At 39.3% G+C, this 68,893-nt stretch overlaps 1 pseudogene; it reads right to left on the bottom strand.

Annotated features, from left to right (window-relative positions):
• Window positions 1-31,273: 31,273 nt before the first annotated feature.
• LOC114206196 (protein N-terminal asparagine amidohydrolase pseudogene) lies at window positions 31,274-68,315 on the bottom strand (annotated as a pseudogene).
• Between the last annotated feature and the right edge of the window lie 578 nt (window positions 68,316-68,893).

Raw genomic sequence — 68,893 nt, 5'->3', positions numbered from 1 at the left:
GAGCTACCCTATGACCCAGCAATTGCACTACTGGGTATTTACCCCAAAGACACAGATGTAGTGAAAAGAAGGGTCATATGCACCCCAATGTTCATAGCAGCAATGCCCACAATAGCCAAATGCCAAAATAGCCAAACTGTGGAAAGGGCTGAGATGTCCATCAGCAGATGAATAGATAAAGAAGATGTGGTCCATATATACAATGGAATATTACTCAGCCATCAGGAAGGATGAATACCCAACTTTTACATCAACATGGACGGGACTGGAGGAGATGATGCTAAGTGAAATAAGTCAAGCAGAGAAAGTCAATTATCCTATGGTTTCACTTATTTGTGGAATATAAGGGACAGCATGGAGGACATTAGGAGAAGGAAGGGGAAAATGAAGGGGGGCGGGAATCGGAGGGGGAGACGAACCATGAGAGACTGTGGACTCTGAGAAACAAACTGAGGGTTCTAGAGGGGAGGGGGGGTGGGGGGTGGGTTAGCCCGGTGATGGGTACTAAGGAGGGCATGTACTGCATGGAGCACTGGGTGTTATATGCAAACAATGAATCGTGGATCACTACATCAAAAACTAATTAAAAAAAAAGAAATCAAAACCTAAAGACAACCAGTCACAAACAGCCAACTTTCCTATATAAGGCAACTGCTCAAGCTAGAGCCAATCAAATAATTTCCACGCTTTGCTTCTCTGTCTTTTCTATGCAAGTCTTTCCCTGAGGCCCCAGGGGGCTCCTAACCACTTGTGGTTTGGTGCTGCCTGATTCAAATCCATTTCTACTCAAATAAACTCTTAAAAACGTAATATGCCTCAGTTTATTTTTCAACAGAAGTATCCTAGCAAAAGTAGACAAACAACCTTCAAGGAAAAGCTGGGTTAACTGCTGCTTTTCTCTGAATTGTCCTGGTGCCATTGCCACCCTGATAAATTCATCAGTCACATCAGCTTCAGCTGAATCACATTGTTGCTTGTCAACCAGGATGTTTTGGATGATGTTCAACTGAGGAAGTTTTCTAGTACAAATAGTCAGTATCCGTAATCATTTCAAAGCACTATGTGTAAGGAGAGTCAGTCAAATTTTGCACCCCTCAAAGTCAACTGCACCTGAGACCACAGAAGAAGGTTAGTAAGCTGTTTCCTGAGTGCTGTTGGGACAGGCAGGGTGTCCGTGAGGCTGCTTTTCCTACAGCTACTCTGATGGGGGAGGAATTGTGGGAGCTTCTCTTTCAGGAAATGGGCAGCAGACTTAAAATTAACTTCTCCTATGGCTCAAATTAGCAGCTGATTAGATAGAAAGGCACATATTGTAGGTGAAAGAGAAAGATCTACCTAGTTCTTAGATTACTTTGACCTAGAATTGTGTATGTTAAAAAACTAAGCTACAGGGGCATCTAGATGGCTCAGTCGGTTGGGCGTCAGACTCTTGATTTCTGCTCAGGTCATGGTCTCGTGTTCGTGGGACTGAGCCCCAAGTGGGACTCTGCAGTCAGCATGGAGTCTGCCTCAGATTCTCTCTCCCTCCCGCTCTCTCAAATAAATAAATAAAATCTTAAAAAATACAAAACTAAGCTTCAATAAACATGTGAGTTTGCTTTAAAGTGTCTTTAACCCCAACTATAAGAATAATGAGAAAGTACAGGGTGGCATGGCCCTTGGCAAAAGAGGAGATCACTCCCAGAGGTGTGCAGAGCAGGGAAGGATGCCATGATGACATGTTTGTCTGTGTGTGTGTGCACACGCACACACTCGTGCAAGCGCCCATGTGTGTGCACACTTGCTCGAAGGTTCAGTTCACTGGGACAGCCTACATTTTGTGGGTATATAAATTAACTTTAGCACTCTGTTAATAAATCAAGTTACTTGAACCTCAGTTCTACTTGGTAGCGGAAAACTCATCAGTTTAGGGCACATTCGATCCATTCAAAGTTAACTCAGCCTATTTGGGGCTCTCTCCTTGCTTGGGAGTCTGTGACGCATTGTGTCGTAGAGGTAGGAAGAGGTTGGACGGTTGGAAGTATCTGGTCCTCCACTGTCACAGGTGCCCAGTGGGTCCTGCGGAGACTTACATCATTCCACTTGGTTGTCCTCATCGCTTCTGCTCTCTGGCATCCATGGAGATAGCTGCATTCCCATTGAGCTTCTGCTTTTATGGTTTACACTGTTACTACTCAATGTCTTGAATCCCTGAGGTCCCTGTGGGGGAAGAAAGATCATCTTCCCTCTAAGCTTCTGAGTTCTTGGCTGAGACCCCTGTAATAAAAGTCACATTAACAAGAGAAACAAACCCACAAGTTTACTAACATGATACCTCATGTGTAAATGGAAGATACCCAGGGAAAAGCGAGTAATAACTCCCTGAGACGGCTTAGCCTCTGGCTTAAATACCTTCTTCAGCTAAAGACAAAAGAAGGAAAGGTGAGGTGGGCTGGTTATGGGGGAGGTTATCAGGAAAAGCAAGGTAAACACGAGTAAGGTTTTTATACAGATTTAAGTCTGTGCCTCCTCCAACGATAAGTCTCTTATAATTAAGAGTGATCCTTCTTTTCTTGACACAGAGAGGGAGATATCCTTATAAGTGGAGGTTTCCTTTATAAATACAAATTTCTCTTGCAAAAAAGTAACTTCTACTCCATTTTCAGAGCTTACCCTGTGTCTGCAGTTACTTGAAATAATCCTATGCCAAAGAGATCTATTTGGGGATGGCATGTTTTGTACCCCTCAAAGTCAAAAGCACCTCATACCACAGAGGAAGGTTAGTTAACTGTTTCTTGAGTGCTATTGGGACAAGCAGGGTGTCCCTGAGGCTGCTTTTCCTACAGCTACTCTGATGGGGAGTTTATTGTGGGAGCTTCTCTTTCAGGGTTCCAAGTAGGAAATGGGCAGGAACCCACACCAGTGACTCACTCTGGCACTCTCCTCACTAGGTCTCCTCCCTTCTCCAGCTTGGAGGACTTTGACCTAGTGGCAGGGAGGCAGGGGAGGGAAGAAGCAGATCAGCCCTCTCATTCTGTGTCAGCTTCAGCTGTTAGACATCAGAACTTGAGAACATAATGTCCTCTTTCTTCTGCTGCAACAATTCTCCTTGGGGCCACAGAGACCTCATGTCTAACAGCCAATGGACAGTATGGGAAGAGGGAGCATAACAGAGTATAAGCAAGTGAGGATGCTGATGATGGGGGTGCATCAGTTAATATTTCCTACCATCATTTTGCCACATATGCTTAATAATAGTAGCTAGCTCTGTTATGCAATTTCTCCATGCCAGAGGCTTTACAAACATCACCTCCTATAATTCTCATATGAATCTTATGAAGTGGGTATTATTATCCTACTTTTGTAACTGAGAAGATGAAAGCTCAGAGGTTGAACAACTTGCCTAAGGTTACACAGCCTGTAGGTGATGGTGCCTGAACATGAATCCAGGTATTTCTGACTCTCAATTCTTTACTCTTTCTACTGCTTACTTCTCCAAGAGATACAAATCAAAAACACAAGCCAAAGCATGCACTAGAATCTAGCAGAGAGCGGGCATCTGTAAAGCAGATTGTGAAAACACCCTATCCTTGATTCTTAGAGCTTTGGCCCCTTGAGATACTGAAGCAGCACGTGTAAGGAGGATTGGTCAAGCGGATAGAAGCTCAGAAAGGACCAGGCCCTTCCTTGGGAATGGCTGCAGGAAAGAGCAGAAGAACAGATGATCTCAGATCCTTTAAAAACAGTCTGAACAGATGGCAGAGACTCATTTTCCAGAACCTGCTCTCAATGGGGCCAAGAACTATATACTTTATGGCGTCATTTAAAGAAGCCAAACTAAAGAAGTGTGAACAAGTCCCGGGACAAAGTTGGAATGCTATGGAGCTGGGGAGTCAACTTTGGTTGCAAATGGGCATATAGGTACCTATCTGCCCATTATTTTTTTACGTCTCTCCCTGATTTTCTATCCAGCTCTACTCTTCTCTCACCTGTTACCGTAGGTTCCAGAAAGCAAAGGAGCAGAAGCTGCTGTCACTGGGGGATGGAAGCCAGGAGCATCTGTCCGTGATAGTGTGTGTGAGGAGCAGCAAACATATATGAGCAAGGGACCAACGAGGAACGTTCTGGCTACAAGGGTTGCTCGAGGTAAGGAGTAAAACTGCATGAGCATGCCAGAGTTGGGCACTCGGGAGGTGGGTGATAACGTGGCCCTCGGGAACTCAAAAACAGAGTGGAGATGAGGAATAGGAAGCAGCACCATCAACTGGAAAGCTCACTGACTTTGGAGTCATCAAGATCTGGCCACGAAGCCTGACATCTCCACTCATCAATGACATGACCCTGGGCACTTTGGTTAAGCTCCGTGGACGTCAGCTTTCTCATTCATAAAAGGATTCTAACAAACACTGTCATCCTTACACAGTGGTTTGTTAAGCACGCAGCTTGGGACCATGTAGACAATGGGTTCTGTCCTACATCAAGGCTCACATACTACCACCTAAGGGATCCTTCATGGTTTCCACCAGATCCTTAGAGCACATACCAGGTTGGAGTCTCTGCCCTGTTATGTGCAAGGCCCTGTGCTAGGGCTGTGAAATCAACGGGCACAAAGCTGGGGGAGGATGAGCGCTGAATGGCTCCTGCTCTATTCATTTTCTGCTGCCACAGACCCACTTACTACAAGCTTAGCATCTTTAAACAGCACACATTTATTCTCTCACAGTTTCTGTGGCCTGGAGTCCAGCACAGCTGAGCTAGTTCTCTGCTCGGGGTCCCACCAGGCTGAAGGCAAGGTGCCAGGGGGTCGGTGTCCTCGCCTGAGCACTTGACTAGGAAAGAAACCATTTCCAAGCTTGTAAAAATTATCAGTGGAACTCAGCTCCTTACGGCTATAGTATGAATGTCCCTGTTTTCCCGCTAGCCATTGACCAGAAACCACCCTCTGTAGCTACAAGCCACCCTTGGGTCCTCGCCACGTGGCTCCCTTCACAGACAGTTTCTAACGTGCTTCAAGGCCAGTGGGAGGGTCTCTCTCCCTTCAAACATCTCTTCCCTTCAGAGAAGGCCCAGATCCATTTTTGAGGTGTTCACCTGCTCAGGTCAGTCTCACCCAGAATAATCTCCCTTTTGCTGAATTCCGAGTCAACTGATTAGAGGCCTTCGTTACACCTGCAGAATCCCTTCACTTTGCCAGGTAACCCAACCGCATCGCAGGACGAAATCCTGTCCACGGACACTCACAGGGGAGAGAACCACACGGAGCATGGACACCAGGGGGCAGAACCTGGGAGAACATAGGAAAATTCTGCCGGCTACACCTGCTTAGTTGTACTCCGCTCCAAGGGGGGACTGAGGGTGAGCCTTACTCACCACCTGGCGGACACCCTTGTGAATCAGCAGCCAGTTCACTTGGCAATGCACAAGGTGATCTTCCTCCTTGTTAGGACGTTTACAGAATCATAGCGAGCGGTTCAGACACCACGCCCTGAGAGAATATTGTCATTCTGGGAGATGTTTCGCCCTGGGGAAGCATTTTTTATCATCTCAGACACTTTCCATTCCATCCGTCCTGCAGACAGCTTAAGGCTATAATGGGCATCCAGAGGAGTACAGGTCCTGTGGCCTGAGATCTAAGTTTAGAAATACTTTCAGTCTAAATACGGGGAAACTAAGGCCCAGATAGGACCATCTGGCCCCCTGCTCTGGGGGCAGCGTCTTGCAGCGATGTCCTGATCAAAACGTCAAAACACCCACAGATTGGTTTGCCTTGGCTGTCAAAGGAGAGAAGTATCCACTAAGTAGGATTCCAGCAGGTTGTCTAATGAGTAGGTGACGATTGGAGAATTGAAAAAAATACTAGCCAGTGTTGGGTGGGTTGAGTTGTTTTCCAAATAAAATTTAATATCCTGCACGAGTATTACTGTAAAGAAGAAGAGATTGGTAAAAATTATTTTCAAATTAATTGAAATTGAATTAATGGAATTAGTTGGGGAATATTTCTTTTGCATAAAGCCTTTTTTTAATCTCGTTTTCAATGAAAAAACAATTTTGTATTAATATTAATCAGTTCCATGAGACAAACCACATTTTGAAAGAAAGTAACTTACAAATCTTCCACAGTCTATTAGGATTAAAACAGCTACAAAATTATCTTGCTCATTACCTCCTATCAGATTACTGATAGCTGACTGATCTACTGGGCTCCACCACCCTTGCCCCTCCAAATGATTTTTTTTTTTTAAACATCTCTTTCAGGCTAGGCTTCTTAATGATGCTGGGCAGAACACTGTTTTCCCTTCAGGAAGGATCTCCTATGCTGACAAAAAGTGGGGTTAAGCTTGAGAAAGACTTGCTGGATTCAAAAGTCAGAATTCAAAAGTCAAACGGGGAGAGTGGTTCTGGGTGTGTATGTGAGGGGAAGACTCCAGAGTCTGACCTGACTCAACCCTTCAATGCAAGGGAATTTAAAGAGCTGGCATGGTGGGAGCACGGGCTAGTTTTAGTAAGAAGGGCCATTGGCTGAGCCTAGCACCAAAAGCACACTGGCTTTGGAGGGATCCTCACCAGTGCTGGTGGCAAGGACCAAAGCCAGAGCCCAAGGAAGTGAAGTAACCAGAATTCTCATGTACTGCTGTTGGTAATGCAAAATTGGACAGCCACTTGTGAAATCAGTTTGGCAGTTTCTTGTAAAGTTAAATAGACGTTAACTGTATGAGCCACTCATTCCACTCCCAGGTGTTTATTCAAGAGGAATGGAAATACACATCCCCCAAAAGACTTGTGCGTGACTGCTTATAGCACCTTTATGTATAATGGCCTAAATGGAAACGGTACAAATGTCCATCAAGAGGTGAATGGATACACAAATTGAGGGATAGTTGTATCATGGAATAGTCATTATCAATAAAAAGAGACAAATACCAGTACACACAACATGGATAAATCTTCGCAGCATCTTGCTGAGTAAAAGAAGCCAGATAAAAGAGTACATATTGTATGATTCCATTTATTTAATTTTTTTTTTTTTTAGAGAGGGAAAGAGTGGGGGGAGTGGCAGAGAGAATCTTAAGCGGGTTCCACACAGAGTGCAGAGCATGACCTGAGGCTCGATCTCACAAACCTGAGATCATGACCTTAGTGGAAACCAAGAGTCAGACACTTAACTGACTGAACCACACAGGTGCCCCTGTGATTCCATTTAAATAAAGGATTAGAGCAGGCAAAATCAAAGCTGTATTGAAAGAAATCATATCAATTCTTGCCTGAGGCAGGGATTAGGGCTCTATCAACTGCAAAGGGGCACAAAGGAGATTTTGGGGGTAATGAGACTACATCTTAATGGTGGTGATGGCTACACAGGTGTATACATTTGTCAAAACTCATCAAACTGTAGTCTTAAAAATGAGTGCATTCAATTGTATGTAAATATTCCTTATTGTATGAATATTAAACCAGATAAAGTTGATTTTTAAAGCATTACCCAGGCTCAGGGCTTCCACTGGAGAAAACTCTGATGTAGATCACTCTGCATGTCTCTAGAGACATCTGAAATTCATGCTATGTTTCTTAATTCCAATGGAATTCCTATTTCATTGATAGGAAAACACTATAGGGACCAAGATGGAGTAGATGCACTTCTCCCTACTCCTCCTGATAAGTGTAGCTAAAAAGACTGGACATTATAAAGCAAATGTAAGACTTTGAAAGTGGACAGAAAAAGGAAGTCTGGGGAGCAACCTCAGAACTCAGGGAATGATGTGACAGTGGATTTCCTGAGTTTTGTTTTTGTCTCATGTGTCCCGGATCAACTAGGGAGGAAACTAACCTCCCATAAACACCAATGGGTGCACACCAAAAAAAGAAAAAAGCCTCCAAAGAAGTCTGCTCTTTCTAGCAAGACAGAAAACTTTTAGACAATAACCACCCTACTCAAGCCACAGAAACAACTGAGGCCCCACCCCTACCTGGCCAACGAAGGCACCCCCAAGCAGCAGAACTTGATGTTCTTCCTTAAGTGAGTACTATTTCTTCTAAAAACAACAACGACAACAACAACAACCACCAAAAAACCCAAAACCTAAAAAACTGTTAACATTTTCAATGGCACTGGCTGTGCTTTGGGGTAATTATGGCTAATGGTGGTTATCCTACCATAAGGGTGCCTCACTTCTGGAGGAGCTAAGATAGCCAAATGGCCCTTATATCACTGTCTTCTGTGACTATTATATTGCCAGATCTCTAATACAAATATGCTATTCCTCATTCTCAGACTGGACCCTTGGTTTACAAAATATAACCAGTGTTCTCTGACAACCCGACATTCAAACTGTCAGGGTGACCTGGTAACCAAATCATCTTTGGCACTTCCTAGCTAGCCACTTGGTACCGCCAATGTATTTACTTCTACTTCCCACTACTTTAACTCATGGCCTGGCACACATGAACAAAGAAAGAATTCTAACAATAATTAGATGTGAGTTACACAGTCCACAATTTTGCCAGTGGAGCCTCAATAGTACCATAAGAACTGCCCCATTTTTCAGGCCCACAGTATGAGAAGAACTCTAAAGACAAAGAAGGCAACTCATCCTTTTCCTTGAAGGATATTTATAATTATTCAGATTTAATCTATTCAAATAAAATGTTATCCTTATAAATGTATGCTTTAGTATTTGTATTTTTTCAGGAAGGACAGAAGTAATTCCTATACAAATATCTGTCAGCCAGTGTTGGAGAAGACCTTATCCCAATGTTTGAAATGCCTTGTCTGTTAAGACTGAGTGGGCATTTTACATGATGTTGTAAACAGTTTATAAAGCTTTATAACACCAACGGTATCTCTACTACCCACATCGTCCAGATCCAGCAGGAACAGTAAAAATCTGAAAATTGCGTTTGGAAAAGAAGCTTGCCATAATATATGTTAAAAACGGCCCTGCCCATAGCATGAACATGAAATCTATAGCTTATAAAAGACTGGCATTCTCCTCATATGAAATATTAATTTGTAGGACTTTGGGTCTTCCCAGCCCTTTTTGCAAACTATACATTAGTTAAATGGTGCTGTGTTGGATTCTAACAATACATACGAGGTGCAACATTTCATTCCCAAGTAGGAGAGGCTCTAGCAATTGATCCAGGTGATCATGAAATAACAATGTTTTAACATTTGTGTTCATCTGTTTTCACATTGCTTAAGCCTCACTGGAAGGGATTTTACCAAGCCCCGCTAACTAATATGGCTGTCAAGTACTAAGTTCTTATATCTTAAACTCCTACCTCTCACAATAAGCAACTGTCAGTCCCCCTCATTTTATAAATTTATGCCATTAATATCTCTTTTTCTCCCTAGGCACAGGGATTAGCAACCTACTCCCCAAGACGTTCCAAATCAGTAGTGGCACCATCATGTTCCCAAGGGTGACCTGAGGCCACAAGGACAAATGACAGACCCGATCCTCTAACCTACACCTGCCAAGGAATAAATTCCAACCTGTGTTCCTATGTTGTTCAATGATCGTCCTCAACATGAAGTCCATCTCAATACAATTGGAAAGACTGAAGAAAATCTCCAAGGAGATATTTTTCAACCTACCTGTCGTCAACAAGAAGATAGGTCTAGTGTCCATTGCAAGTATCAGCAGCACATGACGGTGATCACACACCATGGTGTTTGCTATTTTGCTGCATTGTTCCATCTGAACTTTCTGGTTTGGTCAATGAGTCATGACTAGGAGGTAAGGGGGATTCACTCTCAAAGACCAAGACTACCTCTCTCTGATACCATGCCTTGACCTGGTTTACTGTCACTGTGGTCTTGTGTTCAGGAGCTAAAAGATACAATAACATTTTGTTCCTTTAATTGTCACATTAATATACAAGTTACTTAAATGCTTCTAAATGGTGGGTCTGCTCTCATGTGCCACAAGGCACTAAGGGAGAATCCCTATAGGAAGATGTCTTTCACATGAGATAAGAAGTGTGACAGTTAGGCAGCAAAAGTTAAAAAAAAAAAAAAAAAACAGTCTCCCTAAATGTTACGGGTAACACAACTAGGCTAACTTCACAGAGTTTGTATTTTCCTTTTCCAACTTAGTGGAAAAATTCAGAGATAACTAACAACTGATAGATTAGTGTGCTAGGCCATTGACAAATCTGTATTGTTAGAAGCCAACATCTCATTCTATCCTAGGCTACATTAAAAATCAACCCAAACACCTGCAGAGTATAATGCCATCTTAGAAAGTATTTACATGAAACATTAGAATTACAATTAGAAAGGTTTAGATGAAACATTAGTACTTACAACATGTTGCAGAAGCTGAACCTTGAAAAGAATGTATTCTAAACTTTCTTACCTGGATACTAACAGATAGTGAACACTAGATATTAAAGAGTAGACTTGGAAAATAAATCTGAAGAACCAAACATAAGAAATTTTATGAAAAATCAAATTTAAAATAAAACATTGCTAAAGAGGCAACAAAGAGAATTATAGAATAAGAAAATGACAAAAAGCTCTACATTCCATTTGTTTAAAATTCTGTTGTTTTACTTTTCTTTTTAAAATGACTTACTACACAAAATAGATTAATCATAATTCCTGGTTCATAGGACACATTGGTTCATAGTTCATTGGGCCTCTATATAAATATATTTGATTGTACTTGAATAATACAATGATCTCCTGGCACCACACCACACAACTCAAGAATTAGAACTCTGACCCTAACATTGACTGATAACTACTCTTCCCCTGTCTTCTTCCCTGCTTTACACCCTCCAGCCCAGGGGTAACCCCTATCCTGAATTTATGTTTATGATTCCCTTGCTTTAAAAAATATTTTATCACATATATATGATTGCCTAAATATCATATTGTTTTTAAGGGTATAACTTGTTTATCCATTCTCCTGCTAATTTACCCATTCTTCTATCAATGAACATTTGGATTTATTTCTGGATTTTTGCTATTATGAATGACACTGGACATTATTAGTAGTATTATTGTTATTATTTTCAATGTCTTCTGATGCACATGGGGAAGACTTTCTCTGTGGCTTATAGCAGAAGAATTACCCTGCCATAAGATAAGAGAATGCTCAACTTAATGAGATAATCCAAATTGTTTTCCAAAGCAGTGGTTCTAATTTAAACTCTCACCAAATTATAAATAGGTGATCTCTTGGTCTATGATCTCCAAATCTGGTATTGTCCTCTTAATAGCTGCCAATAGAATAGATGCAAAATGTCTTGTTAATTTCCCTGATTACTGAGGTTGAGCAAAAGTTTATGTTTATCAGCCATATGTTTCCTCTTCTGTGAAATCCCTATTAATGTCTTTTGCCAATTTTGTCATTTTTTATTAATTCACAGGAGCTCCTTATTCTGCGTTGATATGATATTAACTCTGTAGATTTTATGTACTGTAAATATCTTCTTCCCATTTATAGTCTGTCTTTTCACTTTTTGATGAAAGAAGTTCAATTTTACTTTGCTACAATAAAAAAATTCATTCTCCTTTTATGGTTAAATGTCTTTTTGCATCTCATTCTCCCATATTTTCTACTAAACATTTTAAAGTTTGGCTTCTGACGCTTAAGTCCTTGATCCATCTGGAATTAATTTCTGTAGATAAAGATAAATACATATTTTTCTTTTTCCCTTGTCAACAACCATTTTTTACTAGTCCTATTTATTGAAAAGTCCCTCCTTTCTTTGCTGATCTGCCGTGCTACCAATATCACATGTCAAAGACCAAATAGGTGGAGGTCTGTTTGGAGACTCTATTCTGCTTCATGGGCCAATTTCATTGGTCAGTTGGTTTATCTTTGTGGCAATACCACACTATCTTAAGTGCCATAGCTTCACAGAAGTTCTGATATTTAGCAGGGTAAATCTCACCTCTTTCTTCTTTAGTAGTGTCTTAGATGTTCTTGGCTCTTTTCATTTCTTCTATTTTAAGATCTAATCTTGTCAAGGCTGCTTTTTTCTCTTGGTGCCGTTTGGAACTGTGTACTTAGCCTTGAGAATGCTGCTAGTAAACACTAACAATCTAAGGAATATAGAAATAAAATAAAATACTCTCTCCTCTCTATTGCAGAAAAGCAGGAACTCTCCTGAATCATCTAGTTAGTTCTGAAAAATTGGTACATTGAAAGCACTCACAGTCGTATTAATGAATCTTGTTTTAATTTCTGCTTAACTATGGAGTCTTAACATACATAGACTTAAAAGGTTATTATAGTCTATGAAATGTAACCTATAACCACTACAATTCTGCAATTCTAGCTTGTTGTCTTACCTGATAATCAGTTGCTCTGTTTAATAATATGCATATTGGCATCAATATCAGTGAGGTTTCTTAGGTAATCTAGAAGAACTTCACCTTCATTTACCAATGTGACTTATGCATAAGAGTAATAAATCTTTCAGCTTTTTTTTTTTTCCATCACAGCATGCACAGGAAATAACATTCCTATAACAGACGGGGATAAATGGACAACAGTGCTTATGGACAAGGTGAATGGCTTAGGGGCTCGCTCCAGTGCCCCAGGCCCCACTGAACCTTCCTGATGGCTGAAAACATTGGTCATCTCCATATACATAAAACACATGATGCCCCAGAATATAGATCGGGATGCTCTACTTTATTCAAATGAAGAGTTGACTCTATCTCATTTTAATTAAATTAATAAATAAGCATTTATATATACTTAAATCTGGTTCAATTTATGTCCCTTTACAAAGCAAGTTGCTTGAACTGAACCACAGGCAAATGCACAGTGAACGTAAGTTGAGCCCATCTGCTTTTCTGTGAGATAGTATTCCAAAATCTAATTTAAATCTAATTAGAAATGCCAGTAAAAGTTTGTTCAAACACTGAACTCGTTAATTTCTACATTATTTTGTTTTTAATGTAGTTATTTCTTTTTATGACTTTGCTGTTTTTAAAAATGCTCATCTTAAAAAATATAGCAGGCTAATATAGCAAAAGATGAGATGGTAAAGAACCATTCTCAACCCCATAACGTAGAAATAACCATCCTTAATATAGGAAAATACTACACCCTCCACCTCTCTGGGCACATATACAGATAAATAGGAAGATAAAAAGATACATGACGGAAGGATGGATAGACTAAAATAATTCTGAATAAATGGGATCACTATAATGCTAATTTTGAGTAAAAATTTTACATTTGCCTTTATTTGAATTTTGAAGCTCTATTGTTTGGTACACACACAATTAGTATCTCTATGTCTTCTTGGTAGATTTTTAAAAATAATTATATAATGTGCTTCTTTATCCCTTTTAATTTTTTCTCTGAAGTCTACTTTATCTGTTATCTTTATGTTATCAGATAAAGATGTTAATTAATAGGTATTAATATTAGAATGATATATCTTTTTTCATCCTTTAACTTTCAACCTACCTATGTTGTGTTTGACGTGAGTTTCCTGTACACATCATGTAGCTGAATTATGTTTTCTTTTATTTTAAAATCTATTCTGCTATTCTTTGTCCTTTAGTATTTTTAGACCATTTATCATTAAAGTAATTCTTAAAATGTTGTTTATGTCTGCTATTTTATTATTTGTGTTTCCTCTGTTTCCCTTTTCTTACCTTCCCGTGGGATGCTTGATCATTTTCTTAGGATTCGAACTTGTTTAATTTATACTGTTTCTGAGTATATTGCTTTGCATAGTTTTCTTAGTGGTTGCTCTAGGTATTATAATGTACATACATAACTTACCACAGCCTATTGGTATCAATGTTTAACTACTTCCAGTGAAGTGTTGAAAACTTACTTTCATTTAGATGCTTTTACCCACCCTCCTTTTATAATTGTTTCAAGTATTTCTTCTACGTATTTTGAACACCAAACAGATGCTGTTATAATTTTGGCATCAACCATCAAACATGATTTCAGAAACTCATGAGAAGGAGAGTTCATTATATTTACCCCTATTTTTACCCATTTTACCCATCCCCTGTTCTTTTCTTTCTGAAGTTGCAAACCTTCTGTTATCATTTTCTTTCTATCTGGAAAACGAACTTTTACCATTCGTCAAGGGTAGTTTGCTAGTGACAAATTCTCTTAGTTTTCTTTCATCTGAGGATGATTTTGTTTTCCTTACCCTTCCTTCCTGAAGGGTAGTTTCTCTGGACACAGTTCACAGTTTCCTATTCTTTTCTATCAGCACTTGAAAAAATGTGCCACTTTCTGCTGACCTCCATGGATCCAGATGAGTAATCTTCTGTTGCTTGAGTTGGTGCTCTCCATCATCTTTCTCTGATTACTTTTATTTATTTATTTATTTATTTACTTACTTATTTACTTATTTTTGGTGGGTGATAGACATTGGGGAGGGTATGTGCTATGGTGAGCTCTGTGAATTGTGTAAGACTGTTGAATCACAGATCTGTACCTCTGAAACAAATAATACATTATATGTTAAAAAAAAAAAAGAAGACGATAGCAGGAAGGGAAAAATGCAGGGGAGGAATCGGAGGGGGAGACAAACCATGAGAGACGATGGACTCTGAGAAACAAACTGAGGGTTCTAGAGGGGAGGGGGTGGGGGGAGGGGTTAGCCTGGTGATGGGTATTAAAGAGGGCACGTTCTGCGTGGAGCACTGGGTGTTATGCACAAACAATGAATCATGGAACACTACATCAAAAACTAATGATGTAATGTATGGTGATTAACATAACAATAAAAAACTAATGACGTAATGTATGGTGATTAACATAACATAATAAAATTAAAAAACAAACAAACAAAACAAAAAAAAGGACATTAATGGAAAACTTGTGAAATTTGAAAAGGTCTACAGTTTAGTTCATATTATTGTAGCATTGTTAATTTTCTTGATAATTGTACTATGGTCTTGTAAGTTGTTAGTAGTAAGGGAAACGTGATGAGAAATATAACAAAACTCTTCATATTATTGCTGCAATTTTTCTGTAAGTTTATAATTAGCCCCAAGTTTTTTTTAATTAAAAATGATATGATGTACTATATTTTAATGTAATAATGTATGTAATGTACTAATGTAATATACTTTAAAGTATTAAGCAATGAATGATTACTTTCAGATTTGCCTGTTTTCAAAAGTTTGATTATGATGTGTCTTGGCACAGATTTCCTTGATTTGGGATTCGTTTAGTTTCATGCATTTATAGGTTTATGTATTTCACCAAATTTGGGAAGTCTTTAGTCATTATTTCTTCGAATGTTTTTCTAGCTCCCTATTCTTTCTCCTCTCAATCTGGGACCAATGATACAAATATAACTTTTGTTATTGTTCCACAGGACCCCGAAGCCCTGTTCATTTTTTTTCCAATCTATTTTCTGTTGTTCAGGTTGAGTAATTTCTATTCACTGTTCTTAAGTGCACTGTTTTTATCTTTTGTCATTTCCACTCTACTGTTGAGCCCATCTGGCCAGTTTTTTTTTTTTCAGTTGTATTTTCTTGAATTTAACAGAAAAATAGATAACTAAAGTAAAAGTGAAATCAGTGCTGGCCTTTAATTATTTTTTTCACTCCATGACAAGATAAAGCTATTCCCTCAGTCCCTTTCTCTTCAATATGGGGCATATTAGCGGGGCCCCTTAGAAATTATGATGGGTCCTGAACACTCATTTTTGGAGATAGTCTTGTTCTTTATCATATCAAACATAACAGATCACATATTTTGCAGTAAAAATAATTTTCCTATAAAATATTTAAAAATATAAAGAAAAACAGCATTGAAGTTTTCATTAACTTAAATTCTTTTCTCATTTTGAGACAATAGCAAACATTCTTGGAGATCCTTGTGGTTTTGTGGTCCTGGACTCTGCACCTGCAGTGCCCAGTGGCTCCAGTGGGTCTGACATCTGGCAGAGCCTTGCCAAATTTCTCTTTCTCTTTCATTAGCCAGCATCTCCTTCTGAAGGCTATAGCCTAACATTATACCATGTTTATTTACTTTAGGGGAACTCTGCTGTTTCTCTTCAGGTAGTTTATATCTCTAGGTATTGAGAGAGGTAGATCCTGTGATCCAACTGCATTCAATCATCTTTACCCAAAAGTCTAACATTTTCTTAAAAAGTAGAAATTTCCATCTTTGGTCCTTTCTCAGTGATATGTGTCCAAACCAAGACATTGTTAGTTTTTGGTATTTTAGAATGTGTCTGTCATTCCTTGGTTGTCATTTATCTAGGTAACATTTACTCCCTACACTACTAATTAAGTGTAATTAAATACTAATTAAATTAATCCTAAATTTTGGCCCGATTTAGTTTGTTACTTTCTTTTTAAATGGCTCAAAATTGCTTCCATCCTTTCAGCCAAGGTTGCTAAAATCTAAAGCATTATTCCTTTTGTTCATCTGCCAAGATGAATGTATTTCAGTCTACTTTTTACTGAAATATGTTAATATATTCAGATCAATGTATATTGCCTTTTTTCCACCTTCTATTTTGCATGACAAAGACATCCAAAGCTCAGATCACTGCATTTATTTTCTTTTCATAATACTGCTTCCTAAGATTTTTTGCTGTTTGCTTCATTACCAACCATTTTCTGTTTAATTTGTAATTTGGCATGTTTTAAAAGTTCACACTTCCTATTGCTTTATTCTGACAGCCCTATAGTTGCCAAGTTATTTTTTCTTCCCTGATATCTCTGATATTTGATGCTCTTAATAATATTAGTAGAAAAAGCCAATTTGTTGCTATAACAGGGCACGTCACACTGAATGTAATGATTTGTTGAGTGTTCATTCCGGGGAAAGAACTGTGAGTTCCTCTAGCTCAAGGCCCTATTTTGTTGATATTTCTATTCCAAGGGCCTAGAATAGTGCCTGACCTATGGTTCATTTCAGTAATGTTTGCTGAATAATACCTGGAATATTTAAAACATTTTTCTATGGCCTTGTATCTGGAGGTCAAGATTTTGATTTTTTTTTCAGTGTTAGTACATAAAAGGTGTTTATTCATAACTATAGAGATGACATTCTCATTTCTGAAGAGAAGGACCAAATCTACAAGGTTATTGTAGCGTTGATTATAAGGATGGGTAGCTGTCTATTCTTAGGTCTGTATATGTCTGTTTCCTGGATGCACTAACAACAGTGACCACTCCTGGGTGTGCCTCCTTACCTCCACCACTGGGGGTCAGCACAGATAATGAAATCAATCTGTTTGCACCTTGCAGGAACCCTCCACACCAGTTTACTGTACAAAATAACCCCTTGAAAACATTATTAAATCACAAATGGTTACAATATGCAACCATTTAAGGTCTTAGGATTAATTTTACTAAATCTACAGAAAAATCCCAATATATTACCTTAGGCTATAATTCTATGGCAGAATCTCATCTGTTAAGTGAGGGGTTAATCCTTCCAGCTCTAAGATTGATGGTTTACATGGTTGATCCTCTCTGCCATCCACTCCAGTTTTGTTTTTTAAATTGGAGAGGTAAATAATAGATGGGCAGGTTCACCTTTAGGTCATGAGTGGCTCCCTCCCACAGGGGCTAAAATCTGGGCACTACGGTGTCTACTCAGAGCCTGGTAGTAAAAGCTGGTGTAGAGCAAGGTGGTTCCAGAGGCCAGTAGTAAACTACCCTTTCTGCAATAGGGTACCCCTAACAGGGCTAAGCTGTGCAAGAAGTGGTGTCTGTTGGTCTTGTCAAAAATCTCCTTCCCATAGGCTTCCAGGAACTGGGCACTATGCAACCTTTAGGAAGCCAATCTTAAGGCCCTGGCCCTGGACAAGGCACCCAGACAACAAAAAGCAGTCCCTAGCCTGGTCATGGATGGTCTGTGACTCTATTTTCTGAAGCTTAAATCTGGACAACAGGCTGACCAGAGGACTGTGTTTATGAATCTCATGTCAAAACTTTGAAGTGGGAACTGTTCAGGAAATTCTGGTATATGCAATCCTCAGCCCAGTGGTCAACTGTATAAAGGGGCTATTTGCACTTTATCTTGCTCACTGTAATCTTTGATGTCAAAATTACTAACAGCTTTTTGCTTCTGGTCTGCTTCCCTTCCTTCTTCATTTTCCATAAGCAGCTGCCTTCATCCTGCCTCCCAATAGGCTATGGTCGATTTGGGAAAATTTAGCCATGGGATTGAGGCTTCATAAAAGGACTTTAGACATTCAGATAGAGCAAAGACCAAAGGGACCACCCCCTCAAAGGAAAAACAACAACAACAACAAAAACCTCTTTAATAGGAATTTAGGTTATAATAGAAACGTGTTGGAGAATACTTTTTACCTTCAGACAAGTTCTTAAGTGATTGTTGATGAAGTGAGCCTGGGCGGATCCTGTGGTTGTACTTGGAAGGGGCTGGTCCTTTTATTTCTTAGATGTGTCTCTTTATTCTGTTGAGTATTCCAAAAAGCAAAGCCTGAGGCATGGACTTGAGTGGGAGGCATTTATTTGGGAAGTGATTCCAGGAAGCAAGAGTGAGAGAGCACAAGTGAGGCAGGGAAGGAGGAAAAGCCAAGATAAGGGTGTGTTGTTGAGGTGGCTTCTCTGAGCAGTGGGCTTGTTTCTATGAGGGTCTCAAAAGAGGCTCAGGGAAACCTGTCCAGATTTATCTACCTGAAGCAATGGGAGGTTTGAGCACTTGCCCACCTGCTCCTCCTGTCCTGTATTAGTTGAGGTTTCCTCTGAGATGGTTAACTCAGAGATATTTCTGGTCTGCATTTGTGTGCAGGCAAACTCCTACAATATTGGAGATGGTTGTGGGGCAGAAAGTTGAGCTTGAGCTTGAAGTAGCTTGAGCTTATGCTGGCAACACAATGCAAGTCTGTGCTTCCGTGGAACTGTCCACTGGGCTGAGCCTGAAATGAGAAGTGGGCTGAGAGGACATGACACACCGTTGGGCTGAGCAGTAGACTTGGGCAAGTAGGCCCCTGCCTGGACCCTGTGCTTTAGGAGGTGCTTCTCCGGTCTTCCCCTGACTGCACTCCTTCTTATCTGGAGCTTGCACCCTCTCTTCTAGACCACACTCCGGGTAGTCAAGGCCCTGTCCAAATGGCCCTGAGCCTGCAGGGACTCTTCCCGGGATCCATCTTCAAAAGACAGACTGTGTTTGCCCAAAGGATGCCCAGTTACTGCTGTCTGAAGGGAGTGAGGATGTGTGGCTGGAACTTGAATGGGGCTTAAGGAGTCCACATAGGGGATGCAAGGCCACTTAGGTGAGGAATAGGGCTGGGTAAAGGGGAAGGGGATTGGCCCAGGGCTGGGGCCAGCTTTTCTCTCTGTCACCATAGTCCTGTACAGAACACCAAGAGTCTGAAAATTCTAAGTTCAACCTTGGCCTTATAGGTCATTACAATGGTATATTTGTTAAGATTTAAGACAGGAGAGTAGAGTGTGTTTCATTTAACAATTTGTTAGCTTGATTTATAACTCATAATTATCTAGACATAAGGCAAATGTGGGCTGGAAGTCAAGTTCCATCATGTTCCAATTCTTGTGGCCTTGAACTAAGAGAAAGGAATCTTGGAAAATAGGCTTTATATGCTTGGATGATTTCATAGAATTCCCAAGTTCATTAGCTTCTGTAATGACTCATGGTTGTTACTAAAATAAACTTTATATTTAAAAAACTGGGGATATTATTTAGGTCAGCAATTAGAAGGCACTAGACTCAACATTTCGGTGAACCAAAGGATATGAATGACTAAAAGCTGGAGAATTATTACCTGAGGGTTGAATCTCCAAATAGTACATGTGAAAATTTTCCTGTTGACTCAGTGCTGGCTGCAGGAGGCGTAGGAGAGCACCAGAACCAATGCTTATCTGGGTGAGAAAGGAATGTGGGAAGCAAAGTGGAAAGAAATGGGCTCTGTTTTAGGCAAAGATGAATCTAACAAGAAGAGAAGAATTTTAGAAGAAAAATAAAAAGATGGATTGTGTGGTTGAAGTCAAGGGGATTGCAGAAACTGAACGGCCAAGAGAAAGAACCAATTTAGCAATGTAAAACTCTGTATCAGAAACTAGACCCATGCCTTACACCATATACAAAAAACAACTCAAAATTAGATAAAACTTAAATGCAAGATCTGAAACTGTAAAACTCCCAGAAGAAAACACAGGGGAAAATCTTCATGACATTGGCCTTAGCAATGATGTTTTGGATATGACAACGCTAAAAGCATAGGCAGCAAAAGCAAACATAGGCAAACATGACCACATCAAACTAAAAGGTTTCTGCACAGCAAGGAAAACAATGACTGAGTGAAAAGGCAACCTACAGGATGGGAGAAAATATTTGCCCACCATATATCAGAGAAGGGGTTAACTTCCAAAATATTAAAGGAACTCGTACCACTCAGTAACAAAAAAATAAAACAAAACAAAATAAAAACAAGCCCAAATAAACCAATTTTAAATGGGGTAAAGACCTGAATAGACATTTCTCCAAAAAAGACACACAAATGACTAACAGGTATATGAAAAGATGCTTAATGTCAGTAATCATCAATGCAAGTCAAAAATCACAATGAGATATAATTTCATACTTACTAAGAAGGTGATTATAAGAAAAAAAGAAGAAAAGATAGCAAGTGTTATTGGAGATGTGGAGAAATTGGAACCTTTGTACACTGCTGGCGGGAATGCAAAATGGTGCCGCTGCTATGGAAAACAGTATGGAGATTCCTTAAAAAATTAAAAATAGAATCACCGTATGATCCAGCAATCCCACTCTGGGTATTTACCCAAAGCATTAAAATCAGGATCTTAAAGAGATATTAGCATTCCCATGTTCCTATTCACAGTAGCCCAGATGTGGAAACAATCTAATAAAGATAAAGAAAATGTGGTATATCCATACGATGATACATTATTCTGCCTTTAAAAAGAAGGAAATCTTGTAATACATGACACCATGGATGAACCTTGAAGACATTATGCTAAGTGAAATAAGCCAATCACTAAGGGGCAAATATTACATGATTCCACTTACATGAGGCTTTTAAAATAGTCAAACTCACAGAAGCAGAGATTAGAAAGTAGAATGGTGGTTTCCAGGGGCTCGAAGGGGGGAAATGAGGAGCTACTAATCAACAGGTAGAAAGTTTAAATTATGTGAGATGAACAAATTCTAGAGGTCTGCTGTACAACATTGTGCCTATAGATAATACTTCAAAGTACACTTAAACATCTGTTGGGAGGGTAGATCTCATGTTAAGTGTTCCTACAATAATAGAATTTTTTTAAAAGATTTTATTTTTAGGTTATCTCTATACCCAATGTGGGGCTCGAACTCAACAACTGTGAGATCAAGAATCACATGTTCTTCTGGCTGAGCCAGCCTGGTGCCCCACAATAGAATTAAAAAAAAAAAAAATCACATCAATGCCATTTCCTTTCACATCTCCAGTGTCTGATATTCTATTTTTTAAAAGATTTTATTTATTTATTTATTTGAGAGAGAGCACATGGGTGTGTGCACAAATGGTGGGGGAGAAGCAGGTTCCCCACTGAGCTGGGAGGCAAACATGGGGCTCAATCCAGGACCCTGGGATCATGACCTGAGCCGAAGGCAGATCCTTAATGACTGAGCCACCCAGGCGCTCCCTTAGTACATTTTTTTAAAGTACTTGTTGAGCACCTACTGTGTGCTCTGTGCTTAGCTAGGCATTAGGGGTACAGGGAACATATGATACAGTCTCTGCCCTCAAGTAACTTCGACTCTAAATAGGAAACAGATACATATATAAATATAACGTGATAGCCAAACTGTGGAAAGAGCCCAGACGTCCATCGACAGATGAATGGATAAAGAAGATGTGGTATATACACACAAAAAAATAGACTCCAAATGGTTGAAAGACCTAAACGTGAGACAGGAGTCCATCAAAATCCTAAAGGAGAACACAGGCAGCAACCTCTTCGACCTCAGCCGCAGCAACTTCTTCCTAGAAACATCGCTGAAGGCAAGGGAAGCCAGGGCAAACATGAACTCTTGGGACTTCATCAAGATAAAAAGCTTTTGCACAGCAAAAGAAACAGTCAACAAAACCAAAAGACAATGGACAGAGTGGGAGAAGATATTTGCAAATGACATATCAGATAAAGGGCTAGTATCCAAAATCTATAAAGAACTTATCAAACTCAACACCCAAAGAACAAATAATCCAATCAAGAAATGGGCAGAAGACATGAACAGACATTTCTCCAAAGAAGACATCCAAATGGCCCACAGACACATGAAAAAGTGCTCCACATCGCTGGGCATCAGGGAAATCCAAATCAAAACCTCAATGAGATACCACCTCACACCAGTCAGAATGGCTAAAATTAACAAGTCAGGAAACGACAGATGTTGGCAGGGATGTGGAAAAAGGGGAACCCTCCTACACTGCTGGTGGGAATGCAAGCTGGTGCAGCCCCTCTGGAAAACAGGATGGAGGTTCCTCAAAAAGTTGAAGATAGAGCTACCATACGATCCAGCAATTGCACTACTGGGTATTTACCACAAAGATACAAATGTAGGGATCCGAAGGGGTACGTGCACCCCAATGTTTATAGCAGCAATGTCCACAATAGCCAAACTGTGGAAAGAACCAAGATGTCCACCAACAGATGAACGGATAAAGAAGATGTGGTATGTATACACAATGGAATATTATGCAGCCATCAAAAGGAATGAGATCTTGCCATTTGCAATGACGTGGATGGAACTGGAGGTTATTATGCTGAGTGAAATAAGTCAATCAGAGAAAGACATGTATCATATGACCTCATTGATACGAGGAATTCTTAATCTCAGGAAACAAACTGAGGGTTGCTAGAGTGGTGGGGGGGTGGGAAGGATGGGGTGGCGGGGTGATAGACATTGGGGAGGGTATGTGCTATGGTGAGCGCTGTGAATTGTGCAAGACTGTTGAATCACAGATCTGTACCTCTGAAACAAATAATGCAATATATGTTAAGAAAAACAAAAGAAGAAGAAGAAGATAGCAGGAGGGGAAGAATGAAGGGGAGTAAATCGGAGGGGGAGACGAACCATGAGAGACGATGGACTCTGAAAAACAAACTGAGGGTTCTAGAGGGGAGAGGGTGGGGGATGGGTTAGCCTGGTGGTGGGTATTAAAGAGGGCACGTTCTGCGTGGAGCAGTGGGTGTTATGCACAAACAATGAATCATGGAACACTACATCAAAAACTCATGATGTAATATATGGTGATTATCGTAACAAGAAAAAAAGAAAGTAGATTAAGGAGGAGAAAATTAAAAAAAAGAAGATGTGGTATATATATACAATGGAATATTACTCAGCCACCAAAAAGAATGAAATCTTGCCATTTGCAACGACGTGGATGGAACAAGAGGGTATTATGCTAAGCGAAATAAGTCAGTTAGAAAAGACAAATGCCATATGATTCCACTCATATGTGGAATTTATGAAACAAAACAGATGAAGATAGGGGAAGGGAAGGAAAAACAAAATAAGATAAAAACAGAGGGAGGCAAACCAGAAGAAGAGATTCTTTTTTTTTTTTAAGATTTTATTTATTTATTTGAGACAGAGAGAATGAGAGAGAGAGAGCACATGAGAGGGGGGAGGGTCAGAGGGAGAAGCAGACTCCCCGCTGAGCGGGGAGCCCGATGCGGGACTCGATCCAGGGACTCCAGGATCATGACCTGAGCCGAAGGCAGTCGCTTAACCAACTGAGCCACCCAGGCGCCCAGAAGAAGAGATTCTTAACTATAGGGAACAAACTGAGGGTTGCTGGAGGGGTGGTGGGTGGGGGGATGGGGTAACTGGGTGATAGGCATTAAGGAGTGGACGTGATGGAATGAGCACTGGGTATTATATGCAACTGATGAATCACTAAATTCTATTCCTGAAACTAATAATAGAGTATATGTTAATGAAATTGAATCTAAAAAGTTTTTTAAAAAAAGATGAAGCAGATGTTCAAAAAGATTTCTATAATTTTTACTTGGATAATACATTTTTGATTAAACAATATATATGTTTATGTATGAGCAAATAAAACTGATCTTAAAATGCTATTGTCATTTCCTCTGCTATTTTTTGAAGCAAAAAACCCCCCAAAATAAAAAAAAAACAAAAACTTGATGATGGACTATTGACAGTTAGCAACAATGTTTCAAGGAAACCAATTGACTTGAATAAGTAAATAAGATTCTCAAAGATGAGTGAGTCATAAACCTGCATAGAGCATGGAACCACATTCATGTGTTCAAACTCTAGCTGCAACAAAATTTCGACTTGAAGACTGGGGCATATATAAAAGTAATTGTATATTAGGTACATCTGATCTGGAAGACAACAGACTACTTCTATGAACAGTGTCTGTGTTATTCTCCACATTCTTCCAAAAAATATCTAAAATCAAACTGCTTAATTAGCTTTTTAATGGTGTGACTGTGAGAAAAAAATATATATATTAGGTTTCCTAGCACGATACTTATTTTTTCTTTTTCCTAAAAATATGTCAAAATCAGCAAAGTTCTTGGTGGACTCACTTGCATGTAATATTATTATTCTTTTATCTTTCGTTGTTTGCTTTTTGTTGTAACCACAAGGCTAAACTTCATACTATCCCACAATTCTAATAGTTGCTTTCTTATTTCCTTCCCTCCAGGGGGGTTGACTCTCAGGAAAGTAAAAACAGGGGCGCCTGGGTGGCTCAGTCAGTTGAGTGTCCAGCTCTTGACTTCAGCTCAGGTCATTATCTCAGGGTCATGGGATTGAGCCCCATGTTGAGCTCTGTGCTCAGCAGGGAATCTGCTTCTCCCTCTCCCTCTGCTCCTCACTCTCTCTCTCTCTCAAATAAATAAATAAAATCTTAAAAAAAATAAAGTAAAAACAGACAGAATTGAGTTTTCATAGAGCTCCCGGATAAACTGCAAGAAAGACCCAGGCAGAAGAGATAACAGTATTGTGGCGTGGGAGACGTGAGAAGACAGGAGGTCAGAGATTTTGCTGGTAATACTTTATAAAAGATGTGCATGGCTAGCTGATGGAAATTTGGCTACAACTTCCAACCAGGAACCTGGGTGTCACTAGGCTGGGGAAGCATGTAGGGAAGCAAAATTTGCCACCCCAAAATGTGTCTATTTGGCATGTGGATGGATGATTTTAAGCTGATTATTTTTAAGAACAGAAGGATCAGGAAGAAACTTTGACCTTCCCCCTAACTGCCTAAAAATTTTTGTTTTTTATTTATTTATTTATTTATTTAGTCTAAAAATATTTAGGTAGAGGACCAGCTGCCTCCGGGAAGGAAGGTACCACCATAGATAACTACAGTATAATATGAACAAGGTATGGTAGACAGGGAGGAACCTACTGAGGCCTATTTGAGCAAAGGTCTCTCTATGTCGCATTCTTTCTGGATAGCCTAACAAGCATTTGTTTACTAAACATTTGCTCTTTTCATTATTTCTGTGAATTGTCTCCTTCTCTCTGAAACCTCAAACCCCTAGCCCCTACTCCTTAGTCCAGAATGACATATATACCTCATTTTGCCTGCCTTTGGCTATCTCATGTTTATGTGGATTCCTCATATATACGTATTCAAATTTGATTTTCCCGTTAATCTGTCTCTGTCAATTTAAATTCTTAGACCAGTCAGAAGAACCTTGTAGGGCATACGAAAAATTTTCCCACCCTAATAAGCACCAAGTCCCACAGTCACAATCATACTAGCTACACAGAAATTTCGCCAGAAAAAAACAAATCTACAAGTCATAGATGCCCTACAACAGATTGATTTTAGTAAATTCCCATCAGACATTTCCCCAGATAGCCCTTAAATGTCACCATGGACACCTTTCATATCAAGGGTCCCATGTCCTCCCTGCCCAAGGTTTCCCACTGCCCCCACTTTTGCCTAGGTGGCCGGATTGCTGCTGCCTCATGGTCACAGAGTGTGGCATCCCGCGCTGGTGAAGTCAGCTCCCTCCTGGTTCCAGGCTTTCTTGAGTGGACACATGTCTGTGCTCAACCAATGAGCAGGGGGAGTCTGAGCAGAAGTCCCTTGTCGATCAGGCTGGTGACATAACTAGCAAGTAGGTCACATCAGGCTGGTTATTTTGCCCTCAGTGGAAATATTTCTCATTTGCCTAGGAGACTGCAAAGTAATAAAGCCCTGGGAGATTCAGAGCATCCAGAGACCTTCCGAGGCAAGTGATAATCACTATTGACTTTCCTGCCACATCCTATTCAGGTGAAGCTCAGTGTTTATGAAGCAGTAGAAAGTCTATGTCCCTTGGGAGTAGCTTTCAATTTTCCAGAGGCAGCACAGGGATGGTGTAGTTTGCTCTTAACAGAAATGACTGGAAGATAAGCAGTGAAGGAACCAGACCCTCAAGGGAAATATGTCTTTGACTGAGTGTCTATCCAGAGCCAACATCTTGAGGAAGGCAAAGAATATGCCCAGGAGGAAAGACAGCTAATTCAGTCCAAACAGGAGGCCTTGCTCTCAACTGGGCCCCTCGGGAGAGCAAGACTTCTGTCAAATCTCCTGAGGAGTTGGTAGGAAGGTGTGAGCTTCTAGCCCTAAACTTTCACACGTAGAGCAACTTGCCCCCACCAGCAGAGGGTAAACGAACTTGAATGTAAGTTTGAATGTCTTAGGAGAGTGGGTTGTAAAGGACAATAGTGATCCAGAGGCCAAAGTGTCCTAGAGTCTAAAATGAGCCTACAGCATCTTAAAGTTCACATTTTAATACACAATTTCAGGAAGAAGTCAAACCCGTCTCTCTATGTCAGAATAAGCAAGGGTCTTCCACCAGAGTGTGCTTACCACCTTGTATCTCTCCGCAAAGTGAAGCTTCCCCGTTTTCAATCTTCCAGACAAAAGCCCTCCTAATATTATTATTCTATCTTATCCCATTTCATTTTATCTCAATCTCTTCTTCACACCTTGTCTATTTAGTCCCAAGAGGCCTTTGTGTAACTGAACCCCACCTCTGCCCTTTGGGAATTCTAAAATAGACTTCTAGGACTGATTAGTAAGCTGTTGGCATGCCAAACCCTCTCTGTTTGCATCTGGAACATTAATAATTACCTGAGTTTTCCGTTCCAATCCTGAAATTATACTTATTCTCCACCTCAAAATGCATTTACCTCTGACTAAATCTTAGCAATCAAAAGGACCTGGTCCAGTGGTACATATGAGGCAGTACCCAAAACACAGGCAGCAAAAGAAAAAAAATCAAAATAAGAAACTTCTTTTTTTTAAGATTTTATTTATGTATTTGAGAGAGAGAAAGAGAGAGAGCTCGCATGAGCAGCGGGAGGGGCAGAGGGAGAAGCAGACTCCCCACTGAGCAGGGAGCCCAATGCAGGACTTGATCCCAGGACCCTGGGATCATGACCTAAGCCAAAGGCAGACGCTTAACTGACTGAGTCACCCAGGTGCCCCCAAATAAGAAACTTCTGTGTATCGGGGCTCAGTCACTTAAGCATCCGACTCTTGATCTTGGCTCAGGTCTCAATCTTAGGGTCATGAATTGAAACCCCGCAAGGGTTCCATGCTCCATTTTAAGTACAGCCTACTTAAAACAAAAACAAAAACAAAACAAAATACACTTCTGTGCATCAAAGGACATTATCAACAGAGTGAAAAAAGAATTCATGGAATGTGAGAAATTATTTGCAAATCATCTATCTGATTAGGGATTAATATCCAGAATATATAAAGAACTTGTACAACTCAACAACAACCAAACAACCAATTAGAAATGGGCAAAGCATTGAATAGACATTTCTCCAAAGAAGATACACAAATGGCCACATGAGAAGATGCTTAACATCACTAGCTACCAGGGAAATGTTAATCGAAACCATAATGAGATGCAACTTCACACCCATTAAGATAGCTATTATAAAGAAACCAAACAGAATATAAGTGTTGGAGAGGTTCCCTACACTGCTGGTAGGGATGTGAATTGGTATAGCCGCTGTGGAAAATGATAAGGCAGTCCCTCCAAAAAACTAACAAATGAATGAACAGAGAGAAAGAAGGAAAGAAGGAAGGAAGGAAGGAAGGAAGGAAGGAAGGAAAGAAAGAAAGAAAAAAGAAAGAAAGAAAGAAAGAAAGAAAGAAAGAAAGAAAGAAAGAAAGAAAGAAAGAAAGAAAGAAAGAAAGAAAAAGAAAAAGAAAGGAAGGAAGAGAAAGAAAGAAAGAAAGAAAGATAGACAGACATAGAATTATGAGCCAGCAATTTCACTTCTGAGTATACACACAACGGAATTGAAAGCAAGGAATCAAGTGCATATTTGTAGAACCATGTTCATCGCAGCATTATTCCTAATAGCTCAAAGGTGGAAGCACTGAAATGTCCATTGACAGATGAATGGATTTTTTTATTTTTTTTTAATTTTTTTTTTAAAGATTTTATTTATTTATTTGAGAGAGAGAGAATGAGAGATAGAGAGCACCAGAGGGAAGAGGGTCAGAGGGAGAAGCAGACTCCCCGCCGAGCAGGGAGCCCGATGCGGGACTCGATCCCGGAACTCCAGGATCACGACCTGAGCCGAAGGCAGTCGCCTAACCAACTGAGCCACCCAGGCGCCCCTGAATGGATTTTTTTAAAAAAAATGTAGTATATACATACAATAGAATATTATTTAGCCTTAAAAAGGAAAGAAATTTTGATACATGCTACAATATGTATGAACCTGGACATTATGCCAAATGAAAGAAGCCAGACACAAAAGCACAAATACTGGATAATTCACTCCTATGAGATACCTAGAGTAGCCAAATTCACAGAGACAGCAAGTATAATGGTGTATGAGGCAAGGGGCTACATAGGGAGGGCAATGGGAGGTTATTTGACGGGTACAGAGTTTCAGTTTGGGAAGATGAAAAAGTTCTGCAAGTGGTTGGTGGTGCTGGTTATACAACAATGTGAATGTACTTAATGCCTCTATACTGTAGACTTAAGAATAGCTAAAATGGTACATGTTATATGTATTTTACCACAGTAAAAAACTAAGAGATTTTTAAAACTTAAAATCTTTAAAAATTAATTAAAATGAAATTAAACTTAAAAGTAAAGTGAATTCCTCAGGCCCCATATCTATGCGCCAAGTGTGCTATTTCTGCTTCTTCGGATCATCCTTCCAACTGCAAGTACCCATCTGTGGCCTTTTGGCTGGTTCATCAACATTACCTTGGATGAGCATTCTTTCTTCTAATTCTCTTCCTCTAGGCCACCAGCTACCTCCTGCATCCTGCAGACTACACCTGCCAGTTATTAATTAATGCTCTGCCCCTCCCCCAACTTCCTCCGGTTCCTGTGTTTTTGTACATCACCTCCTGCTGCGCTAGGCTCAATCTCTGTGCAGTTGGACATGCGGGTATTTGTACTTACTGACCTGGGTAAGCAAGAAACACATGAAACGGATGTTTCCTCTTTGCAGATGATCCTAGAACAGGAGAACCTTTGGGTGGCACATCCATGTCCATTTATTCTTATCAGCGTGCAACAAATGTTTTGTGGCTTAGGATTTCAAAGAAAGGGAGTTTTATTAACTTATCAGCTGAACTAGCATTACAATAGCTTGTGAAGAGTTTGCAACCGTTTGGGTTTAAAGGACAGACAACATGAAACACTTAATGAAAAGCTTTCACAAAACTTCGACTATTTCCAGCAGTTTAGCATGTGAGAATCACTTTTATATGATGACACCCCTGAAAATAAAAACCGTTTTTACTTAAAGCAGTTCTTCTAGTTGCTGTTTTAAACGTTATCCCAGGAACAGAGACGCTATTCAGTAAAATGCAACTGCAGCCTTCTCAACAATAAGGTTCACTAGTTGCTATGTTTTCTGGTGATGATATTTTTATTTGTGAATGTATAGTGATAGCCATAAATGTGATTGTCAATAGTATTACTATAATTTACTTTCTAATAGAATGATTTTTATTTTTACGTGTTAGTGCTATAAAATTTCTGATAATGTTAGAATTTATTCTGTGCTCTATAGCGATACCAGTAAACTATATTCTCAGCAATATTTTTCAATGTTTCAGATTATTAACAAAGTCATCTGTGTTTTAAAATGAAGGCTTTAAAATATACCCTTAATAATACCGTTATAGTGTTCATAAAGTTAAAAAAATAAACATATAGATCAATAGTTCAGGTCTTTAAAACTGGTATAATGATGATATAAACATCTTTCTCTAAAAAGGAAAATTTTTATTTCTACCAGGATAGAGCCCTTCTTTGATTAGAACTGTGATTCCCACATTGTGAGCTGAAGCACCTTGGGGTGACTCCAGAGGTAGCATGGGCCATTATGTTTTGGAGGGACACAGTTGGACATCCCATAAGCTGCTGCTATTAAGTTGTTTAGACCTAACTACTTAAGAAGGGCAATTTTTAGGTGTTTCTTTGGCCTCGGGGCAGCAGAAATCAGGGAAATTTGGGAATCTCTGGATTAGAAAGATGAGTGGACACAAACTATAAGATAAGTGACAAGTACTTATTTAGTATAACCCTGTCGTTTTATACACGAGAACACTGAGGTACAGCATGGTTAAAATCTGAAATCTGGTGAAGCCAAAACACTCAGCTTCCTGGCTGTCTTGCTGGGGCTGTAAGTCAAAAGAGGCTTTTGAGGCTTCCATGTTTATGCTGCTCCCCTGACTTCCTGCTTTCTTTCCTGTAGATCCAAGCCTTGAAGCCCCAGCTTGACCATCTACCAGCTGAGTAGCTCAGGCCAAGTTCCTTACCCTCTGTAAACTGTAGCTTCCTCATTTGCAAAATAAGTGGGTGATGATAATTGCTAATAAAAGGTAAAACGGAGTCACTTCTAGAATCAGTAGAAATGATGCGTTTGAAAAAAGACTTGTAAACTGCCAACTGCTTTAGAAATTGTTGGTTTTCATTAAACAGTATTTAAACATTTATGTTCCAAGCACTGGAGAGACAAAAAGAAACTCAAAATCACCTCTATGTTCGAGAGGCTTAGCTCTCCCGGAGGGGAGAAATAGAAACGATTATAGTAAAAACTGATAAATGTTACAATGGAGGTAAAGACCAAGTATAATGCAAGTAGGGAAGAAGGTCCTCCTGAGAGGGTCGGGAAGACCTGGCAGAAGGGGCAGGGCTCCCGGTCTGACGAGGAAGGTGAGCCGGTGATGGATGGGGGAGGGAGAGTAGGCCACAGAGTGGGAACAGCCTGGACCAACGAGAGAGGTGAAGGATTAGACTGCCTTCTGGATGGCATAGCATTCCATAGGGCTAGAGGGAGGACAGGAAACAGAAGATGAAACATTACAGATGGGAGATTAACTGTGTGTATTGGATCTTGGTCGTTCGGGGCCTGGTATTCCTTCCAAAGGAGTGGACACTTCCCTGAAAACCTGGTGCAGTGTGCAGCTCCTCCTCCCGACCCCCATGTCAGAAGGAGGCTCTGTAAATCTCCCCAGTTTTAAAGCTGACAGCAATACCTTACGTTATCAGAATGTGGGTTTCATTTTCTTCGCAGCCATTTAAATCTGTCACACATACTGTCACTAAGTGAATGTCATCTTCCTGTCTGTCAAATTCACTAAGACGTTAAGGCCGCTTTGCTGACAAGGCCTGCCCTCACTGAAGCCGACCAGGAGGTGCACCTGCACCCTTCCTCACGGAGCGCAGGCGGAAAAAGGATCTTATTATGGAATGCGTGATCAAGGGGACCTCAGCTTCTGGGTCGGTTCCCTCACAATGTGTCAGGCAGGTAGCCCCATGATCTGTGTGTCTCAGGACCACATTGTGACAAGTAGTGGCATCATCACAACCCAGAATGGAGATGGGAGTCATGTTTGGGGGCGCTCTCTTTGCTGCACATACAGAAGGCCCTGGGGTCCTACTTGTGGAACAGACTGACCTTTGAGAAGTCTCGCTCTTCCCTCCAGCAGCAAAAGGGCTCTGCGGAAGTCCCTGCCGACCGGGTCAAGCCTTCTGGAAGTAGATGCTCCTCCTGCCAACAGGGCGTCAGAGCGTCAACAGGAGCGGAGCTGCGTGCCCGGCGCGCATGCGTCATTCACCTCATGGCCTCGCCTCATGGGGGCGTTGTATCGTCTCACGAGGTCGACGGAGGGCCCCGTCCAGTACCAGATATCTTGAGACATAGAAAAATCATATTCCTATAGCTTTTATTACAGTTGTGTTTTATTATTAGTTGTGGTTAATCTCCTACTCTACCTAATTTAGAAGTTAAACCTTTATTACAGGTATGTGTGTACAGGAAAAAAACGTGGTGTATATAAGGTTCAGTACTACCCACGGTTTCAGGCGTTCCCTCCTGGCTTCCAGAGCCTGTCAAGACAGAGGGCTCCACCGACTTTTGCAAAGGATGCTGTCTTGTTTTCTGTCTTGAGCATTCACATTTGTTGCTTCCTCTCAGCGTCGCCCATTTGCTTTGGCGAGGAGTGACTAAACCATGGGTGGCTTCAGGTCTCCAAATCCCAGGAAGGAGGCAGGCTTCAAACCGAACAGAGAGGTGGCTGGTGTTCCCCTAGTTCAAAGCACCCCACGGCAGAGCATGTGGGGCACATGGCACCGCGCTCCCCCTGCGCTGCTGTCAGACCTGATCAATAAGCCTCTGTACCTCGACCCTGGGAACTGGGCTGCTCGGCCTCCTGGATTAAGGACTCCTTGATCAGGGAGTTGCTGCCAGAGTTTAATTATTATTTACTCACTGTTTATTATTATTATATGCCAGGTGTCGCATTAAATATGTTAATCCTCATAACTGACCTTTGCATTAAGTTCTGTTATCACCTTTGAATTGTTAGACTATTATCACCGTTTTAGAGATAAAGAAACTGAAGCTTGTAGAAGCTAAATAGTTTCTCCCAAGTCAAGTAGGCTGTAAGCAGGAGAGCTGGGATTTGAACTCAGGTCTGACTGACTCCAAAGCCCCAGGCCCTCACTGGAGGGATGGGAGCAAGAAGACAGGTTCTGCAGGAAGATTCCAGTGTTCTGACACTCCTGTATGTGTCCAGTATCACTGTGGATGTTCGTCTCTCTTGATCCAGGATATATCAGTGCTGAGTGGTTTTAAAACTCCTAACTGAAACAGTCAGAATAGACACAGGGATTATCTCAACCCAGTAAATTGACCTGCATTCCCTCATGTCATCATTGATACTTGAATGATGAGCAGGTACTTTCACATTCATGATCGCACTTGCTTCTCTAGAACTGAAATAGGTTAATTTGCTTCTTGAAACCAACATAGAGATTTAGAAAAGTTAGGTGCATACAACATAAGACAATGTCCATTGATGATACTTCTGCGCTGAAAGTTCTTGGTCAAATCTATGTCAAATTCTTCTCTGCCCAACTTAGAACTCTCTGTGGCTTTGATGAACGTAAGTCTGCTGTTCAGGGGTGTGTTGGAGCTGGCTTATACTGGCTCATGAGAACCAGCCGTGTACACCCCTTCCAAACTCTACATTCAGTGAAGTCATATCAAATGGCCATGTAAGAAGTATTTATACCTGTCTCTTAGCTTCCTAGGGTTGCCTTAGCAAAGTACCACAAGGTACCAAAATTGAGAGTTAACTATTACTATGTTGCATATTAGTTATTTATTATGTAACATTATTTTCTTAACCAATGTAATGATGTAACTAATTGCTATTATAACGATAATATCAATGATATACATGTACTGTATTCTCTTACAGTTCTGGAGGCCAGAAGTCAAGGTGCCAACAGGCCTATGCTCCCTCTAACATTCTGGGTAGAACCTTCCCTACCTTTTCCTAGCTTCGGGTGGTGGCCATCAGTCCTTGGCATTCCTTGGCTTGTAGGTACATCCCTCCAACCTCCACTTGTATGGGCCCTATCCCTCCTGTGTGGGCCCTATCCCTCCACTTGTGGGCCCTGACATTCTCCCTGTGTGTTTCTTCTTGTTATAAGGCCATCAGTAATATTGGATTAAGTGCACACCCGGCTCCAGTATGACTTAATCTTAACTAATTACATCTAGAATGACCCTATTTCCAAATAAGGTCACATTTGGAGGTACTGACGGTTAGGACTTGAACATATATTTGGGGGGGGTGCAATTCAACCCATAACACCATGGAAATCAGAAAAAATGCTACAAATCGGGGCTTTTTTTGTTTTTTTGTTTTTTTGAGTTGGTTTCCAGCATATCAGTGTATTGGTCTGTCACTTGATATCAGGAGAGGGCCACTCACCTCAAATATCACTTTTCCATGGGCATTTTCATCGGAAATGTCCTCATACTCCAAAGAGACTATATTACCCTCCCTGGCAGAATAAGAATTAAAGGTACAAGCATGCTAGTTGGGATTTACCAGCCATTTCTTAACCCTTAAAAATTTCTTTTTTTTTTAAAGATTTTATTTATTTATTTGAGAGAGAGAGAGTGAGAGACAGAGAGCACGAGAGGGAAGAGGGTCAGAGGGAGAAGCAGACTCCCTGCTGAGCAGGGAGCGCGATGTGGGACTCGATCCCAGGACTCCAGGATCATGACCTGAGCTGAAGGCAGTCGCTTAACCAACTGAGCCACCCAGGCGCCCCTTTAAAAATTTCTTATATGTATTTCCATTATAAAAAAATTGAAAAATACAGAAAAGTAGAAAGAGAAGTTAAAAATAAATCATTCATAGCTTCATCATCCAAAAAGAGCTATAATTAATTCTTGATACATTTTCAAAATATTTTTGGAACTTTTTTTTTTGTTATTCATATTTCTCTTTTGGTGCCTAACCTGTTTGAATGCTTTGCCCTCTCTTCCACATGCTTTTTATTTGATAAATTTTAAAGATGTATGAGTAATAATACCTGAAGATGGCATTCAGGTTATAAAAATCACACTATAAGGTTAAGTGTTACCCTCAATCCCAATCCTCTGGAAGAAGTGGATTCTTCCAGACATTTTAAAATGCATTTTTATGCATACATTTCTTGTTCATATACGTAATATAGTTCTTTTTTTACAGACATAAACCATGGCACACTATGTACTTTATCCCACAGCTTACTTCTCCCCTCCCCTCTACATTGTCTGTCCTTAAGAATTTCTTTTATGTCAACTTTCACTTGTTCCCTTTGATTGCTGCAATATATTTTTACTGTATAGATGTGCCATAATTTATTCTCCTAATGCTGATTTTTAGGTTGTTTTCAGTCATTCATGATTATAACCAAGAAGGAAGGAAAATCCTTGTACATATCTCTTAGTGCACATATACAAGTGGTTTTTTTCTTACATAACACATATTTAAAATTAAAATTCAATTAATTAATGTATAGTGTATTATTGGTTTCAGAGGTAGAGGTCAGTGATTCATCAGTCTTATATAATATGCAGTGCTCATTATATCATCACTTGCCCTCCTTGATGCCCATAACAGACTCTTAATCATAGGAAATACACTGAAGGTTGATGGGGGGAAAGGGGTAACTGGGTGATGGACATGTACAAGTGTTTCTTTAGGATAGATAACAAGAAGCAAAATTTCTGAGTTGAAGAATATTTAAAATTTTAATAACATGCCAACTTTCCATGCAAACAATACCAATACACCCTTCCGCCAATAGTGTAGTCCATTTCTCCACGTTCTAACCCGTATGGGATATTCTATTCTTCTAAAAGCTTGTCTAGGCCACTAGAAACATGACCACAGCCTCTGCCCAGCTGGAGGGATAAATAGTTGTCTGATCTGAACCCATCCTTTCCCTCCCTTGATACAGACAAGTGAGAGTTAACTATTATTATTTTACGTGTTCAGTAGTTATTTAGCATGTCGTATTAATTATTTTCTTAGCCCATATAATAATGGAGCTAATTGCAATGATAAAGATAACATCAACACTACTAATGATTAACTATTAAATAATTGAAGAAATAAAAATCACAAGCCAGAGGCTCTACATGGGACCCCAAATTTGTTTATCTAAATTTCAAAAAAATCCAAATTTATCTTTTCTGAATTTCCTAGGTTGTATCCAATTTCCCTGAATAACAACCTTATCCTTTAGCTCCATCTGTATGTTCTTTGATTGTAGGTTCAAATTCCCAGGTGGTCATCGTACCAGAAGCCACTCCTTCCCCTCCCCTGGCAGGAGTTTATTAATTAGGTTAAAGCACAGTCCCAATAAGACTCATCTTACTATGTTTCATTTAAGTAGTAAGGCTTCTCTCTTGTGATATCCTTCTATTTAATGTCAAGAAATAAAGACCTTCTTGTCAAAATTTATTAAGATGTTTACATCTGCACTGTAATTTTTAACCTCCAAACTTGAGAGGATTGTCTGGAGACATGACACATGTTTTTGTAAGAAACTGTACCAGCTTATGAAATGCATGATTGATATTTTTCTCTGAAGGTATAAATGGTGACACCAAATATGTTTTCTTTTCTTCTTTGTTTTCCAAAAGTTTTTTGGAAATGCATTTTGTTTTTGTTTTTTGGGATGCATGTTGTGATTGGTTATCTTATTTTTGCAAACAATTAATGAAACAATTTATAATAATGTATATTTGGAGGCTGGCTAGCCCCAAATCTGCAGGATAGGCCAGGGCTAGAGACCCAGGTAGTCTGCTGCCAGAATTTCCTCTTTTTTCAGGGTGGTTGGTCTTTTTTCTAGTAAGGCCTTCAACTTATTAGATGAGGCCCATCCACATTATGGGTTTGCTTTATTCAAAGTCTACTGATTTAAATGTTAATCTCATCTGAAAAATAGCTTTGCAGAAACAACTAGAATAATCTTTGACCAACTATCTGGTTACCATGGCCTAGTCAAATTGGACACATAAAATTAACCATCAGAGATGGCTTCACTGGTGGAAAATAATGCTAATTCTACACCAAGTTTCTTCAAGAAGGTAGAAGAGGAGAGAAGATGTCCTAATTCATTTTCTAAGAATAACACTGCCCTGATGCCAAAACTAGAACAAGGTTTTACAGAAAAAGAAACCTACAGACCAATATCCCTCATGAACACAAACACAATAATACTATACAGAATATTAGCAAGTAAAATTCAGTTATTAATAAAAGGAATAATGCATCATGACCAAATAGTATTTATCTATTTGGGAATGTAAGGCCAGTTTGACATCTGAAAATCAAACAATGTGATTCACCATAACAAGGAACTGAAGAAGAAAAACCACATGATCGTTTCAATAGATGCAAAAATCATTGGACAAAATTCAACACTCATTTATGATAAAAATTCTTAGAAGACAATGAATAGACTAGAAGATCCCCAAGCTGATAAAGGCATCTATAAAAAATCCTTAGCTAACATCATATTTGATGGTGAAAGACTGAATGCTTTCCCCTCGTATCACCGGAACAAATCAAGAATGTCTACTCTCATCACTTCTATTGAACAATATACTGAGGGCCTTAGCTATTGCAAAAAGGCAAGAAAAATAAAGCACAGAGGTGCCTGGGTGGCTCAGTCCGTTAGGCAACTCAGGATCCTGGGATCCAGCCCTGTATCAGGCTTCCTGCTCAGTGAGGAGCCTGCTTCTCCCTCTCCTGCTCCCCCTGCTTGTGCTTTCTCTCTCTCTGTCAAATAAATAAAATCTTCAAAAAAAAAAAAAGAAAAAGAACGCATATATGCTGGAAAATAAAAAATAAAATTGTTTCTATTTGCAGGTGACACAGTTGTCCATGTAAAAAAAAATCCAAAAAACCTTTAAAAACCTATGGGAAATAATAAATGAGTTAAGCAAAGTCACAGGATGCAATGTTAACATACAAAAACCAATAATATTTTTATATACTAGCAACAAACAATTGGATATTAAAGTTTTTTCAAGTACCATTTACAATATCACCAAAACCATGAGATACTGAAGTATGATTCTAACGAAACATGTGCAAGATCCATATGCTGAAACTATAAAACATAGGAAGGAAGCAAAGAAAACCTAAATAAATGGTGGATATATAATTTCAAGGAGAGGGAAAGGAAGAGGGAAGAGACAGGGGGGTTACAAAGAATTGGTTTATGCAATTGTGAGGGCTGGCTAAGCAAGTGCCAACCCCATGGGGATGGCAGTCAAGATGGAAGGTCACAGGCTGGGACTAGAAAGGCATGGGTCAAAACTATTGTCCATAGGCAGAATTTCTTTTTTATTAACTTGAAGACTCAATATTGTTAAGAGTCAATTTTTCTAAACTTATCTATAGATTCAACACAATCCCAGTCAAAATCCCAGCAAATTTTTTTTTGTAGAAATCAACGTTTTCTAAAATTTTTATGGAAAGTGTAAGAACAAGAATGGTTAAAGCAAATTTGAAAAGGAAGAGAACATTGGAGAACTTACACTGTCTGATTTCAAGATTTATTGTAAAGCTTCATTAAGCATGACAGTGTGGTATTGGCATAAAGATCGACAAATAGATCAATGGAACAAAACAGAGTCCATGAATAGACCATACGGAAATGGGCAGCTGATTTTCAACAAAGGCAATTCAATGGAGAAAGCATAGACTTTTTAACAAATGGTGCTGGAACATTTGGATATCAATATCCAAAAAACAAAAACAAAAACAAAACACTTGATCCATACTCTATACCACACACAAAAATAATCCTCAAAATTGATCATAGACCTCCATGTAAAACCTAAAACTCTAAAACTTTCAGAAGAAATGTGAGGAAAGCCTTGTAACCTCAATTAGATTTCTTAGAGATGACACTAACAGATTGGTCCATAAAATAGAAATTAAAGAAATAGAACTTTATCAAAATTTTAAAGTTCTGCATTTTGAAAGGCACTCTAAAGAAAATAAAAAGAGATATAAAGGCTGTGAGAATATTTGCAAAACATATATCCGATAAAGGATTTGCAATGAATTTATAAAGAACTCTCAAAACTCGGGCGCTGGGTGGCTCAGACGGTTAAGAGTCTGCCTTCGGCTCAGGTCATGACCCCGAGGTCCTGGGATAGAGTCGAGCGGGGAGCCCGCTTCTCCCTCTGCCTCTCTCTTTGTCTCTCATGAATAAATAAATAATCTTAAAAAAAAATCTCAAAACTCAATAAGAAGAAGCCAAATAAGTCCATGATATATATATCCATGAAAATGGGCAAGACATTTTAAAAATTTATTTTATTTTTTAAAGATTTATTTGTTTATTTGAGAGAGAGAGAGAGAGAGAGAGAGCGCAAGTGTGCACACAGAGGCTGAGGGAGAAGCGGACTCCTCACTGAGCAGGGAGCCCGATGCCGGGCTTGATCCCAGGACTCTGGGATCATGACGGGAGCCAAAGGCAGACGCTTAACCAACTGAGCCATTCAGGTGCCCCTGAGCAAAACATTTGAACAGACACTTCATTAAAGAAGAGTTATGGGGCACCTGCGTGGCTTGGTCAGTTGAGCATCTGACTCTTGGTTTTGACTCAGGTCATGGTCTTGGGGTCCTGAGATGGGCTGCGCAACAGGCTCCACGCTCAGTGCACAGTCTGCTTGAGATTCTTTCCCCCTCCCCCCAGGCCCCCTGTCCCCACTTTTGTGCTCTCTCTATCAAAAAAAAAAAAGTAAATAAAATCTTTAAAAAAAAGGTTATGAATGGCAAATAAACACATGAAAAAATGCTTATCATCTTTAGTCATTGGGGCAATGCAAATTAAAATGATAATGAGGAACCAGTATACACATTTAGAGTGGGGGCAGAAAAAGGGCACCACCAGGTGCTGTCAAACGCAATGATGGGAATACAAAATGGGACACACACCTTGGAAACAGTTTGGTAATTTCTTATAAAGTTAAATACTTTTAAATATGGCATACCAAACCCACTCCTTTGTATTTACCTAAGAGAAATGAAAGTGAACATTCACCCAAACACCTGTATGCAAATGGTGATAGCAGTTTTGTGTATATTTGCCCCAAATTGGAAACACCACAAATCTCCAGCTGATGAATCCATGAACAAATTGCCATACACCTATGTATTGGTATACTACTCGGCAATAAAAAAAATCTACTGATACACACAACAACATGGTTGACTCTTAAATGCATTTTACTGAGTCTCAAAAGGCTACATAATATACGATTTAACTTTTATCACCGCTGTGAACTGAATGTGTGTGTCTCCCACCCTCAGATTTGTATGTTGAAGGCCTAACCCCAAATGCAATGGCATTTGCAAGTGGGGCCTTTGAGAGGAAATCAGGTTTAAATGAGGTCATAAAGGTGGGCCCCCCCCCCAATATGGGATTAGTGTCTTTACAAGAACAGAGACCGGAACTCTCTCCTCCATGTGAGGACACAGTAAGAAGGTGGACTTCTGCAGGCCAGGAAGCAGGCTCTCACCAGGAACAAAATTTGCTGGCACCTTGATTCTGGACTTCCCAGACTCCAGAACTATGAGAAATAAATGTCTGTTGCTGAAACCACCCAGTCCATAATAATTTGTTACAGCAACCAGAGCCGACTAACACAATCACGATCTCAGAAAAGCGAAACCATAGGAACAGAAAATGATAAGTGGTTGTCAGGGCATCAGGTTGGAGCAGTTGTTTACAAAGGAGCATGAGGGAACATTGGATCTGTTCTCTATCTTGATTTTGGTGGTGGATCCATCACTACATATGCTTGTCAAAACTTCTGGAACTGTACACTAAAAAGGGTGAATTGTACTATGTGCCAATTTTATCTCAATACACCTGATTCCTAAAAATGTTTTATGGATGACAGCAAGATAAGGAGTAAAAGCCTGAAAAAAAAAATAAGAGAAAGAATGAAATGATTTAGATGGAAATGGGCAAAGCCAAAAGATCTAGGCCAAATCATCAGAAATGCTGAAAGTAGACAGAAGTAGGAAAAGCTAGTTTCTGGTGAGAAGCCTTTCAGGAGAAAAAGGTTGAGGGCTTTCTGTGGCCTACAAGTTCAATATGTACACATACTCTGAGTACAGAGTACATAATACACAATACTGTTTGTTGCCATAATAGCTAACAACTTAAGGCAGCCTTAGACAGAACTCACTAGAAATATAGTGTTCTCTACATTAGCAAGGAAATGTTGCTTAGTCCTTGACATACATAAAGACAGCGAAAAATAGAATAATAAAATTTAAAATAATTAAAATATCCAAGTAATGTAAAATAGAACATAAAACAGAATACAGAGTAAAAGACACCATTATCGAAATGCAATCTAAATCTAAAATAAATTATTCTACATATAAATATACATGTTTCTTGTAGAAAAGGAGAAAAAAAGTCCCATCTTCAAAATTTAAAAATTCTGACAAAGTAAATGTAAGTTAAAATAAGAGATACTATTTTAAGTCAATGAAGCTAACAAGATGGCAAGAATGTGAGTCACAGGGAATTCACAATCAATTTTGATGGAGTGATAAGAGGTTCAGCTACTTTATAAAGCAATTTGGCAGTATCACGTGAAGCTGAAAACAGGTGTACTCCCAAGACCTGTCAACTTCGGTCACAGGTAAATGCCTTAGAGAAATTCATGCACCTGTTTAAGAATGTACATAACAAGACGGTTTGTAGGAGCAAAATGTTTAAAACGGAGTAAATATTCCTTACCAGATTAGATAATTAAATGTGTCATTATCATATAATGCAATGGTATATAGAAGTTAAAATGAACTATTTAGAACTACACGTATTGTGCTTGATAAATCCCAAAAACGGGATGCAGACTAGTGAGAAAAGCCAATTACAGAATGATACATACAGTATGACACCATCATCTGAAAAACATATAATACACAAACATTTGTATGTATATACACACACAGACAATAGATACTTTGCAGAAGGTATGTGTGTGTATGTGTGTCTGAGTGTGTGTGTACATGTGTGTGTATTTCTCTGCAGAGGAGAAAGAGCTACTACATAAAGGGCATCTGTATTTGTAAAGTTTTCTTTTTTCCTGTAGCTTTTTTTTTCTCTTAGAATGAAGGAAAGAAAGAGGGAGGAGAGAAGGGAAGGCGGAAGGAAGGATACTAGGATGTTTAAAAAATTGCTCTGTATACTTTTTTTTCATACTTGAAGTATCTTTTACCAGAAAGGAATACTTAGCCCTTGCAAACAACTCAGAAAACACATAAAAGTGTAAAAAAAAAAAAAAAAGTAATCCTAAAGAAAAATAATCTTAACTTCTTGCAGCATATTCTTCCAGACTGTGCCATACTTTCATTAGCCTGCATGTCATATACATAATTTTTGTATCCTTTTGGAAGAGGCCAAAATTTCTGAAAAATGTTCTTCTGATTCATGAACTGAATACTGAGGCCTGTTCTTTCTGTGAGTCTTTGGGGCGTCTTCCTCTCCTTGATTCCACTATATTTTCTCATCGTTCCATATTCCCATTTGCAAATAGATTATGGGGCTTGTCCTTCGCCCATTCTCTCCACTTGGGGGCTATCAATTCATCTCAGATCTACAGCTAAACGGAGGACGACACACACCGTTCCAAACCAAGTCTCCCTGTCCCACAGGCATTCATGCAGGGTACCTTTACAGTCTGAAATGAGAAGTCGTCCAACCGCACCGTCTGATTTTCTGACGCCCTTAATGTGTGTAATTCATGAAAAACTACAATCCCCATGGGGCTCTGCTTCTGGGTGTCCTCCCCCGCCCCCGGCCTCCACCCCTGCGCCTGCGCCTTCTGAGCACGGACCACAACTCCCAGGATGCATCATGATGCTGCCCTCGCAGCCCTACTTCCGGCCCGGGCGTTTCCTGGGTAACAGTGGCTCGGCTAATCTGGGAAGTTCAAGGTGGGAGGGGCTTGTGGGCCGCTTGGAGAGCTTTGGGAGTAGCTTATTTTATCCTGTCACCAGAAGGCAGCAGGTCTACAGCAGAGATGCAGCTGCTCGGTTTTTTTATGGTGTGTCCAGACTTTGCTTTTCTGAACCGGGAGGTGGTTCTTTGCACCTCACTTCGGGCGGGACCAGCCAGCACAGGTGGTTCGCGACTTGCTCTTGTTTATTGTCTTTCGGCCCCTTCTGGAATGTAAGCTCCACCAGGCTGGGGTTTTTGTCTGTGTTGTTCACTGATGTCTCCTCGGCACCTAGAACAGTACCCAGCACGCAGTAGGCTCTCAATACATATGAATGCCTGGATGAAGTGTTAAGATGAACGCCCGGGAAAATATTTGTGGAATGAGGGATGACTACTTCATCCTGAGGTATTCCTGAACAGTCTCAGTAGGAGCCAGGTAGAAGGGTGGAAGGGTAGATTGTAGGAAAGAAGGGAGGAATTTCAGTTTGATACGTTGGAGGTAGAAGTAGTGAAGAAGCAGCTTAGGAAGATTTGGGGGAACATTCCCTGCAACCCCCCCCCCCCCAGCTTTGTAGCTTTGGACAGGTTCTTTAATCTCTCCGAGCCTCTATTTCTTCATCTATAAACCGAGAATAATAATATTTAATACACAGGGTTGTTCCAATTACAAAGAGCTGATGTATCAAATAGGTTCAGCCTAGGGCCTGGCATGTAGTGAGCATTTATTGAGAGAGGTGGCTGTTGTCATTCTGATCATTATTCAGTATCAAAGTGGGGACATTAATAAGAATCATTAAGGAGGGGCGCCTGGGTGGCTCAATGGGTTAAGCGACTGCCTTCAGCTCAGGTCATGATCCTGGGGTCCTGCATCGGGCTGCCTGATCAGCAGGGTGCGTGCTTCTCCCTCTCCTTCTCCCCCTGCTGGTGCTCCCTCTTTCTCATGCTTGTTCTCCCTCTCTCTCAAATAAATAAATAAATAAATAAAATCTTTTAAAGAGAATAATTGGAGTAGACTAAAAGTAAAATTATTGGAATTGAAAAGATAAAAGACGTGTGAGGTTAGGATGCAAAAGTCGGAATTGATATTAATACACAAGTTTGGGCTCCGCAAGCCAAGGTCTTTTTATTCATATGCAAAAACAGAATGAAAATCTCTCAGCAGATGCAGCCCAGAAAACAGATTGACAGCAAACCTTTCGATTTGCCCCAAGCTTCCATTTTATTTTATTTTTTAAAAGATTTTACTTATTTGAGAGAGAGAGCATGAGCAGGGGGAGAGCATGAGCAGGGGGAGAGCATGAGCAGAGGGAGAGGAAGAAGCAGACTCCCCACTGAGCAAGGAGCCCAATGCTGGGCTCCATCCAGGGCACTGAGATCATGACCTGAGCCAAGGGCAGAGATTTAACTGAGCAACGCAGGTGCCCACCCCCCCTACCCCCCCACCCCCCGCCAAGCTACCATTTTAAGTGCAGGGCTAGTTGGTTCTAGGTCAGAGGCTGCATTCATTTGCTTCCTACTGATACATGAGAGAAAATGTGCACTCTTTGCTGCTGATGTTCTGCTCACTAGGATTCTTTTGTTTTCTCCTGAGGTTGTTGCTCTGGACAACAAAGGAGATGTTAGGTTATAAATAACCCTGACCCAGCTCCACTATAATTGTTACCACATATAGCTAACAGGCATTTAGGTAAATATCCAAAGGAATGGACACTCATATTGAACCCTGTCCATGTGTTGTTCCTGGCATAGTGATACAAACAGAATTTTTAGTTTTGGTCGCCTCTGATAAAACATAATTTTTTTCTGTCCTGTGAGTTGTGTGCTTTTCAGTAAAATATTAATTTTGAGAAAGATAGTGTGGACCTGGCCATTCTATGACATCATGTCTCATTTTACCTTTTTGTAAGGCAACATTTATAGTCATGAAGCAAAGTAGATTTCATGTAGAAGAAAGAAGGCCGGATGTTTGAGGTTTTTCTTTTGGCCTTGCTGTTTCCTGTAGTATCTGACTACAGCTAGTTATAATGTTTCATGTGTATTTAAGGTGTGGGCAGAATGTGAAAAAAAAGTAGACAGTTGGCTGCAGCATTTGAGCTATGTTTTTGCTGCTTGATTTCTGCTTTGCTCTGTTGTTGGGAGAGAAAGCCGTGTTTCAGAACGATAAGATGCTTTCAGCAATTCTTGTTTTTACCCAAAGGCCATTTATTTCTTCACGTAGATAGGACTGTAGAACTTGCAGGAACGTTTTTTGACTGTCCTCCGATTCAGGATGGCTGGACTTTGGTGGGTCACAGTGGTCACGTCGACCTTACTTCAATATTACAAGATAACTTCCTATCTAAATGCTAGGTGTGGTCATGAAAGGATCACTGTTCTGTGCTCTTGTTTCCCAAGTGGAGAAAAACACACTGATTTAAATAGAGTTACTCTTTGCTCTCCTGTGTATTTTGTTGCAGACATGTTCACAACACAGCACTGTCAAGTTCATTATTTTTTAATTAAGGGTAATTCAATGTCAACGTGATTCAGTGTCAAATTAAGACTAATTGATGTCCTATCCAAAACAATGGAATATCTTAATAAAGCCTTTCCTAATAGGAATAGCCTAGGATAAAATTGAGTTTAAGACTCCAGCCCTTGACTTTGTTTCGTGTTAGTGGTGGGATGTCCACATCTGCAATGTCTCTGATAATGGAAGCATATAGCAGAGTTGGAAGCCTACCTTCTGTTACAGACATTGCTGCACTGTCTCCCACCTTTCACTGCACAACCCCAGGGGGCACCGTTCACATCAAATTCTGTTTGTTTTTTCAAAGAGGACACCTTGATTATTTGTTTCCATAAGTTTCTTAAAAGGTGGTGAGGAGGATAAGGAAGGTTGTATTTGTACATTGCTCCTTTCATTCCTGAGATATGACAGTCGTGGTCACTTTTGAGTAAAATTGGGGTCGAGTTCCCAAGATTCCTATCACTTTCCAGGGATACCCCGGCTCTGAGTTCTTGTTCTCACCGAACTTGGTCACTCTCTCTCTCTCTCTCTTTCTCTCTGTCTCTCACAGCCTCCGTGGAGGGACTCTGTGCTTTCTCTCGCCAGGTTCTTACCAGACATCTTATTCTCCAGCTCTTGCCTCCTCCCATGTAGCATGATTCCTCTTATCTTTCCTACTTATGTGGAGCCCCAGTTTTTATAACTTTGGCCTCTTTTCCTTCAGACTCTCCAAGGAAATTATATTTTTATTCTTTGTCATACAGAGCAGTTTAGCCTTGCATACCCATCTCAGCTTTAAACTTTACCTTTGCCTATCCAAAATCATATTTTTAAATAAGTTTTATTATTTTTTAAGATTTTATTTATTTATTTGATATATGGAGAGAGACGATGAGAGAGGGAACACAAGCAGGGGGAGCAGCAGAGGGAGAGGGAGAAGCAGGTTTCCTGTCGAGCAGGGAGTACGATGCAGGGCTCGATCCCAGGACCCTGGGATCATGACCTGAGCCTAAGGCAAATGCTTAACGACTGAGCCATCCAGGTGCTCCTTTCCAAAGTCATATTAATATGACCTGCTAACCAAGGGTCTTATATTAGGTCATCTACCCCTTAGCACTGACAAAGGTTTTGTTCATTTGTTTACTTTAGATTCAGTTAGCCAACATAGAGTACATCATTAGTTTCAGATGTAGTGTTCAATAATTCATCAGTTGGTATAACACACAGTGCCCGTCACATCACATGCCCTCCTTAATGCCCATCACCCAATTACGCCATTCCCCCCCACTTCCCCTCCAGCAACCCTCAGTTTGTTTCCTATAGTTAAGAGTCTCTAATGGTTTTTCTCCTCTGATTTTTTTCCATTCAATTTTCCCTCTCTTCCCCTATGATCCTCTGCACTGTTTCTTATATTCTACATATGAGTGAAACCATATGACAATTGTCCTTCTCTGATTGACTTATTTCGTTCAGCATAATACCCTCCGGTTCCATCCACATCAATGTAAACGGTAAGTATTCATCCTTTCTGATGGCTGAGTAATATTCCATTGTATATATGAACCACATCTTCTTTATCCATTTCTCTGTCGATGGACATCTTGGCTCTTTCCACAGTTTGGCTATTGCAGACATTGCTGCTATAAACATTGGGGTGCAGGTGCCCCCTTGGATCACTACATTTGTATCTTTGGGGTAAATACCTAGTAGTGCGATTGCTGGGTCATAGGGTAGCTCTATTTTTAACGTCTTGAGGAAACTCCACACTGTTTTGCAGAGTGGCTGCACCATCTTGCATTCCCACCAACAGTGTAAGAGAGTTCCTTTTTCTTAGCATCCTTGGCAACATTTGTTGTTTCCTGTCTTGTTAATTTTAGCTATTCTGACTGGTGTGATGTGGTATCTCATTGTGGTTTTTCTTTGTATTTCCCTGACACCAAGTGATGTCGAGCATTTTTTCATGTGTCTGTTGGCCATTTGGATGTCTTCTTTGGAGAAATGTCTGTTCATGTCTTCTGCCCATTTCTTGACTGGATTGTTTTTTTGCATGTTGAGTTTGATAAGTTCTTTATAGATTTTGGATACTAGCCCTTTATCTGATATATCATTTGCAAATATCTTCTCCCATTCCATAGGTTGCCTTTTGGTTTTATTGACTGTTTCCTTTGCTGTGCAGAAGCTTTTTATCTTGATGAAGTCCCAAGAGTTCATTTTTGCTTTTGTTTCCATTGCCTTTGGAGATGTGTCTAGTACGAAGTTGCTGTGGTGAAGGTCACAGAGGTTGCTGCCTGTGTTCTCCTCTAGGATTTTGATGGATTCCTGTCTCACATTGAGGTCTTTCATCGATTTTCAGTTTTTCTTTGTGTATGGTTTAAGAAAATGGTCCAGTTTCATTCTTCTGCATGTGGCTGTCCAATTTTCCCAGCACCATTTATTGAAGAGACTGTCATTTTTCCATTGGATATTCTTTCCTGCTTTGTCGAAGATTAGTTGACCATAGAGTTGAGGGTACGTTTCTGGGTTCTCCATTCTGTTCCATTGATCTATGTGTCTGTTTTTGTGCCAGTACCATACTGTCTTGATGATAACAGCTTTATAATAGAGTTTGAAGTCCGGAATTGTGATGCCACCAGCTTTGGTTTTGTTTTTCAACATTCCTCTGGCTATTCAGGGTCTTTTCTGCTTCCATACAAATTTTAGGATTATTTGTCCCAGCTCTGTGAAAAATGTTGATGGTATTTTGATAGAGATTGCTTTGAATTTATAGATTGTTCTGGGTAGCATAGACATTTTAACGATATTTATTATTCCAATCTATAAGCATGGAATGTTTTTCCATTTCTTTCTTTCTTTTTTTTGAGAGTGAGAGAGAGTGAGAGAGAAAGAGTACAAGCCAGGGGGAGAGGCAGAGGGAGAAGCAAACTCCCTGCCAAGCAGGGAGCCTGACATGGGGCTTGATCCCAGGACCCCGGAATCATGACCTGAGCTGAAGGCAGATGCTTAACTGACTGAGCCCCCCAGGCATGCCTGTTTTTCAATTTCTTTGTGTCTTCCTCAATTTTGTTCATAAGTGTTCTTTAGCTTTCACAGTACGGATACTTTACCTCTTTGGTTAGGTTTATTCCGAGGTATCTTATAGTTTTTGGTGCAATTGTAAATGGGTTCCATTCCTTAATTTCTCTTTCTTTTGTTTCATTGTTAGTGTATAGAAATGCAACTGATTTCTGTGCATTGATTTTATATCCTGCCACATTGCTGATTTCCTGAATGAGTTCTAGCAACTTTGGGGTGGAGTCTTTTGGATTTTCCACATAAAGTATCATGTCATCTGTGAAGAGTGGGAATTTGACTTCCTCTTTGGCAATTTGGGTGCCCTTTATTTCTTTTTGTTTTCCGATTGCTGAGGCTAGGACCTCTAGTACGATGTTGAATAACAGTGGTGAGAGTGGGCATCACTGTCATGTTCCTGACCTTAGGGGAAAAGCTCTCAGTTTTCCCCCATTGAGAATGATATTCACTGTGGGCTTTCTGTATATGGCTTTTATGATATTGAGGTGTGTTCCCTCTATCCCTACACTGTGGAGAATTTTAGTCAAGAAAGAATGCTGTATTTTGTCAAATGCTTTTTCTACATCAATTGAGAGGATCATTTGGTTCTCGTCCTTTCTTTTATTAATGTGATGTGTCACATTGTTTGATTTGCAAATGTTGAACCACCCTTGCAGCCCAGGAATAAATCCCACTTGGTGGTGAATAATCCTTTTAATGTACTGCTGGATACGATTGGCTAGTATCTTGGTGAGAATTTTGGCATCTGTGTTCATCATGGGTATTGAACTGTAATTCTCCTTTTTGGTGGGGTCTTTGTCTGGTTTTGGGACCAAGGTATTGCTGGCCTCATAGAATGAGTTTGTAAGTTTTCTTTCCATTTCTATTTTTTGAAACAGCTTTAGAAGAGTAGGTATTAATTCTTCTTTAAATGTTTGGTAGAATTCCCCTGGGAAGCCATCTGGCCCTGGACTCTTGTTTGTTGGGAGATTTCTGATTAGTGCTTCAATTTCCTTGCTGGTTATGGTCTGTTCAGGTTTTCTATTTCTTCCTGGTTCAGTTTTGGTAGTTTATAGGTTTCTAGGAATGCATCCATTTCTTCCAGATTGTCTAATTTGTTGGCATATAGTTGCTCATAATATGTTCTTAAAATTGTATTTCCTTGGTGTTCGTCATGATCTCTCCTCTTTCATTCATGATTTTATTAATTTGGTATTTTTTCTCTTTTCTTTTTGATAAATCTGGCTAGGGGTTTATCGATCTTATTAATTCTTTCAAAGAACCAGCTTCTAATTTCATGTTCTGTACTACTGTCTTTTGGTTTCTATTTCATTGATTTCTGCTCTAATCTTTATTATTTCTCTTCTCCTGCTTGGTTCAGGCTTTATTTGCCATTCTTTCTCCAGCTCCTTTAGGTGTAAGGTTAGCTTGTGTATTTGAGACTTTTCTAATTTGTTGAGAAAGGCTTGTATTGCTATGTACTTCCCTCCTAGGACCACCTTTGCTATATCCCAAAGGTTTTGAACAGTTGTGTTTTCATTTTCATTTTTTTCATGAATTTTTAAAATTCTTTTTAAATTTCCTGGTTGACCCATTCATTCTTTAGTAGGATGCTCTTTAACCTCCAAGTGTTTGAGTTCCTTCCAAATTTCCTCTTGTGATTGAGTTCAAGTTTCAAAGCTTTGTGGTATGAAAATATGCAGGGAATAATTCCAGTCTTTTGGTACTAGTTGAGACCTTATTTGTGACCCAGTATGTGATCTATTCTGGAGAATGTTCCATGTGTACTCAAGAAGAATGTGTATTCTGTTGCTTTAGGATTGAATGCTCTGTATGTATCTGTGAAGTCCATCTGGTCCAGTGTTATCATTCAACACCCTTGTTTCCTTATTGATCTTCTGCTTAGATGATCTGTCCATTGCTGTAAGTGGGGTGTTGAAGTGCCCTACTACTATTGTATTGTTATCAATGTGTTTCTTTAATTTTGTTATTAATTGGTTTATATAATTGGCTGCTCCCAAGTTAGGGGCATAAATATTTATAATTGTTAGATCTTCTTGTTGGATAGACCCTTTAAGTATGATATAGTGTCCTTCTTCATCCCTTACTACAGTCTTTGGTTTAAAATCAACTTTGTCTGATTTGAGGATTGCTACTCCAGCTTTCTTTTGATATCCATTGGCATGATAAATCATTTTCCACCTCCTCACTTTCAATCTGGAGGCGTCTTTAGGTCTAAAATGAGTCTCTTATAGACAGCATATGGATGGGTCTTGCTTTTTTATCAAATCTGATACCCTGTGTGTTTTGATTGGGGCATTTAGCCCATTTACATTCAGAGTAACTCTTGAAAGATATTAATTTAGTGTCATTGTATTATCTGTAAAGTCCCTGTTTCTGTAGATTGTCTCTGTTTCTTTTTTGTCTATGTTACTTACGGGCTCTCTCTTTGCTTACAGGATCCCCTTTACTACTTCATGCAGGGCTGGTTTAGTGATCAAAAATTCTTTTAGTTTCTCTTCGTCCTGAAAGCTCTTTATCTCTCTTTCCATTTTGAATAACAGCCTTGATGGATAAAGTATCCTTGGCTGCATGTTTTTCTCATTTAGTACCCTGAATATATCATGTCAGCCCTTTCTCACCTGCCAGGTCTCTGTGGATAGGTCTGCTGCCAGTCTAATGTTCCTACCCCTGTTGGTTAAGGAGTTCTTGTCTCAAGCTACATTCAGGACTTTCTCTTTATCTCTGAAATTTGCAAGCTTCACTATTATATGTCGGTGTATTGATCTATTTTTTATTGATTTTGAGGGGGGTTCTCTCTACCTCCTGGACTTGATTGCCTGTTTCCTTTCCCAGATTAGGGAAGTTCTCAGCTATGATTTGCTTAAATATACATTCTGTCCCTCTCTCTCTCTTTCTTCTTCCTCTGGGACCCCAATAATTCTAATATTGTTTCACTTTATAGTATCACTGATTTCTCAAAGCCTCTCCTCATGGTCCATTAGTTGTTTTTCTCTCTTTTTCTCCACTTCCTTCCTTTCCATCATCTTGTCTTCTATGTCACTGACCCTCTCTTTTACCTCATTTACCCTAGCTGTTAGAGCATCCAATTTAGACTGCATCTCAGTTAAAGCATTTTTAATTTCAGCCTGATTAGATTTTATTTTGGCACTAAGAGATTCTCTAGTGTCTTTTATGCTTTTTGCAAGCCCAGCTAGTAACTTTATAATCGTTATCTTGAATTCAGCTGACATTTTACTTATATCCATATTGATTAGATCTGTGGCAGAGATTATACCTCTGGTTCTTTCCTTTGGTGTGAATTCCCCTTTCTAGTCATTTTTCCCAGAGAAGAATGGATGAATGAGAGAACAAAATCAGAAATACCAACCATGACCCAGCACCTTTCAGGCAGGGATGTCTCTCACTGGAGCAGACTTCTAAAAGTTCCAATTTTGTGTTCCGGGGCCATATCACTTTCCAGTAGCTGGCTTACGAAGGCGCCCTCCGCCCACTGTTTATCTTCCAATGTATCTCTTCCAATTCACTTCTCCACACCTCCTATCTTGCAAAAAGTGGTCGCTTTTCTATTTGTAGAATTCCAGCAATTCTTTTCTTACATGTCAGATTGAATTCATAGGTGTTCAGAATGATTTGATAGATACCTATCTAAATTCAAGGGACCAGATGAAATGAGGTCCCCTTCTCTTCTTCCATCTTGCCTCCCTCCCTTCTGACAAAGGTTTTGAAATTTTGAGTATTTTCTTCCTTTTCTATTTTAAATGGAGATGAGCCTTATATTCTAACTAATATTAATTATGACACGCTCCCATAGAAGGAAGAAGCAGTTAAAGTCATTTTTTATTTAAAATATTTTTTTCACCCCACTATACACATTTTTCTCTTCATTATTTAACTTACTAAATAATGTGTACCTACTAGTTCCCAGGCACAGAAAATAGGTATGAGAATACAACAAAGAGCAAGCCATAAGAGAAGTCCCTTCCCTCATAATGTTTACATTCTCATGAGAGACCGACAGTAAGCAAATGGGCAAATTATATAATGACAGTCAATGGTAAGTGCTGGGGAGGCAAATGATCTCAGGTAAAGAGCTAGGAAATGATGGTACTAACAGTTTAGATCGGATGGCCAGGGGAGGTCTTTCTAGAGAAAGTGAATAGTTTCCAAAATAAAACGAGGAAGGGAGCCATGCTCACTTCTTGCAGAAGAACATTTCAAGCAATGACGTAGTAAGTCCAAAGGCCCTGAGGAGAGGGCCAAGGAACAGCAGGTTGGGCAGAGCGGCTGGCACACATGATAGATAACAAGAGTATGTGTGAAGACATTGCAGAGGAAACCAAAGGCCAGAGCACACAGGGTCTTGCTGGCTAAGGGTTTTGGATTTTATTTTAAGTGTGTTGGGAAGTCATTGGAGGGCTTCATGTAGGAGAGTAACAAGATCTGGCTTATATTTTATTTTTTGTTGTTGAGATATATTTCATACACCATAAAATTCACTTTTTTAAAGTATACAACTCAGTGGTTTTCATATATTCATAGGATTGTGTAACCTTCACCACTGTAATTCCAGAACATTTTGTGACCCACCCCCACAAAAAAATCTTTTAGCTGTACCCATTAGCAGTCACTCCCTATTCTTCTCCCCAGACCTTTGAAATGCCTGATGTACTTCCTGTCTTTATAGATTTACTGATTTTGAACATTTCAAAGATTTTATTTATTTATTTGACAGAGAGAGACACAGCAAGAGAGGGAACACAAGCAGGGAGAGTGGGAGAGGGAGAAGCAGGCTTCCCGCCGAGCAGAGAGCCCGATGCGGGGCTTGATCCCAGGATGCTGGGATCATGACCTGAGCCGAAGGCAGACACTTAACGACTGAGCCACCCAGGCGCCCTGATTTTGAACATTTCAAATAAGTGGTGTTATACAACATGTGGTCTTTTGTGTCTTTCTCATTTAGCATATTTTCTGAGTTCGTTCATGTTGTAGCATGTGTCAATTCTTCATTCCTTTTTATAGCTGAATAATATTCTATTTTATGGACACACCACATTTTGTTTATCTGTTGATGGATACCTGGGTTTCCAATTTTTGACTATTATGAATAAACCTGCTGTGAGCATTTCTGTACAAATTTTTGTGTGTACTTGTGTTTTTGTTTCTCCTGGATATGTAGCCAGGAGTGAAATTGCTGGATATGAGGTAACTCCACACTTAAATTTCTGAGGAACTGCCAGACCATTTCCCTAGCAATTGTACCAGCAGTATAGGAGGGTTCCAATTTCTTTCTTTTGACTGTAGCCATCTAGTAGTGTGTGTTAAGGTTATCCCATTGCGGTTTTGATTTGCATTTCCCTAGTAACCTATGAAGTTGAGCATCTTTTCATGTGCTTATTGGTCATTCATACATCTTCTTTGAACAAATGTCTACTCAAATGCTTTTCCCATTTTCAAATTAGATTATGTATTTTTACTGTTCAGTTATAAGAGCTCTTTATATTTTCTCAGTACTAGGATCTTCTCAGATATGTGATCTGCAGATTCCCCCCCCCCAATTTATACTATCAAGGTTGTCTGTTTACTGTCTTGATAGCATCTACTGAAGCACAAGAATTTTTTATTTTGATTAAATCCAATTTATTTTTTCTTTGTGCTTTAGGTATCCTATCTTAGAAGACATTGTCCAACCCAAGGACATGAAGATTTACATCTATGTTTCCTTCTAATAAGAGTTTTATACTTTTAGCTCTTTATTTAGATTTTTGACCATTTTGAATTAGTTTTGTAAATGGTGTGAGATAGGGTCCAAATGCAGTTTTAGATATTTAGATAAATGTAGATATCCAGTTGTCCCAGAATAATTTGTTTAAAAGGCTATTTCCCCCATTGAATGATCTTACTACTGTTGTTGAAAATCAGTTGACCATGGATGTCTGGGTTTATTTCTGGATTCTTATTCTAGTCCACTGAGCTATATGTTTATCCTTATCCCAGTACTATAATCTTGAAAACTGTAGCGTTGTAATAGGTTTTGAAATTGGGAAATGTGAGTCTTCCAACTTGGTCTTCCCTTTCAAGATTTTTTTGACTAAAGTTTTTTGAAATTCTATATGAATTTTAGAATCACCTCATCAATTTCTGCAAAAAAACTAGGAAGGATGACTTATATTTTAAAAGTAACAAAATAGCTGTACTGTAGAGAACATATTGTAGAGAAACCAGTTAAGAGCTGCTTTAGTAGTCTGGGTGAAGGATAATCTTGGCTTGGAACCAGATATTAGTCATAGATTTAGTAAGAAGTGGTTGAATTTTGAAGATATGATTCCCTAGGTTTGCAGATGAATTGGATATAGGGTGTGAACTAAAGAGAAAAACTAAGGGTAAATAAAGATTTGACTGAGGTAGCTAAGTGATCACTGTTGCGATTTACTGAGATGGGGACCCCTGAGGAAGAGTGGGTTAGTGGACAAAAATCAAGAATTTTGTGGGGGGCTGCCTGGGTGGTTCAGTCAGTTAAGCAGCTGCCTTCGGCTCAGGTCATGATCCTGGAGTCTCAGGATCGAGCTCTGCATCAGGCTCACTGCTCAGTGGGGAGTCTGCTTCTCCTTCTGACCCTCCCCCATCTTGTGCTCTCTCTTTCTCTCTCTCTCTCTGTCAAATAAATAAATAAAATCTTTTAAAAAAAGAATTTGTTTTTGGACATGCTAAGTTTTAGATATCTATTAAAAATCCTTATTAAAATGTCAAGTAAAAAACTAAGTCTGAAAGATATTAGAATTTAAATAAAAGTGAATGTACAGATGATTGTCAACGTCTTGGGACTGAATGAAATGAAAGAAGGAAGGAGTGTGTATAAACAAAAAATAAGTCCCAAAGACTGATTGTGGGGTGCTCCAACCTTTAAAGGTGGGAAAATGGAAGAGGAGCCAACAAAAGGGAGGCGGACAGCAGCAAAACCAAGAGAGTGTGTGTGGTATCTTGCATATAAAAGGGGAAAACAAGTGTTTCAAGATGGAGGAAGTGATTAACTGGTTACAAGCTGAGGGTGAGTGAAAGGAGGACTGAGAATCATGCTTTGGAGGTCATTGAAGAGCATGGTTTCCACAATGCTGGGGACAAGAGATTGGAGTGGATTTGAGAAAGCATGGGAAGGAATGAAGTGGAAACAGAGAAGACTCTTTTGAGGAGTTTTTCTTTTTTCTTTCCTTTTTTCCCCCTTAATTTGCTTTATTTATGGACATTTTCATGAACAAAAATAGCAAGAATAGAGACTTTCACTTCCAGCCAAGGTTGAGTAACAGGGACTGTATTTACTTTCCCGCATGAAACATTTTAAAATGGACAAAATACATGAAACAGTGGTTTGAAAGACTTCGGGTGACAAAAGACAGTTATCCTTGAGAAAGAAGAAACAAATGAGTGAGCCACATGATTGCTGCAGCTTACTGCCTTGAGACAGGTTTTGGGCCTCAGCACAGGAAGGGGGACAGAGCCTGGTGGTGCCCTTGAATTGAGGATGTGGAGCTGAGAGTCTAGGGAGACTAAGGTGACTAGACATCACAGAACAAAATACTGGAGAGGAGAGAGCCACAGAGAGAGGATTTCAAAGATCTGCAGAAGGTCTTACTTTATTATTAGCTGAATACACACCAGCACATGATTCCTTTAAAAGGATTAGCAGAAAAAGTGTCTGGTATTCACACAGTGCTGGGAATGGTGTCTTTTTCCTCCAGCCAGAGTGGAACGCAAGATCCACATGGCGTTTGTTATAGTACTTAGAAGCTTTTTCCTCAGTAGTGAGACTAATTAGCCACAAACACTGCATTTTTGCCTAACATATATTAAAAGCAAGATCCAAAAAAGTCAAATCAGTGTAACTTAACATCCTACGATAAAGCTCAAGAATCATTATAGGAATACAAAAATATCCAGCATCCTTCAAGGAAAAATACATAATGTCTGGTATCCAATAAAAGATAACCAGGCAAGAAAATACTCCTCATAATAAAGACATAAATCAATTGGTCCAAAATTAGCTCAGAAGTGACACAGATGTTAGAATTAGCAGACAAAAACTTGAACATGATTTTTACGGCCCTATTGTATATGTTCAAAATTTTAAATAGAAATACGGAAGATATAAATATACCCAAATACTTATAAAGATGAAAACTACAATATCACAGATGAAAAATATACAGGATGGGATCAATAACAGATTAGACATTGTAAAAGAAAAGGTTAGTGAATTTGAAGACATAACAATAATGAAAAACACTAATGAAAGGAAATAATCGTAAAAAATAATAAACAGGTTATCAGTGAGTTGTGGCAGAGTTTTGAATGGCCTAATATATATGTAATTGGGAGAGAAGGCTGGACAGAAAAAAATTTTGAAGAAGTAATAATAAGCAAATTCTTTCAAGTTTAATGAAAACTATAAACACAGTTTCAAAGCACTCAACAAGCCCAAGTTCAAGAAATATGATGAAAATCACACCAGAGCACATCATGACTACACAGCCCAAAACTACTGATAAAGAGATAATCTTAAAAACAGGTAGAGTAAAAAAGAGATATGTTACATATAGTAGAACAAAGATAAGGATGACAGTAGATTTCTTGCCAGAAATAATGCAGATGATAAGACAGTGGAGCAACATCTTTAAAATATTTAAAATAATTTAAAAGACTGCCTAGAATTCTGTACCTGGCAAAACTATCTTTGAAAGATAAAAGCGTGACAAAGATCTTTTTCAGATATACAAAAGCTGAAGGAATTCATCACCAGCAGGCTCACACTACAAGAAATAGTAAGAGTAGTGCTTCAAAGAGAAGGAAAATGGTAACAGATGGAAAGGTGGATCTAAGCAAAGAAAGGAAGAGCACCAGAGATGGAAACTACATAGGTAAAAATATAAGATTTTTTTTAAAAGTATTTAAATCTTGTTAAAAGATAATTGACTGTTTAAACAAAAATAATAACTATGTAATATAGAACTACAACATATATAAAGCTAAACCATGCGATAACAATAACAAAAGGTTAGGAGAGGAGAAATGGAGGTATGTTATTTTTGGGTTCTTATATATACAGTGGTATAACATTGCTTGAAGACAGAGTGTGGTAAGTTAAGATGTCTAAAGCAGCCACAAAAATAACAAAACAAAGTTATAGCTAATAAACTATCAAAGCAGATCAAATGGAATCATAAAAAAATACTAGATTAAGGGGTTCCTGGGTGGCTCAGTCGTTAAGCGTCTGCCTTCGGCTCAGGTCATGATCCCAGGGTCCTGGGATCGAGCCCTGCCTCAGGCTCCCTGCTCGGTGGGAAGCCTGCTTCTCCCTCTCCCACTCAAAACTGCTTGTTTTCCCTCTCTTGCTGTCTCTCTGTCAAATAAATAAATAAAATATTTTTTAAAAAACTAGATTAAATCAAAAGAAGGCAGAAAAAGAAGAAAGAGGGGGAAAACTGATTGGACAAATTGACAACAAATAGAAAAATGATAAATGTGACCCTAACCATATCAGTTATCACATTAAATGTAAATGGTCTAAATTTAACATAGAGATTTTCAGAATAGATAAAGAAGAATTTGCTTTTTGGCATGCTAATTTTGACCCAATTATACGCTACCTACAAGAATCACACTTCAGGGGCACCTGGATAGTTCAGTCAGTTAAGCAACTGACTCTTGGTTTCACCTCAGGTGGTGATGTCAGGGCCATGAAATCGAGCCCCACAACCGGCTCTGCACTCAGTGTGGAGTATGCTCGAGATTCTCTCTCCCTCTCCCTCTGCACCTTCCACTCATGCTCTCTCTCTCAAATAAATAAATCTTCAAAAAAAATCACACTTCAAATGCAGATACAAATAGATTAACAATAAGATAATGAAAAATATTTACCATGTTAATACTAATCAAAAGACAGAATGGCTATATTAACATCAGATAAAGTAGATTTCAGAGATCATGGATAAAAATGTCATTCCATAATGATTTATCATTATGAAGACATCATCAAGACCTGAAAAGCTCTAAGATAATATGTAATTTGAACACTATCAATCAAATTAACCTACTTGACAGTCATAGAATAGTTAGCCTGAATATGACACAATACACATTCTTCTAAAATGTGAATGGAACATATACCAACTTGGCAATATCCTGGCCCATAAGATAATTCCAAATAAATTCTAAAGGATTCAGTTCATACAATGTGTGTTCTCTATCATAAAATTAAATAGAAATCGATGACAGAAAGATCACTGGAAAATCCTCAAATATTTGTAATCTAAATAACAAATGGTCAAAGAATAAATCAAAAGGAAAATGAGAAAGTATTTTAAAAGAAACGAAAATAAAAAGACATCATATAAAATGCACAGTATGACAATAAAATAGTACACAGGAACTTTATTGAACTGAATGAATGTATTAGAAAGAAAGATCTTAAGTTATCGACCTCAGCTTCCACTTTAAGAAACTAGAAAAAGAAGAGCAAATTAAACTCAAAGTTGAGTCAAAAAAATTATAGCACAAATCAATACGGTAGAAAACAAAAACAATAAAGGAAATCAATGGAAACAACAAAATTAATGTATTTTTAGCTAGAAGGATCAAGAAAAATTATTATTATCAACATCAGGAACAAAGTGGTGGCATCACTACATTTTCTACTGATATTAAAAGGATGATAAGGAATGTCATGGACAATTTTATGCCAGTAAACCCAACAAGTTAGATGAAATGTGCAGTTCTTTGAAAGACACAACAAATTACAAAAGCCCAATCAGGAAGAGATACCCTAATTGCTCTATTTGTACTAAAGAATTTAATTTGTGGTTAAAACCTTGTCACAAAGAAAACTTCAAGTTCAGATGACTTCATTAGTGAATTTTATCAAACATTTAAGAAGGAAATAATACTAATCTACACAAATGCTTCCAGGACGCTGGAAAGGTAGAATTACTTTTCAGCTAGCATTACCCTGACACCGAAACCAAAGACATTCTAGGTAAAGAAAACTACAGAATGAGATTCTGAAGATTTTTAAAACTATGACAATTTTAATAGAAATAGAAAAAAGTATTTAACAAAATCCCACATCTATTCATGATTAAAAACTCTCAGCAAACTAGTTATAGAGGGGCCTTTATAAACAATCTGTATTAACATCGTACTTAATAGTGAAATACTAAATGCTTTTCCTCTAAGATCAAGACAAGGATGTTTGCTTTCAACACTTTTATTCAGCCTTGTGCGAAAAGTTATAGAAACAAAACTATTAGCAGATAATATGCTTATCTATCTGGTCTTTGTTTTAACTACTCAATCTTGCCATTGGAGTGCAAAAGACAATTTATCACCAATAAGCATTTATGTGTTCCGAAAAAACTTTACCTAAAAATCAAGCATCAGATCCCATTTGGCCCATAGGCCATTGTTTCCTAACCCTTGGTCTATGTAGAAAATCCCTTGGAATCTACAAAAAATTTCTAAAACTAATGAGGTTAGAAAGGTTACAGGACACAAGACCAATATAAAAAAATTTTGTTTTTATATAATAACAATGAATAATCAGAGTAATTGCATATATTATTATTAAATTATACATATGAAATATGTAATTATTGATTATTGTACACTACTAAAAAGTGTACATTATTAAACTGTACTTATGACATACATACAATTTACTGTGTTTCAGTTATAGCTCAATAAACTTCTTTCGTTAAAAAATGTAGCAAGAACAATGTAACATACATACTCCCACCACTCTGCTTCAGTAATTTTCAGGATTCTTCTCTTCTCTTTCAATGACTTCTGCTGTAAAGGGGAGCAGAGAAATGGGCCATTACCTAGAAGGACTATGGGATAAAGCGAGGAATTTTGTTTTTTATTAAGGTGGGATGTGCTGCAGCATGTCTATATGTGGATGAGAAGAGAGGACAAACAGAGGCATAAGGAAGTGAGTCCTTGAGTGGGCTTGTGTCCTGTGCTCAAGGGAGACACGGGCCTGGGAGAAGGGCATAGGTCCTCCGTAACAGACAAAGACAATAGGACTTGCTTAATATGCCGCAGTGGCTCTTTGTTAGTGATGATGATAACACCAACAATTCCAGCAATGAGAATAGTTGGGAGGCCTTTGTATTCATTAATAAAATGAGTCACACAAACTCAGCAGTACTTGATTTTCTTTGATGAAGTTTTCAACCAACACACTGAAGAGTACCCTACAGGTACAGATTTTTTGAGGTCTCCAGCTAAGGAAGAATAATGCCCTCAATCCCAACTCTCCCTTGAAGCGATGTTGACTTGGTCTAAATTGGAGGAATCCATTGAGAGGGATGATGGAAAATCCGCTGCCTGTGTATTCAGTGTAAAATTATATTGCCATTCAAAGTTTGCCGTATTAGTAGTATTTTCATGAACAAAAACCTCTGTGCCTTTCCCCTTGTTCCCTTGTCAATACCAGCACCATGAGTCCCATCACTGTTACTCATGTAGGAAAGAACAGCAGTAGCTTCCATTTATTAAGTGGTAGTAGGCTCCACTACCTCACCCCATCTTCACAATAGCTCTATGCAGTAGATAGTGTTAGCTCCTATTAATCATTGTGAAAAATGAAGCTTACAGAGCTTAGGTCAGGGTCTCAAGTCACATCTCAGAAGTATCAGAGCCAGAATTAAAATCCAAGTCTTCATGACTCCAAAGTCTTCGCTCTTGATGAGAATTTTATGTTATGCCACTTGCCCTTCTGAATGAAATGTTTCACTGGTGTAGATATATGCATGTTTCTCTCCAATTCTAATTTATTGTAAGGACCACATTTTGACATAATAGAGGAACTCAGAGGGATAAAAATAATTCACGGTTCCAACATCTTGTTGTAGCAACTGTTTCATTTTTCTCCATTTCCTTTTGATCTTTATCCACATGTACATGTTTTACATAGTTGTAGATATAATTTTGTATTCTGCCGCTATGGTTAATATGATACCAGGCATTTTTCCTGCTGCTATTTGGTCTTTAATGGATGCATAATACTCCATTTTGTTAAAGTGCCATGATCTCATTAACCAATCCCCCACAATGGACAAAGTTGTTTCCACTTTTTCAGTTGTATAAACTATACTCTGGCAAACAAACAGTTTTATTTCTGCCCCCCCTCCATCTTTCCTAATTTTTTTAAAGAATAAATTCCCAGGAGTGAGATTATGAAACAAGAATTTGAACGTGTTTATGGCTCTGATACTTTAAAAGAGAATCAAATTAGAAAAGTTTGTACCTTTGATGATAGTAAACAGATATCCTAACCCACAAGAACAGATTAACTACTTTGATTATTGTTTAGGGGGACCAAATTCAAGACAAGTGGGAAGTGATTGTTTATGGGTACAGGGTTTCTTTTCGGGATGATGAAATATTCTGGAATTAGATGGTGGTGATGGTTGCACAGCTTTGTGACTATGCTAAAAACACTGAGTTGGGGGCGCCTGGGTGGCTCAGCTGGCTAAGCGGCTGCCCTCGGCTCAGGTCATGATCCGGGAGTCCCCGGATCGAGTCCCGCATCAGGCTCCCTGCTCAGCGGGGAGTCTGCTTCTCCCTCTGACCCTCCCCCCTCTCGTGCTCTCCCTCCCCATCTCATTCTCTCTCTCAAATAAAGAAATAAAGTCTTTAAAAAAAAAAAACAACACTGAATTGTAGGTATACTTGAAAAAGGTGAGTTATATGTTATGTGAATTATATCTCAATAACACCGCTATAAAGAATTAAAAACAAAGTTTCCGATATTCCAAGGAATGGTTTCAACCATTGCTATCAAATGTTCTATGTTTGTTTTTATACCTGGAAGCAGCGCATCACGTGCTTAAGAGTATCAGACTGCCCGGGTTTGACTCATGTCGTCACCACTTAGCAGCCGTGAGCACCATGGCCAACGCTATGTAAGTTGGGTCCTGCAGAAGCCCACCCTGAGACGGAGCTTGGGGTATAGGATATGTGTTGAGGTTCAGCACTTACGAAAGCAGGGCAGAAGCAGGGCTGGGTGAAAGCGTTAGGAATGACACGCAGGTCTGACACAGCTTCAGTCAACCCTGCAGGGAGCTCCGGATGGTCAGTGTCCTTCACTGAGCTGCAGTGGCCCGACCTATATACACCGACCTTGTACAGAACCGGATGCGTGTGGCCAGGAAGGGCAGGACCTCAGGCCAGGCGTGCCCTGCATCTGTGACCAGCCCTGGGGGAGCTCAGGAAAGGAGGCTGACTTCTCTCCTCCATCCCGCCGCACAGGTGAGCCACAGGATCAGGCCTCTGGGTGGCACACCTCCATGTCTGCCACACGTGACCTCTTGCCTTCATTCCCTCACCTGTAAAATTGAGACAATAATAGTACCTACCTCTTAGGATTGCTAGAGAATTAAATGAGAAAATACATGCGAAACACTTAGAACAGAGTTTGTCATATGATAACTGTTCAGAAAATTCTAGCTGTTGTTATTTTATTATTACTCTACTGAATAGTAAAGTCCATTTTGCCCAGACTAGCTGAAGAATTGTGATACAGCATATCTACTGAGAAGGCCCTGAAGACTTCTTTTTTTATAGACTTCATTTTTTAGAGCATTTTCACGTTTACAGCAAAATTGAGCAGAAGGTACAGAGTTCCCATATGCTTCTGCCCCTCTCCCCCACTCCCAGCCTCTCCCACTATTCTGAATAAGAAAAGGAATAACATAATAAAATTAAATTAAAAAAAAAAGAAAAGGAATAATATCTTTCTGTGGTGGCTTGTTGATATTTAGAGGCCAGAATGGGCAGGACCTACAAGGAATGAGTGGAATGAGGTTGTGAAAGCTTCCCTGCCCCACATCTCCCGACTACTGTTTGTCTGTCTACTCCTGACTAATATTTCTATCCTGTTCGCTCATTCTTGGTTATTAACACCTCCCTTTGGTGAGCATGGGTTTAGTAGATCCTTCCTACTATGGCAACCAGCCAAGAGCCGAACCTCACGTCAAGGAAATGACTTTTGATAAATAGATTAAGGCTATGGTTGTAGAATGCACAGAGCTCCCCAGTGCAGGAATCCCAGGGCAGTGGGCCCAGATGTTACCCCTAGGAGATCCTGTGCACTTGGGAGGAGGGCAGCATGAGCCCATGGGAGCCCTGCTTGCAGGGCTGCAGGAGAGGATCGGGCAAGGAGGGCAGATGCTCAGAAAGGGAGGTGGAAGGTAAAAAGGAGCCTTTGCTTAGTTGCAACTTGACCCTGGATATGGTTTTCCTAGAGAGGAAAGACAGCCTAGACTCTTTAGTTTCCGATTTGGGGGTCAATTTCAGTTTTTATCCGTATTGGATGGGAGAAATTTTGTTAAGTGTTTAAAGCAGCTTTACTTTTTCTCCTCCTCCTCCTTCTCCTTCTAAGTCATCAGAGCAAAACGGACTTTTTGGGGGAATACATTCTGTGAATTTTAACATGTATAATTTTGGGTCACCACCATCACAATCAGGATACTGAATGATCGAACTACCACACAAAATCTCCTGTGCTATGTCTTTGTAGTCACACTAATCTCTGGCAGCCACTGGTCTGTACTCCATTACTATCCTTTGAGACAGCTCTGCTTTTAATAATCTAGTGTCTTATCCTCATGGAGTTTGCAAAGATTTTGGGCTTTAGAGTTGGAGAGATATGCTACCTCCTCCATTATTAACTTCCACGTGATTTGGGGAAGTTAACTTAATGAGACATGGAAAGAAAGGTCACATACCTTTAGGGTCTCCTCTCCCACCCAATGAGGATAAGTCTATCTTTGCCATCTTGGTGACTGGGCCCCATCTGACAGATCAGGGTAAAGTTAAGGGGAGGGGAGGGTCCAGACTAAATGAGATAATATACATAAAATACTCAGAACAGCGCTTGTCATATGAGAAATGTCCAAAAAATGTTAGCTGTTATTTTATTCTTCCACTAAATAACTCAGTGTTGTGCAGACTACACCAAAACACTGTGACACAGCATACAAACCAAGAAATCTCTGAAGACTTTTAAAAATATAGACTTTATTTTTTATTTTTATTTTTATTTTTATTTTTTATTTTTTTAAAGATTTTATTTATTTATTTGAGAGAGAGAATGAGATAGAGAGAGAGCATGAGAGGGGAAAGGGTCAGAGGGAGAAGCAGACTTCCCGCCGAGCAGGGAGCCCGATGTGGGACTCGATCCCGGGACTCCAGGATCATGACCTGAGCCGAAGGCAGTTGCTTAACCAACTGAGCCACCCAGGCGCCCTAGACTTTATTTTTTAGAGTTGTTTTAGGTTCACAGCCAAACTGATTTACAGTGGAGAGGGCAGAAAGTTACTTGGGGAAAGAATGGATTTGGGAGAGGAAATGGGAAAAAGGAAAAAAAAAAACCAGCACAGGCTGTGTTTGAAGAGAGAGTTTAGTTTGATTTTCTTTTGGGGTGGGGAAAGGTTGAGACATAGGCAGACAAAGATGGGAGGTAGTTGCATGCTTTGATCAGTAGGGCTTTGGGCAGATTCATGCTAGATGAGAAGGATATTACAGACATTTTATTGTGTGTTACGGATGAAATCCTCCTCGGCATTTTCAAGGGATGATATAAAGATTTGAGTTGCTTTTAAGTTATTCGTGGATGTAATTTATTGACATCTTCTATTACTGAGGCAGATCATGAAGCAACACAAAGGTCTTTTTCTATATTATTATGTTATAAATATTGTGATACATATAGTACATTTTAAAATGTGACGTATAGACTTAGGCTTAATATATGTATACATTACCCTGTTCAAGTTGCCTTATCAACACTGTCTATCTCATTTAACCCTCAGAACAACCGGAAGAGGTAGGTATTGTTATTATTATTCCATTTAACAGAAGAGGAAACCCAGATTTAGAGAGGTTGAGTAACCCACTCAGAGCTGTTAAGTGGATTTAAACATAAGTTTAAACATAAACATAAGTTTATTTTTTTTAAGATTTATTTATTATTTTAGAGAGACAGAGAGAGCCCATGGGTGGGGGGAGGGGCAGAGAGAGAAGGAGACAAGCCGACTATGCCCTGAGATCATGAGCTGAGGCAAAACTGAGAGTCAGACTCTTAACCGACTGAGCCACCCAGGCGCCTCTTGAATATAAGCTTTTTAAAGGCAGAATCTAGTTTTCTAACCATGATGCTATATTGCTACTACTCTGAGCCTCAGATTTCTCATCTGTAAGATAGAGAATAATTCCCAACTCATACAAGAATTCTGAGGATTAAATGAGATCATTATAAGCTACCTAACGGGATTTATTTTTATTTTTCTCCGATCCCAGTTGTCTGCTACCCTACCTTGCATGTAGGAACAATTCAATAAAAGCACTACCATTTTATGACTAAGCGTATTGCAAGCTGACTCTAGGTTTTATACAAGCAATTTTGAATAATCACTGTGCCAGCACTGGAGATACAAAGATGAATAAAACAGTCTTTGCCCTTAGGAGCTCACAGTCCTGTGGGTTAAAACATACAAAGACCTCATTCCCGTAGACTGTGGGTAGGTGCAGTTAAGAGAAGAGGTACAGATGTAGGGTCTGCCTGCAAGCCGTTTGAAAGGATCATTTGGAGTTGAGAGGACAGGGGAGAAGGAAAGGATAGGCATAGGAAGGCAAACCACAGTCTGGAGGGTGGGAAACCGCTGGTACTCGGTGTTTGTTACTGAGGCATAAAATGCTGGGCAAGAAGTGGCAAGAAATGAGGTTGGAGAGATAAGCACCTTGCGTGCCACGTGGAAAAACCTGAACTTCATCTTGTCAGCCACTATTTCCAAAACATCTTCCCCCCCGCCCCATGCTTTTCAAACTTTTTGCCATATCCATGTTGTCTCTGTAATATTTGTTTGATATTCACATCAGCTCACTTTTTACTTAATCTTGTTTAGCGTAATGTCCCTGAAATCACCATCTTGTTATGCTAGTTTTCTTCCAATACACTTTACAGTAAGTACATCAGTTAAAAATTTAGAAAATATTTATCCACGGATGACTTAAAATTATCTCAGTTACAGCCAAGGGTATGTGTATCACACTTGTTCAGGTAAGCAGTGGGGAGTCTTTGAGGTTTTTTAGTAGAAGAATGATATAGTTAGATTTACTTTCTTTACAAAAAACAGAAATTTAAAATGTTTACTCAGGAGAAGGATAAACAAATAAGTATTTCTCATTACAAAATGTCTTCTTTAAGATTTAGAGTTTATATTTCCTTCTTTATACTCTGGCTCCCAGACAAAAACTAGTTGGTCAAGTTAAGCCACAATACTTCTTTTAAGAAGGTTTAAATGGAGCATTTGTTTATTTTTATAAGCAAATACAAAGCAATGTGGCAAAACCATTTTATTTGTCTCTATGATTTTGTGATCATATTGCTTTTTATTTTAAGTTTTCTTTCCCCTTCTTACTCCAATTCAATCTTGTTTTATAACCATTCTTCTAAAGTAAAATCTACAAAACGAAGTATATTTGAAGAATCTGATTTCTACTTTTCACTTCTAAGTGGTTCCCTCAATTCACTCTGTAGGGAGTCATTTTGTTTATTAATTTTGTGGTTTATCCTTCCATTTAAAAACATATATAAGTTGTATTCTACCTTGCTTTTTTCACACTCTTTTCTGGGGATCACTCCATGGCAATGTAGAGAGATAGTCTTCATTTAGAGTGTAGCTTTGAGGAGAAAAGTATGCAATGCAGAAATTCATACAAGGCAAGTTTTCTTATCACATAAAATTAAATTATAAATCAATAACAAAAAGATATCTGGAAAAACTTTAAATATTTGAATATTAATCAATACATGTCTAAATAACTTACATTAAAGAAGAAATCACAAAGAAGATGAGGAAATATTATAATTTAATCAATTAATTAAAATTATAACATAATTATAATATGAATGATTGAAAAGATATATATATATATGTATCAAATTTCTATGATACAGTTAAAGCAGAGCTTAGAGGGAAATTTATGGCATTAAAAGCTTATAACGGAGGGGCGCCTGAGTGGCTCAGTCGTTAAGCGTCTGCCTTCCGCTCACGTCATGATCCCAGGGTCCTGGGATCGAGCCCCGCATCGGGCTCCCTGCTCCGCGGGAAGCCTCTTTCTCACTCTCGCACTCCCCCTGCTTGTGTTCCCTCTCTCACTGTATCTCTCTGTCAAATAAATAAATAAAATCTTCAAAATAAATAAATAAATAAAAGGCAAAATGATAGAGGGGAAAAATCAGACTAATAATCATCAAGGTCCGGAAACGGGGAAAGGGCTTGACTGGTGCAAAAGGTCAAGAAGAACTTTTTGGGGTGCTGGAAACAACGATATAATCTGTCAAAACTTATCAAACTGTACCGAAAAGGGGTGAATTTTATTTTTATATATTATACCTTTATACGCTTGACTTTAAAAAATAAAATAAAGGTAAAAAAGGAACAGGGGAAAGAAAAGAGTGAAGGCAGAGAGACAATAAGAGGACAGAAGGAGGGACGAAGCTTAAACCAGGGCAGTGACTGTTAAGTTAGAGGCACAGAGTCTATAACCCCGGTCTCTGGAATTGGAGAAACTTGAGCTTGAACATTGGCTTTGCCATTTATTAGTGTGCAAACTTAGGCAAGTTATTTAACCTCTGTAGTCCTATTTGTTCATCTGTAAAATGGGGGTGATAATAGTCCCCATCTATGAATGTCTAGTACCATGTCTGCAGAAGAGATCACGTATTTTTCGAGTAGTGCTTAAAACGTTAAAGTGATGTGATGTGACGACTGATCGGCTCTTGGAAGTGAGGAAGTAGAGGGAGGTAAAGCCGATGCACAGGTTTGGATTCGGATGATTGACTGCCACCAGATTCGGAGGGCCGGCAATGAGTTCAGGTTTAAAGGAGATTGCAGAGCCGCTGTGGCAGACATCTCGGTGAGCCTTTTGTTGAGAGTTGCATATAGGCATTCAGACCTCAGTGCAAGTGAGATGCTGTAGTCTGTGTGGATCTCACTTTCAGAGCAAAGAGATTTTAAAAAAAAATTCACAACGTAGAAAACAAGTTGCATTTTTAATTTGGGCTTATGTTGAATATGTATCTTTGCGGTTCCCATTAATTGTCCAGCAGTTAATTTTATTGGGCTGATACCCACACCAACTATTGTGATCATAACTCCTTGTGTCTCTGTGGTGAAACACGGTAGGCACTCAACAAACATTTGTTGAATGAATCTGTTGAATATTTCCTGCATACAGGCAGCTCTAAGACCCCTTTAAAGTCATGGAGTCACATGGAAGGATGGTAGGAGCTGGTGCTACTTGCTCCTTGGGGACTTTCTACCAAATTGATGGTTTCTTTTTGTCATTTCTTCCCCCAATTTTCTCTTAAATGCTGCTGCAATTCTGCTGTATGCATTCATTGCATTTTTTATTGCACTGGCAGTTGGAACCATGCAGGAAAAGACCATAACCCTCTCTGAAAAAAATTTTTTTAACGTTCCTTTTGTGACTTTGGCTACAGGTTCTGGAAATGTCACAGGGAGAAT

The sequence above is a fragment of the Eumetopias jubatus genome, unplaced genomic scaffold, assembly GCF_037043125.1.
Source record: "Eumetopias jubatus isolate StellerSeaLion01/CBP00866 unplaced genomic scaffold, mEumJub1_p1.0 scaffold_2, whole genome shotgun sequence".
Classification (NCBI taxonomy): Eukaryota; Metazoa; Chordata; class Mammalia; order Carnivora; family Otariidae; genus Eumetopias; species Eumetopias jubatus.
This window is presented reverse-complemented; position numbering and strand designations above follow the sequence as displayed.